The 71,524-nt window shown below is 43.6% G+C and overlaps 2 protein-coding genes across 3 annotated transcripts; both read right to left on the bottom strand.

Moving 5' to 3' along the window:
- Window positions 1–38,514: 38,514 nt before the first annotated feature.
- C13H5orf15 (chromosome 13 C5orf15 homolog) lies at window positions 38,515–44,849 on the bottom strand. Of its 2 annotated transcripts, none has more exons than XM_030459266.1 (3): window positions 44,710–44,849; window positions 41,573–42,195; window positions 38,515–39,842 (listed from the first exon to the last, which is right to left on the bottom strand). In XM_030459266.1, the coding sequence occupies exons 1-3, from the start codon at window positions 44,816–44,818 to the stop codon at window positions 39,711–39,713; spliced, it is 864 nt and encodes a 287-aa protein (XP_030315126.1). In that variant the 5' UTR covers window positions 44,819–44,849; the 3' UTR covers window positions 38,515–39,710. The 2 variants fall into 2 exon arrangements, with proteins under 2 accessions (XP_030315126.1, XP_030315128.1); XM_030459268.1 differs by having other exon boundaries at window positions 44,719–44,849.
- A 1,230-nt stretch (window positions 44,850–46,079) lies between these two features.
- VDAC1 (voltage dependent anion channel 1) lies at window positions 46,080–60,808 on the bottom strand. Its single transcript, XM_030459039.1, has 9 exons — window positions 60,694–60,808; window positions 54,327–54,396; window positions 54,168–54,217; window positions 53,209–53,361; window positions 53,066–53,118; window positions 51,504–51,731; window positions 48,325–48,475; window positions 47,893–47,950; window positions 46,080–47,060 (listed from the first exon to the last, which is right to left on the bottom strand). Exons 2-9 carry the CDS (start codon window positions 54,391–54,393, stop codon window positions 46,969–46,971), a joined length of 852 nt encoding a protein of 283 aa, XP_030314899.1. The 5' UTR covers window positions 54,394–54,396; window positions 60,694–60,808; the 3' UTR covers window positions 46,080–46,968.
- Between the last annotated feature and the right edge of the window lie 10,716 nt (window positions 60,809–71,524).

Genomic DNA, 71,524 nt, shown 5'->3' with positions numbered 1-71,524 from the left:
TGCCTGATTTTGGAGGTCTGCTGAGGCAGAGCTGGCAGCAAGAGGCTCATCCCCCCCATGGGGAAGGATCCAACAAGAGCCCCACTCAACCCATCACTCTGTTACTGTCTTCCCTCTGCTCATCAGACCTTCCCTTGTAATCAGACCCATAGATTTTCTGACTTCCTAGTGGATTACAAGGTGTTTAAGGTAGGTATCATCTTTTTTGAGTGATGATTGTACAGCACCTAACACAAGCAGAGCCAAACCCTTTGCTACAGCTCCTAATCACCACAGTAATGCCAATATTTCATTTTCAGCTGTCAATGCAAGAGTCAGTTCTCAATTAACTGAGCTAACCAAAGGATAAATACCTGAAGCCTAGCAGAAAATACAGTTAAAAAGACATGTAATTTAACCTAGCACAATGTGCTTTTATAGCTTTTTTTATTATTTTTTTTTTTTAACTGCACCTGGCCATCGCTGCAATTTTCTGAAACACTGTCATTTGGTGGGAGGAGAAGGGACTGCACTTTGCTCCCACCTTTTCAGCTGGTGTTTAGAGTCCCCAGAAGCTGAAAAGCTTCATCAGCCACCACTGGGCTTCCTCCTGTGGCTCAAAGCCATCTCATCAGCAGGAGGGCCCATGGCAGCCTGCAACTGCTGAAACTCCCTGAATAGCAAGAGGAGTTTCTGGATTATTTAGCAAGTGTAAATCAGAATTTAAGCTCTGCAAGCAGAGGCAATGGAATTTGGTTCTGCAGAAAAGTTGGAAGTGCTCCTGAAAGATCCTCTTCCCATGGGAACAGCAGATGAAACGAAAAAATATAAAAAACCCCAAAACTCACCCACCAAAACCAAACAAAAAACCCACCAAACCCATATAAAGATAAATCCTAAAAACCCCAAAGTCCTTGAGCTTTTAATTGACCAGAGGGAATTAAAAAAAAAAAAAAAAAAAACAAGCTAAAAAAAAAAAAATTAAAATCTTGTTTGGTTGTTCCTGTGCTAACATGAATTCCCATCTGTTCAGGATGTGCTAACATCAGGAAAGAGCCACTTACAATGATATCCAAGTTATTTCAACCTTTCCATTCACATCACTTAATTTATATTGCTGTAGCAGCTACAGAAAGAGCCAGAATGCAAACGAGTTGGTGCCTGCATGGAACATCCCCCCTGATGTGACCTGGGAGGATCTGAACCACAGCAAGGAGATGGACTCCATCACCAACACCATGAAATTACCCAGCAATCTCCCACAGGTATTTATTTTTCATGCCACCTGGGTATTTGCTTCATGAGGCAGTGGGGTGAGAAGTGCCCTCTCTGAATTGTCTCCTTCCAGCTCCAGGAACAAACCCCAGGAACCTATAAGCAGCATTAGGAGTTCATTTATTGCAAGGAAACCCGACCCATAGCAGAAGCAGGAGGTACCAAAGGACTTGGCTGCCCTCAGTGCTTTGACATCCTGCAGCTCATCTCTGCATAAAGGGATTCCCATCACACCCCAGTGCCTTGTTCCAGACCTTCCCTACCTCCAAGACAGCCCAGAATTGGGGTTTGAACTTCCCTTCCAACAACAACCTGGACTGAAACATCCTGAACATCAAGGGAACATCACTGGGGACCAGTGAACCTCCCGGGATGGCTGCAGATGCCCCTTTTGAGGACAACCTGGCTGTGACAGCCACTGACAGGTGACACTGGCACCCCCCAACCTGCTTTGCAGAGCCCAAGCATCTCCCAGGGTTGCTCAGCTGCCCTGCAGAGGAGCATCAAATCTTTTATCCTCTCTCCAACAGAGCCCAATAAAATAAAATGCCATTACGCATAAAATACGGACTTAGACAAATCCACATTTGCATAAAGCTGTGTTTTTACTAACTACAGAAGGTAATATAAATTACTTGGAGACATTTTAGCCTTTTCCTTGCCTTTTAGCAGAGCAGAATATGATTTACATTCTGTTTGCAGGCGAATCAAGTGAAATGTTTAATTATAAATAGCACTTGTAAATATAATCCTTTCAGCTGGAGTATTTGTACAGTGGAGATGAGAGAGACCTTAATAATGATTTCAGTTGCAAAACTTAATTAGACCTGTTCTTCATTCTGGCTCAGGCCCTGTGCAAAGCTCTGGTGTAAATCTACACTTACTCAATGTGGCCAAGAAGAACAAACCCTTGGTAGGTGCAAGACCTCCAAAGTCACCAGCTGAGGTGACACTGTGACAACCCTCAGCCTCTGAGGATCTATCCCCAGATAGATACAAACCATGCTTAGCAAAATAATGAAAATTAAGCCCATTATTTTTATTTACAGAGAGCTGAAATACACACTTGCCAAAGCCAAATCTGCATTCAGCAGATGAAATATTTCATAGAATCATAGAATCATAGAATCCTTGGGGTTGGAAGGGACCTCGAAAGATCATCTAGTCCAACCCCCCCTGCCAGAGCAGGGCCACCTAGAGTACCTCGCATAGGAACGTGTCCAGACGGGTTTTGAATGTCTCCAGTGAAGGAGACTCCACGACCCCCCTGGGCAGCCTATTCCAGGGCTCTGTCACCCTTACAGGAAAAAAATTTTTCTGGATATTCAACTTGAACCTCCTGTGCTCCAATTTACACCCATTACCCCTTGTCCTATCACTGGTCACCACTGAGAAGAGCCTAACTCCATCTCCCTGACACTCACCCCTTACATATTTGTACAACTTACTGCCAAGGTTAGGGGAAGGTGGAGAGGAATGTCTATCAAAGTTCATAGAATTTTTTTCCCCCACATATAGGAACCAGGACAGGCATCTTCTAAAGGTAAAAGGCTACAAGAGATTATTCTTATGCTTGGTCTAATTGCTCAGACACTTCATGAGGTGCTACCAAGTTGGGAAGTACTAATTCTGACCATTGAAACTGCAGCCTCGAGGCTACCAAAACCTTCTAGATGATGCAAAGATGAAACTAGAAATTAAAGATGACATTTAAGAGGCAAGAAGACTCCATGATAGAAAGCTGAAAACATTTCAATCAGGAGAGTTTCTTTTACTACATCTATTGTGCCAAGGTTGGGCTATCCAAGGGAAATTGAAGTGCAAATGACAAAAGAGAATAGAAAACACATTGCTTTATAGAGCTAGCTCTTTTTTGAAATTAACTTTTGAGGTCTGATCTGGTTTTGAGAGTTCAATTCTCCCCTTTGCTCTTTGGGTGAAGCCCTCCATTTGGAATCCCAACTCCCTGTGTACTAATGAATGCAGTATCATACACAGAATTACTCTGGCAGCAGGCTGAGGATAACTAGAAATGGCATTTGTGTGAATTCACTTTAAAAAAAAATAAATAAGAGGCTTCTTTTTTTATGACAGTGTCCCTTGTCATCAGGAACAAAGCAGAAAAATGCTAAAAAAAATGTCTTAGTAAAAGCCAAACTGAACCTTTGCAGCCCATTCCAGGCTCCAGACCTGAGCTGGGGAAGAGCCTGAGCCACACAGAAAGAAACCTTCACCTGGACAGGTAACTCCTGGGAGGTCCCACCTTGGTTTTCAAAGCCCCTCATGAAAATTCACAAGAGAAAGGTGAAAGGAAATCACAAAAGAGACACAAATGTCAGGGCTTGAGACCTTTGTTGAAGAAGAGGCCAATACCTCTCAGCTTGGACAGGCTTTAAATACCTCCTAAAGGCTCCCAGCAGCTTCAAATACATGGTTTTGTTTTAGAAAACAGAAAGCATGGGACTCTAAAATTAAAAAATCACTTTAAAATTAAAAAAACCCCACTGTTTCTGTCTGCTAGCCCAATATATTTGTCAAGTAGCCAGAGGGGGACAGGTAAAGAGAGAGACATTTTGATGTGCTGATTTGTAAGTTAGGGAAAAAAGACAAATCTACCACACAGTGATTACACAGTTGGTTAACTTAGGGGAAAAACTTCATCTTTTTATTAACAAAAAGGAATATAATTATAACTTTGGCATGAAACAACTTATCCCACACTGGATGTTTTCTTTCTCTCTGTCAGTTTAATGCCTCAAAATTATTTATCTTATTATTTATCTCTGTGTTTGCTTTTGAGGGACATGGTTTTGTGCCTTCAAGGCACTTTATTCATTAGTTCTCTGGAGGTTGTGTCCTATTTCATTACGTTCTTGTCTTTACAGTTGTTAATTTGCATTTCATTTCCTGTTGTGGCAAAAAAAATGACTCACAAAAAGTTACTGTAAATATTACTGGAAATCTATTGATAATTATCCTAGGAAGCATTTTGCAACAATAACAATTACCTGTGCTTAAGGCAGAAAATAAGTAGCAAGAGACAAAACAGGGCAGTAGGTAGACTGGGCCATCAGAAAACAGCATTATATTAAACAACAATTTATTTAAAAGAGAAACTGCCTGGAGAAAGAGTCAGACCTGTTTGGTAACCAGGTTTCTAAAAGCTCATCAGGATTTGGGCTCCTTTACCCATTCCACAGCCACTGTTAAGGGCACATAACTGCTCCAGTAACACCACAGCTATGAAAAGGACTAAAGAAACCTAGGAAATGGTAAACAAAACACACACACACACAAAAAACCTAAATCCTACCTCAGAAAAACACCCAGGTGAGGCTTCCCCTGCCCCTCACTGCTTTACCCCCAGCTCCTGCTCTTACACCACAGCAAGTTCAGGCTTCATTTCAGGAGGGGGACACTCAGCTCAGCTTCAACAAAGAAAAAACTTTCAACTTACTCATTTCTGGACCATCCAAGCTTTGCTCTTGTCCCAGACCAAGTTCATCCCCAGGCTGCTCCACCAAGGCCAAAGAAGAAACCAAAGGCAAACATCTCCAACATCTCCAGAGAAGCTGCCTTGGCTCAAAGGGATCCCATCCATTTGGAGGTGGATAATGATCCCAACACCTGCTAGTTTTAACAGATTAAATCACTTAGTGACTCTACAGATGTGAAGAGCCAGCCACGGTGTGCTGGGGGGGTTTGAAGGCCAGAGGTCTGCAGGAGCTGCTGCTTAAAATGCCTCCCCAAAAGAGAAGAGGGAGGCTTGGGGACTGGAGTTTGAACTTGCCCCTTTGTAACTCTGCTCCTCAGCCTCAAAGCCCCCATCTCACCCCCCAGAGGACCCCATAAAACCCCATAAAAATTGTCTTTCCTGGCTTGGTTGTTTTTACACCTCCCAAACATCAGTGAGGGATGAGTTACTGTGGAGCATTGAGAGCTGGGTTTTGAGCTGAGCCTATAAAAACCTGGCCCAGACATTCAGCTCCCTGGTGTTTGCAAGAGGATTGCCTCTAATTCCTCACACTTGTTGTGCCTTTGTAAAAGCTCCAACAACTGGTACCAAATTGCCCATCTAAAGCTGCTTCTCCAGGCAGCTGCATCTCTCCTGCCCATCCATCACAGCAACCTGCTCTCCTGGATGTGCAGGCACAGCATGACAGCTATATGGGCTAAACACTATAAAAAAATAAATTAGGCTCTTTCCTTTATTGTTTTCTTCTCCAGTTTCTCAGCTTTTCTGTGTTTCCACAACTGCTTTGCTGGGGATCAGCCCTTTGGTACCCACAGAGACCTGGGGCACTCTTTGCAGCTGCTTTTACTTGCAGCACTTGACCAAAGGAGTTGTCATTAGGACAAAATGCCCCAACTTCAACTTCTGAGGACCTTGCAGGATTGATCCTAATAAAAAGTTAAGAGCTTCAACCTGGAAAAAGAGAGACTCTTCCTTGGTGAGAGATGTGAAATACTTTAATCCTTAACTTAGGAAAGCTTTAGATCTGACCTTTTGGATAGGCCCAGTCCTCATGGAGTTGCTTCTGCCAGGAACAGGAATGTGTTTCACGGGGTTTTCAACATTAAACTCACCCTGTGATTTCCCCCACAAGATCTGGGAGGGGTGGAGGTGGGCAAGGAAGAAGTCCTGCTACTCTTGGAGCCCATGCAGAAGAACAAACCCCTTGTGCTCTGCCAATGGTGCCATTTCCCAAAGAATTGGGGAAAAAAACAAGAGGGGCAAGACCACCACCCCCCAGGAGAGAACAACTTCAAAGGAGACGTGGTTGCCATCCATACATCTGCTGCTAACGAAGCACCCAGGAATAAACTTGAACTTTGCAGCTGCTGCTTTCCTGCTGAGCAAAATCAGTCTCAGGTCTGCCACATCCCTAAAGATAATATTCCTGTCCCCACAAAAAGGACCTGCACCCAGAACATCCTCTAGGTGACCTGGCTCCCCCCAGCCCTTGTCCACTGCTAGAGCCAGCACCAAGGGTTGGCCCCCAGCTTCATTTCCACCAGCAATATCCTGGAGGGTGATTCAGGTGTAGGAAAAGTCTCAGTAGCTTTGAGGAGTTTTCACATCCCCTAAACCAAATCCTTTGCTGTTTCTTTCCAGAGGAACGGGCCAAACCCTGCTCTCACTGGGTAAAGTTTGTAGAACCTCTTTACAGTCACTGGAGTTTTCCAGGGTTTTAGTGTGATGGAGCTGGGAGCAGGGAGGCTTTAGATGGCAATTTTGGGAGTCACCCCAGGTTCTGCAGCAGCTGGTCTGAGACAAGGGTGAGAAAAACACACAAGAAAAGTTGAATCAAAAAGATAAATGTGTTCAACAAGATGGAGCAAAGACTGAAATGACAGAAGCACAAATCCACAGGCTAGGCAGCAGACAGCAGTCCCATCCTTGCTTTATCAGCTCTAATCCAAGATAAATTAATTCCTCTTCTCCCTCTTCCAAGCTCATTCAAGAAGACCTGGCACAAGGGATGATTTTGTAGTGTCACAGACACAGTGCTGAGCAGGAAGCCAAGGCCTCAGCTCTGACCAGCTTAAATGTTAAGGGAATGCACAATACCTGCCTTAATCACCCTCATTTTTCATTTCTTTCTGCCTTTCACTCTTTTTTGCCTCCCCATCAAATCTATTTGCATGGATCCTGAAAACCTTGGAAACAGCTTAGGGCTTTAAGCTGTTGAGACTTCTCCCAATCCTCCTTACCTCCATCCTCCCTTTCTTTCCTCATGGAAACAAATCCATCCCTGTCTGTCTCTTGCCACTGGTTTTGTTGTTCACTACAGGTGCTCCAAAGAGACTTTCCTGGGCTTAGGAAAGTCCTGGATCAGGAGCAGGGCTCTGAAGCACTATGGGAATCTCAAATAGAATAGATTTGTTCAATCATAACTTTGGGGACAAAAGCACCTATTTTATAATCATAATTAAAGTCTCCTTATTCACTCCTCACTCCTTGTTGCCCAAGGAGGCTGTGGAAGTCCCCTCCATGGAAGCATTCCAGGCTAGGCTGGATGGGGTTTGGAACAAACTTATTTGGTGGGAGGTGTCCCTGCCCATGGCAGGAGGATGGAACTGGATGAGCTTTAAGGTTTCTTCCAACCCAAACCACTCCATGATTCCACGACACCCACAGTGCAGAATTACACTTCATCCCAGCCTTCTCAACTTAGGCTTCAACCCTAAGTGATGGAGAAAGATTAATTCCTTTTGAACCATCTCCCTTTTAAGCCGGTGGAACAGTGTCCCTGATCTTCAGCAGATGATGTGGTGACCAAGGAGATAAGAAGAACCCTCAGGTCCCTCCCCATCCAGAACTGCCAAGCAGGTGGCTCGACTGTGGCTGATGAAACCATCATTAGTGATGATGCATCAAAAGTTTTTGATGAGGGAACAGTAAAAGTAAACAGGACACAGTAATAATCAGCCCTTATTTATGGGCAGGTAAAACACCTCTGCTGTCAATTTTACAAAGTGACTTTGAAGGAACTTTTCAAAGGGGATACTGAGAACATGCTCCCCCCCCAGCACTGGCAAACAAGCGTAACCATTATTGATAGCATTTCTGAACCAGCAGGTAGAGAGAAACAAAGCCTGTTATTTTGTGTCAAAATTGTTTTATGGGGCCATATTTTTCCTGTGTTTAAGGCAGCACCACTCATTTACAACATTAAACACTGTGATTTATGTACTATCGCAGGGCTTACTACATTTAAATGTTTTAGGCATTTCATTTTTACAACATACCTTGTTCCAATATAATCAATGTGCTTTTTTTTTCTAGGGCTGTGATAGGAATGCAGTTTGTGCTTTATAGCAAAATCAATAGAAGAATTAATGGGTGACGAACAAAGTAAATTGTAAAAAGTACAGAGGGGTTGCAAGATCACTTCTGCTCTATCGATTCCATTAGCATCAGGCTGCCCAGCTCCACACAGTTTCATATTTGATAAGCAAGCAGCAGACTTCATATTCTGCTGGAGACAAAAATGGGCAAAGTTCAGCTCTGAAATAACTGTGCCAAAGTCATCGGGGTTAAAGCAAGAATGGAGATGAGCCAAGGTGGACGCTGAAACCAGGATGCTCTTCAGAAGTAGCAGCCATAAACATCAAGCAGTCACAACCAGAGCCACCCTGACTTGTATTAAAGGCTGTGATATTCCAGAGGTGACATTCTCAGCTCTTTTATATTGCTGGGTTGTGTGGTTTCTAATTAATTACAGGAAAAAAAGGAAAAGAAAAAAAAGAGATGAGAAGATGAGAGCTGCACCTGAGTTTTCTTGCTAGCAGATGAAAAGCAACATTTTTTAAAAATGCAGACAGCCTGGATGTCTTCTTAGAGACATAAACAGGGAACAAGATACAAGCTGTGTAATCTGGAAAACAGTTTTTTTCTTTTCTTTGCTACCTTTCCTTAATTTTACTCTTGACAAGGGTACACGTGATAGGGCCTAGAAATACCCTTCTCCCCTTGGAATGTTTGTAGAATCTATTTCCAAATATTAAAAACGTGGCATCCTCTGCTCACTCTTTATTATCAGAAGTCTGAGAGGTTATTGCTCTTTGGGATGTACTTGGAGCAAAAGAATTTAATTATATTCTATTTCAAAACAAATTGTTGATGCAGACTGGAAGTGTCAGTAATTAGATAATTTCACAGTGCACATTCCATTCTCACTGTCATAGTTAATGACTGTTTACTTGAAGAGTCCTTCTAGCATTGCAGCCACCCCAGTACTAAATACAATAATCAATGGGGTGATTGGTGAGGTTCACCCATTGCTCTCCTATTTAAAGGAACGAGCTCCAGAGGAATTTCTGCTCAAATGCAGTGATTTAGATGGCAAGGATTAAAATGCTGCCCTTAATGAAATTGGCAATAAAATACTCATTGACTTCTCAGGGATTAAATATAAGCAGTTCCTTGCAAGTAAAGTTGATCAGTGACATTAAGTATTAAATAAACAATTATTATGAACTCTACCCTGATTTTGAGTGCCAAAAGGGCTGGTGTAGACAGATCCTTAAATTTATGTTGGATATGAGGAGCAATTACTTCCCCAACAGGGCTGTCAGGCCATGGCCCTGGCTGCCCAGGAAATGGTGGGATGGAATCCCTGCACCATCCCTGAAGGGATGTCAAACCATGGAGATGCTGTGCTGAAGGATATGGCTCAGTGATGCCCCTGGCATTGCTGGGTGAATGGTTGGACTTGATGGTCTTTAAAGGGCTTTTCCAACCAAAAATCCTATGGACCCCTTTAACCTGATTCAAAGCCCATGCTGCATCCACCAGATCTGCACAAGAACACTCAGCAGAAAGCTGACCCCCAACAACTCCTGGTATCTCTGCCAGTCCTGCCCATCTCCAGGCCCCTGGAGAAGAGGTTGGGGTCCCCCTGCTGTACTTACAACCAGAGGACAGGGGCTTGGAGCAGAAATCTTCTGCCACATCCACCACATCTTCCAGGAGGAGTTCCAGCACCAACAGGGAAAGGACAAACCCTGGCATCTCACGGGAAGGGTGATGAGACCTCAGTGTCAGCTTCTGCTGGACCATGACAGAGCAGCTGGGCAAGGGGCACCATTCCCCTCCTTGCTATTCCAACCAACTGCAGTCCTCAGGTCAATGGGATTTGGGGTCACTATGGCACGAACTTCCAGCAGGTCATTTCTGGAGCAAAGCACCAAACCACGAGGCATTAATATAACAGAGATAGAAATAGACATATCTATTTTTTTAATTTAATTTTCTGTTTGTTGTTTGGGGTTTTTTTTGAGAGCAAGATATGCAGGTAAGATGAATTTTTTATGATTCTATTAAAACACTGCATAATTACCCATCTATATTTTTGTCACAACTGAGTTTGATTCCTTTTTAAGTTGTTGATGATTTTAGGTACACAGAGTACTGCTCAAACCATGCACTGCCAAGCTCAGGGATTGCCACCCTCACAGTGTAGGATTTGATGCTTCTGGTGTTACTGAGGAAGGCATGGACTAAATTTAAGATGGTTTCATGAGGCTGCTTTGGGGAAGCACCAACTGAAGTATCCATGAATATGCAGTGAGCTGAGCCCCAAGCAGCTGGAGCAGTCAGAGGAACCTGCAAGCATCATTAGGGGTGAGATGTTCAAGATGGTTTGCTTTCAACATACTTAGCTTAGGAAAGGGTTGGGTAAATAGAAATTTCTCTTGTTTTCTGTTAAAATCACTGTTTTATTGGTGAAGTGGTGTGCTACATCTGGAAATTAGGAGTTCCATAACAAGTTTTAGTTCACTTATTTTAATAGAGGAGGAGCCAAGGTTTTTCTCCTCAATTGAAGGAATGTGTTACTATTTATTAACAGGGAAGTGTCTTCAATGACCATCAAGTAACACAGGCAAGGAAATACCTTCTGCATTTTCAGACATAGCTCTTTCAAATACATTAGAGAATTGTGTGTCCTAACACACCAACAGTTATCCTCTCTATTTCATATTAAGCATTAATCTGAGCAAAAGAGCTCATTTGCTTATATTTCTGCTCACTGGAAAATACAATGCCAGCTTGAAGTGACCTGGGGGAGAGATGCTAAACTCCTTAATCCAGAGGGAACCCTTCTCCCCACATGACCTTAGCACCACAACATCTTCATAAACCACCCCTTGCATTTTCAGTGGCTCTTGGCTTTGTTCTGCCTTGCTGCATGGCTGGGAGCACATGCTGCAGCCAGTGCATCTTGGAATCCAGCTAATAACCAGCAAAAACTCATAATAATCAACTTCTCCCTGGGTTTACATGAGCAACATCTTTGCTTCAGTACTGATTGGTGCAGCACTGGCAGAGATTTAATATCTCTGACCTTTCATCTCCTGATAAGTTCAGGTGAGGCCAAGGGATTCAGAGGTGGCTGGGCAGGAGGTGATGAAGAAAGGCAGAAAGCACCCTCTCAAACTCCTCTTTTCCTTAAAAAATTAGGCTTGCAAGGAAAAAAAAAAGATCTTAAAATACAAAATACCTAAAGGAGCATTACAATAACAGCTATCTGAATATGCAGGGTGTCATTGGCAGCCTCCTTTTCTCTTAAGTAAAGAAACTGTCAGCTAATGGCCAAATAAATCAGTCAGCATCACCAGCCGTGGCTGCTGCCCACACTGCTGAAGTGCAGAGTAAGCTCTGCTCCAAGACTTATGAAGCACTCCAAAATTCAGATTGTTCTCCAGGAGGCATGCCGAGATCTGGATCTCATATTTCACTTTTTAATTAAAATGTATTTTTCACTCCCCATCCAGAGAAGGAAAAACAACATAAAAGTAATTGAGACTTCACGTTTCACATGTCAAATCCTGATAGCTTTTCGTAGTCACTGGCATGCCAAATAAGTACTTATAACAAGATTCACCATCAAAAGCAAGCACCCTCCTTTCTAAGGATGATGGAATCAGGCTTAGATAAAATAGGAGCCAGCTCATGCTCAGAATGAATCCTGGTGTCAGGCTGCTGCACCTTTGCAAAGTCCTTCATCTTCTAAAACCTGCCATGCTTCATTATAGTATATGGAGAAATGCACCAGCCTTTCCAGGCATTTCACAAAAATTACCTACTAAAGCAGACAGTATTCAGAAATTAATGCCTTTAGTACCCATGAGCAGGACTGAGTCATAGATTGCAGGCTGTAATTTCAAGGTCTCGTTCAGCCCTCCCTGGTATCAAGCATTTTGTTGTAGCCTTTTTGTGGAGAGCTTTTATTTTCATAGGATTCTTTGCCACTAATACACTGTTAAGAGGGAAAGCATCAAAAGCAAACTTAGAGAAGAAAAGAAAGTACTTCCTGCACTTGGAAAGCACTGAAGGTCAGAAGGGATGTGAACTCGTGGGACACATCCTCAGTGATGGGATGCTGCAAGTGCCTGATGGGGGAGGGACCAGGGCTTGTGGTGCTTGGAGGGTTGGACTTCCCAGGACCAGAGCCAGAAAATGAGGTTTAAATCTCCCTTTTGAACACACACATAAACAGCTTCAAAAATTAAGCTTTAACATGTGATTTTATTCTCAACAAGCACTTTTAACCACCTTTTGACTGCAAGGGGTGGGAACTCTGCTGCCCTGGGATGAGCTTCTCTTAAAACAGGCAGCTGAAAACTTCTGGTAATTTAAACTATCCCTGCCAATGCCATGAAACCTCTGCAACTGCAGGAGTAATTTGGCAATGGATGCTGTGAAAACTTCGAAAAGACAGCACTGAATGGTGCAGAAATAATGATTAGTGCCCTAAGATTTGGGAGAAACCCAAGGTCACTGTTGACGAGTGCCAACCTCACCCATTACCTCAGCTTAATGGAGCACACCCAAGTCTAAACAATTAGTTTTCTGGAGATTTTTCTATAGCTTCCTGAAGATCAAGGCACCAACTTCCAACAGCAGCCCCACTTCTCCATGGCAGGATTTCCATTAGTCTAGGTAGGGGAGGTGCAGAAAATGCAGCTCTTGCAGCAATCTCCAGACCTTTCCAAAACTTCTCAAAAGCAAAGACCTGGTCTCACGGCTGGATAAAGAGAAAAGAAGTGTTATTGTACTGCATTTAAGACAATAGAAACCTTTTCAATTGCTGTAGTTTAATTTCCTTATTATTTTCATTTGTTAGTTCCACCTCATTTTGGATCCATTCTTTTATCTCTACATTAAATCTGATTAGTTCAGAGCCCTGATCTGATCACGCCCAAGGTCTGGGGGTAGCTGGGACATCAGGCAAAAAGAAAGTGATTAGAAACCCCACACTTAGCACTCTGTGTCTGATACCTACTGAAAGGCTGTTAGAGTAAATGCAAAACCAATGTGGCCTGACTCTGGTGAAGACCATGAGACATAAAACGCCTGAGTTATTTTTCACATTAGGTAGCAAACCAAGTTCTCCTTTAACCACTTAATTACCTTTGGCTGACAGGAAAAAACACTGCTATGAAAATGAGTATTATCTTTATTATGGATGTGTCCCTGAAGATGCTGATGCACTGACTTATATAGCCACGTACAGGGCCTGGAAGCAATGAAATAATTCTACCTTGTGAGCAGATGCAAAGGTTTTGTACTATCCCCAAGGATTTATTATGTAGTTTAACAGTCATTACTTAGCATCATCTGCTCTCTTTATATATTCTCTATCACCATACTCATTTTCCTCTTTCAGCCTTACTATCTTATGGATATGAATAAATAACAGAGTGGAAATATAAACCAGACCTGGCTGGACACAGGCAAGTCAAGTTCAGCTGGAACACCCTCAGTATAAGGTATATGGAGTGTAGGGCACAATCTCAGTGCCCAAAAGAAGGACAACCTGATACTTAAATCACAGTAGGATCTGCCTTGCCTTACCTCTTTCCTGGTGCTTTCAGACACACACAACTTTTTCCAGCACCTTGGGATATCTGCCATGAAAAAGCTGTTTGCTCCAGCACTGGCATAAAGGAATGGTCAGAACTATCTCTGGCAACATCTGCTGCCACTGTTCAGAGAAGAAATCATTAAAATTTCAGAGGAACAGGCTGGGTATTGCAGTGTTAGCAGTTCCTTGCACATACACAGGATTTCCTCTTGCAGTATTTGCTTTTCCAGCATCCCCTTCATCCAAACACTCTGCAGTTAGCTTTAAAAGATTTGTTGCCTTTTGTCCCTCTAAAAAATGTGGTGGGGAAGAGAACATCTCTTCTTTTGCAATTTATTTGTGGTCTTGAATTTGATGCTGAAAGGCAAATTCCACCTCAGTTACCCATGGTGGGGTTTCTCTCTTGCTTGTAGGATCTGTGCAAGCATGGGCTTTGGTCCTTAGTAATCACTGGGTGCTGTTTTTTCCCCTCATCCTGCCAGGCAATGCTTCTCTCTGAAACCCACAGAAAGAGCCATGGCTGAAGTTCAGCCTGTGCCAGCAAGTTCTCACATTGTGACCTGGGTCACCGTTGAGCCTCTTGCATTAGGACGGAAATAAAAAGGGAAAAAAACAGATTAATCTGAAATAAAAGCATAACTAAATGGTGTGTGAAAACTAAATTGCCACATCACAGCTTAGTGCCCAGCCCAGCTCTGGGTATCATCAGCACTTATGATACAACAAGCCATTGACTCATCAGTGGCATGACAGTTAACTGCTCTGCTGACAAGCATAAATCTCTTCCACCACTATTTTGTATTATTAATTATCAAAGGGAGGGAGCTGCATTCGTAGCACATATAAGTGGCTCATCTACTGCCTAATGTGAAAGGTTTTATTTGGCTTGAAAAATCATCTCTTTAAATGGTGCACCGAGGTCATAATACATGGGTAGTTTCATCCACCGTGGCATTTTGATGGTGGCTGTGCAAGCTGTGAGCTCACACACCAGATCATTATTTCCCACACATCAACCAAGGGAGCAAATAAACTTTTGATTCATAATGAGAACACAATGGAAGCAAACTGAAAGCCTGCCCTGAACAACTCTAATTAAAGGTATGAGGAGTCCAGGTACAAGCTTGCAGAGGGACGACAATATAAATCTACTCAGTCTCTACAGAAATATTTATCACTGTCCCCCAGCATTGCTACCCCTGGGTGGATTTGATCAATATTCAGTATTGCCTCCACTTTACCCAAGGTGTGTGCAATATGCTAAATTAGCTTTTTCTATTACCCTACCAAAGGTGTGTTGGAAATTGAACATCGCAGTAATTTGGCTGAAATTACAGGCAGACCAAGCCTGTCTCCATCAGTTTGCAAAACCCTTCTACATTAATCATATTAAAGACATTGCAGATGAAGAAATCAGCAGTGCAGGCAGAAAACTGGCTGCCTTGAAGAATGCTCCTGACTTGGGGATGAGGATCTGCCTCTTCCCATGGCTGGGGGCCATGCAAGCTCCTTGCCCATCATGCCCATCTCCCACCCCTCAGCAGAGTTTCACCCTCACCCACCACCTTCATCACCACCAAAGCATCAGCCAGATGCTGTTACACCCACACGAGATGTTTGAGATGTTTTTTTTCCAGCTGTCAAGAGTGAAAATTCTGGCATTGTGCAGGTGGATAAAGACAAAGCAGCAGGACTGGTGAGCTCAGACCCCACATCCCAGTTCTCCCAACAACCTGGACACGGGTGGCTGGAGCTTCCACACATCCACCTACCCATAAAGGATGGGGTGGATACATCCAGTGCCCTTCCTGACCCCAAAGAGTGTTTGGGTTCTGTTCTTTGATAAAAACAGTATCTCCTGGGTTTGTCTTCTCTGGTGGTTCCACCCTTTTCCTGCCCACCAGCCCCTCCTTGTTGGCCTCAGACATTTGCTATTCAGAACCAAGTTCTCTTTCTTCTTCCAGGGACTTCCTTTTGCTCAGGATCTTTCTTTCTGATTTTGACAATCTTTAAATTATGTCCTTAAAATAAACCTCACAATCAGCAATATATAAATTATAATTTCCTTCTCCACATGCTTCAACTATTATCTTAATCAAGCAATCATGTCACTTCACATATAGCCCCTCATTATCCAAGTCGTGCCCTGTTTGTATTATATCATCCTTATCTGATGGCACACCATAATACCATCTGGCAAATCCTCAGAGCTAATGTGATCCCAAATCCTTAAATATCTTTCAGATCTTTGGTGCTCCAAGAACTGATTTCTATGCAGAGCAATGCCTATAGGATGATCTCCAGGTGATAAGCTGACTTGCTTTGCATGTCCACCATATTATCTCATTTTTTAAACAAGACCTAAGGGAAAGGATGCATCACTCTGCTAAATACTAAGTGATCCTGGGTACCACCTTATCTTTCAAAGAAAATCCTTTAGAATTAAAAGGTCTTTGCTGGGAACACTTGCACAAGTGAAGCTGGCAACATTTGGACTGTTGTTGGTGACAGTTTGAAACAAGTGGAAATTCTCCATGGGGTTGTCATGCATTTGTCTGAGCCATGGTCCTACAGCTCAGAAATCCCCTTAGCAGCAGGCACAGCATCCCAATGCAACACAGACTCCTGCTTCTGCAATCCCATCCGAGCCCTCAGCCAGCAGCAGAGCCAGTGATGCTTTTTCCACTGCCCAAGAAGAACATTCCTAGCATGGAAAGATCCCATTTGTATGCTTGGAGCCAGCCTGCCCAGCACCCGACCTCCCTTTATGCATTATTAACGAGCAACATCAGTCTCCAGTTTTCAGTCAGCTAATTTGTTCCCACAATCATGATTCCAAATATCACATGAATAATTCAGCAAGTTATTTTAACTGTAGTTAGATAAGCCTGTTAGCCACCATAAATTTAAATATATTATCCTTTTCTCATACACAGAGGTGCAAAGGCAGAGCACCTGGTCAGGTGAGCAATACCTCTCTGCATCTTCAGGATCACAAATGGTACCTGGTGATTCAAACCCACACAGAAGTGTGCCCTAAAGAGCCCCTCTCTGGTCTGTGGCAAGAAAAGAGGCCCCAGACACCAGCCCTGCTCCATGCCAGGGATATCTGGGTCACCATGAGCACCTCAGATGTGCAGCTGAGATTTCAGTGTCACAAAAGTCCCAAGTTGCAGGATGAACACATCACAAAGATGGAGAGGCTTGGCCCTACCCCCCAGGAACTGCTGGGTCTTGCTCAGACACCTTATTTGCTTTACAGAAGCCAAACACCTTCTTCTCTCCCTTGCTACATTCCTTTGAAAGAGCAATTTTACAGTAACTCAGGATTTCAGGTGTGAAACTTCCCTTGGGCTTATTGCAAGCAGTGCCTTGAAATTCTCTCTTCTCCCAGACCCTTGAGAAACAACAAGGTGTGAGCTGTGGCCAGGTGGTCACTGTCACCTCTTGCTTTGATCACAGGGACTCTCCTTGCCCTAGGAAGAGCAACAGCTCCATCTGACCCCAAACATCTTCATTCCTATGAGGCTCAACCTCCCCCAGCAGAAACAAAGAGAAGAAAGATGAGATACTGAAAAAAAACCCAAAAACGAAAACAAACCCAACATCACCACCCCGATGCACAAACAACCCATGGGAAGCAGCTGTTATAAGCATCAGATTTTGATAAAAGTCTGGTAAGGTGGTAAGTGACACTTTGCAGATGTAAATCCTGTAAATCCTTGCTGGCTTTCAACAGGCAGTGTGAGGAACACCCTCCTGAGCAACACCCTCCTGAGCAACACCCAGAGCCCTGGGAGGGGCTGTCACAGGGAGCAAGCAAGCAACAGTTTCACAGAGAAAAACCAAAAAAACCCCATGAAACTGTTGTCTTCATCCCAGCAGGATGACAGCAAACAACTGTAAATAATACATAGGAAATGTAATTTCAGTAGGCAGGGGAAAAAATGACAATACTGGCCTTGGTTTAAATTGCTGGTAGGAAGGATTTTCAGGGATTGTAGCTGAAGGTGTAGACATTTGGCTGAATATTAACAAATTACTATGATGATCACTGATATTTAAGGATTAGGATCACATTGAGAGGCAGGAGATTAACTCAGAAATCACAGCACCTGGTACCCACCACCATGTAAACCACAGGTACCAGACCCAACAAGGGCTGGACTGGAGTTACTCAGGAAGATTTGAACCTTTTTGCCACTAGCTCTGGGTGAAAGATGTGCAGCTCCTTAATGCCACAGATCTAAAGAAGCAGTTTAAAATTAAATTGGTACAAGTACAGAAGGAACTTGCTTTCAAATATTGCTTAGGAAGCATGGAGGAGAAAAAGGTATTTTTCCATCTAGTTGTCCAATTTCTTTGTAAGAAAAGCAACAAAGGATATGAAATCTCTGTGAAAAGAAGCCAGCCTGTGGGTTGGGATTATTCTGATTTCTGAAGCAAACATTGAATGTCAACTGCCTCATATCTACAGGCTACACGGACAGATTCAATAACCTGAAAAATGATGGGCTTTTTCCAGCATACTCATTGCTGCATACAATAGGTGGCAGATGTAAACCCACATCAATCAGGGCAGTAATTCTCTTTTTAGCACTTCTTTTCAAGTGGACAGCATAGAGGGATGCTTGGTCAGCAAGGGCATCCCAAGGGTCAATGTGGTGCCCTGCCTGGAGCTTCAAGTGACAAAGCAGGGTGCTGGGGGATCTCTGTCAGCCTCAAGTGGAAAGGAAAGCCAACACCACACTTATCTTTATTGGAAAAAAAACCCACACCTCTGTGAAGTTAGGAAAAGTGAAAGGGATGGGCTCAGTCACAGCCACTCCACAGAAGGGCACATTCTTCCCAGTAACCCATTTCCCCCAGTCTTTTTATCCCTCAAGTGTCTTTCTCCTGCCCATTTCTTGTCACCTTCCAGCTCCCACTGTTTCCATTCCCTTCCCACTCAGGTCAGTCCTTCCCTCAGTTCTCCTCCTTGGTGTCCTGCCTTTTCTCATCCATAGCTTTGTCTCTAGATACTTCAGTCCTCTCCATCTGCCCCAGGAAGTGAGACATGGTTTTGACCTTATCCTCCATTTCAGCTCCTGTTTCATCCTTCCACTGCACCCACCTCTACTCACAGCAGTGTTTAATATTACTGAGCTGATTTGCCTTCACCCCCCGAGGCACAAAAGCCAAAGTTTTCCTTCCATTCCATCAGTGTTGAAGGCAGAGGAACCCCAAAACGTGGGAGCAGCTCTGGTAGCAAACCCCAGAGCACCTGCAAGGGGTGAGGAGTCCCAGCCAGGATGCTCACATCCTCACACGGTTATCAGGAGGTGGAAGCAGGAGTTGAGGTTTTACCCCAAGCTTCCCACTGCACATAGAGAGTCCCTCAGATTGAAAATGAATCTCAGACCCTGCTGGACTCTTGCAAGACTCAGTTAATAAATATTGGTGAAACACAGAGATCCCTGGATGAGAACTGTAGTGGAGGTGCAGACTGCCATGTTTCATTAATTCCTTATTATTTTATAAGGGCTTCAGTGGAGCCTGGAGGACTGCATGAATAGTGCATGAATCTGAAGAGCTTGCTGTCACCCTCACCTTCAGCTTGAAAATGTAGCTCGTGGGGATCCAGACCTGTAGCCTACACTGGCTGAGGATGGACAACACACCCAGGATCTGACTCCATCCATTGGGAAGGGGTTGGGCTCTCACACCCTTTTGGACTTCAGCACAACATAAATAAATCACACTTAATTAAGTGGGAAACTGCAGCAATTCATGAAGTACCAACATTGAAGATCTTCCCTTCAGCAACAAGGATGAAACCCTCATCTTCCTCCAAAACCACAGGTTCTCCAGAAGCTAAAGAAAGACCTGCTGGGTGTCTGCCCCACAGAACTAAGAGAGAGCACCGACCCCAAGAGAAAACATCCCCTGATGGCACCCCAGTGCCAGCCAGAGCCCCCGAGCCCATCCCAGTGACTTCCATTGCCTTTGGCATGCTCAGGATGAGTTGCTGCACTTTGCTTTCCCAGCCGACATTGAAATAACTTTGCAGCAAGAAACCCACAGACACCCCCTGAGCCATTTACCTCCCCCGAAACAGAAAGCCTGTGCAAAGCACTTTTCTCCATCCAAACATATCACGGAGATGCAGTAAGCATCTTTGCTTCCTAATTGAAATCATACATCACTTACTTAAGTGATACTAAATCAGACTCAAACACCACTGGCAATTCAAGCATTAATAACCAGTTCCTCACTTTGAAGAAAACAGATCCTCTGCCAGCAGAAACTTCCAGAAAAGCCAGTCCTGCTCCTGCCACCCTATCCCACAGACATTCCTGCTATGGGACCAGTGGCACATCTCGACTTGTCCTCACCCAGAGCCAGGAGCTCCAAGACCTCTTCCCATCAGAAGACCGAGGCCACCCCAATCCATCAACCCAGAGGCCACCCCAGCAACCCCTCACACAGGGGACAGAGCTGGTCCAGCCCCCTGTCCCACAAAACCCTGGCCCCACAGGTCACATCTACTCTACAGCAACCTTGACTTGCGGGAGCCATCCAAGATATTTTTATCTGTTCCAGTGATCTGACCCACAGCTCATAGAGGTAACAACTGACTTCAGGTCATTGTTTAAAAAAACACAATAAAATAAAAAGACTTTAAAGGGGATTTTTAACTCCACTTGCAGCAAAAATACTCTTTTATGAGAATCACAAATAAACTCTAAGCTTTTAATGTGCTGCTCTCGTGTAACTCCTGGCTCTCTCCTGTGATGGTTCTGCCTCACTACTTCTTTCAACAGATCCAGGTTCCTACACTGCACAAATGCTCCAGAGCTTCAAACATTAAGCACAGATCCTCTCAGTCCCATCAGAAGCTTTTGCATTGCTTTCACCAGCACCATGTCCTCTGACACCCCAGCAACCAGGAGCCCATTGCATAAGGTTATGAATGGAGCCGAGTTAATATGAGCAAGTAATTAAAGAACTTTTCCTCTTCAAAGAAAGAGCCCTAATTCCCAGCTCAGACCTTGGCTGATGCTGCTGGAAGAGCAGCCAGTGGGAAATGGAGAATTAGCATCCCTCAGCTCTTTCCCTGTAAAGATCTGTGAATAAAGATGCCCCTTCACTTTACCTGTCCTGTGTGGCTCTCCTCTGCTCAAGCCTCAAAATAATAATAGGTATTATTAATAACATCAATTAACTAATTAACTAAAAGACTATTTGACTGGCTGAGCTGAAATGTAACTTCCTCATTACGGAGCCCACTTGACTGTTGTGTCCCTGTGCCAGAGGAAAACCCACTGCCTAACTTCATCTCCACTTCAGAAACGGGGTGGTTTTTCCCTTCCTTTGATTTTCATTTCCCATCCAGCTATTAGAAGAAACCCATTCATCAAAGCTATAGGTTTTCCCTCTGAAAACCTTCAGCGTTTAAAAGCTTTTGACTGAAATATAACATATTAATGGAAGCCCTGATTGCACAGCCCTCTGCTGACCTTCCATAGTCTGAAATTGCTTATTTGGCCAAATTTATTTGCCACCCATTTATCAATCTAAATCTAAGGTGGTTTTAAAGGTCATAAACCAAACAGCCACCGAAATATGATTAAAGAATATGGAAATAAATTACAAACTCATAATGTTATCCCTTCCTGTGACTTAGCAGCAGTGGCTTGGGTGATGTATGGGAATTTAACATCCAAGGTGTTGGGGGATTCAGCTGCCCCCAGGGGGTTGCTCAAACTCCTCTAATTCACCCTGTGCTGCTTTGTGCCTGTTGAGAGGAGGATTATAGGAGGCAAACTCCGGGTCAGAAGCAGACTAAGCCAAGACTTTTAACTTTCCTTAGAGGGAAAAGTCTCTCCTGGGTGCCCAGCCTGCATTTATGAGCCAGGGTTGAGAAGTTTCTTTCAGTTGAATAAGCAGCACGGATGCTCCTGTGGGCACTTCCCAGGACGCCTCCAAAATAATTAATGGAGCATTCAAATGCCTTAACACTGCAGGATTAGCACTGAACCTGCTGAAGGTTATAGGCAAGCCAAGAAACACTTTGTATTTTCTGTCTGCAGGACAGAAGTAAAGGTGAATCTCCACACAAGGCTCCCAGGCACAGCGAGTGCATTTCCTTAGGGTGAAATAAAAAGGGTTTGGAACCAAGTCAGTGGTGAATGCCGGGGAGGAGGAGTTTGTGTTGGGGAGAAGCAGCACCAAACCTCTTGGCAAGAGCTTCTTGAGGAGCAGAGGCAGGGTTGAAGTCTTTGATAGCATTTATTTGGGAGTTGTTAGATATAAACACAAGGGCTGTGGCCACCACACTGCTTCTCCAGCTGCAATTCACCAGGTGCTCTTACCAGCAGCTATGGAAAAACTGAGGGCACTTGTGGCCAGGTCCTGCCCTGGCTCAGGACAGGGTTTCTTCAGAGCAAGAAAACCCAAAGAAGCCCCAGGTCCACACACAGATCAAGCCAAAATTTCCCTCTCCAAGATGTATTACGTGTAACTGGGAAATGATATTGACTGCAAAGAAGCAGCTGCCTGCCCAGAATTAGGCATTAATCCCTACGTGTCATCAAAACACTTCTGACTTTATTACCAGAAGCTTTTGCAAAATGTCTGTGCAATCACAGACAAGAATTTGAATTCTTGATGAACCTGTAATTGCTTTGCCCAGCAGACCCTGGGAAGGGCTCAGGTGATTGTCTCCTTCCCTGCAAAAACCAAACACCAGCTCCAGAAGCACAGTGCCAGCTTTGCTCAGTATCGATTGATGGCTCAGATAACATCCTTCCACATAGCAAAAAGGAGCATTTTTTAGAAGAATTCTTTTTAAATAGAAGCAGATCTAAAAAGAAAGTCCTCCAGATACCTCTGGCAGGAGGCTTGCAGGTAGCACTAACAAACACTGCAGCCCAAGGTGCAAAAGATGCCCCGTGCAGTTCTCGAGCTGTGATCCCTCCTAGCTGTTGGTTTTGGTGCCTTTTTTTCCTCTCTAGTCTAAATTGATTAATGAATTATTAATACAAGAGAGACGTGCATAGCAGATAGACACTGTTCTAAAGCCCTCTTTAGAGACAACAGGATGAAGATAAAAATAAACAAGGCAGTAAAAACGCAAGATGAAAGCAACCAGCAGCCTTAGGAGGATATTGGAGTAACCAGAAACCTGACAGCTGAACAGGCAGGGAGGCTTCTGCCTGACACAGACTTTGCAAGGGTGCTGCATAGATGCTGGAAAAAAAAAAAATATAGATGTAGCCAACAACCTCCTGCAGCCAGAAATACAACTTTGCACACTGGACCTGTAATATTAAAAATGAGTGTGTGTGCAATCTCTCAGATTGCTTTTCCTCTGGATTTACTCCAAGGAGAAGGCTCCCATGATAAAAGAGAGTGAAAGATGTCTGATAGCAATTAAGAAAAACAAGAGGGCTTGTGACTTGGTTAACAAAATCCTGCTCTTCTCCTCCCTTTCATCTAAACAAATCATTCTGCAGAAGCCAGCCCAGCTCCTGCTTCAACAGCCCAAGCTTTGAGGAAGATTTCTGCTGCCCTGCAGCATCCCAGCAAGGTTTTCCCTCTCCTCTGCCCCTTCCCTGCTGCCTACCAGGGAGCCAAGGAAACACTTCAGCCCCTCCTATAGCCTTAAGCTCTAAAAGGGATTTTCTCTGCTGTCTGTTAGCACTAAATTTGTAGGAATAACATCACTTCCAGGCCTCTACTGTTGAAAAACAGGGTTAAAAAGTGTTAACAGGCTCAGAAGTAGCAAAAAGAAAGCATGTGCCCTCAGGCTGGCAGTGTGATAGTAGCCCAAGTGCCATTTCTCTGAGAAAACAAGCTAAAAAAACCAACAAATTGGTCCATGCTGTGACCTGTATAACTTCTATCAACTTTTAGCCAATTTTTAATTAGAACTCTGCAAATACAAACTTCAGGGAGGCTATTCTGAGCCCAAGGAATTGGAAAGGGAGCAGATGTCAGGGGATTGATTGTCCTGACACCAATCCAGAGGAATGCTCTGGTGGCCCAGACCCCACGTTCCGAAGATACTTCAGCAGTTTCTTCAAGCCCAATTAGCAACTGATGTGTAATGCACTGAGAAAGCCTCAAGTTAAAGACTGCTTTCCTGTTAACACTCTTATTATCTAGAGAGAGTTGGACATCTTAAAATGAATTGTAAAAAAATATATTTTAAATAACAGTCAAGAGACTGGATAAAAGGCATCAACAGCATTTTACTGCTATCCCGATGAGATCCACACAATAAAAAGGGAGTCAGAAAGAGGACACAGCCCTTTGGGATTACATGATCACAAAAATATGTCTCGATTGGCTCTTTGCCCTCATGTTTCCATTGGCTGCCACAGTCAGATCACAGAATTTCCTTTGAATATATTAATATTTGTTTTTAAAATTATTGATTTTCCTGGGATGAAAGGGCTCGCTAATTTTCTAGGGTGCAATTTGCTGCTGGGAAGCCAACAGTTTTTTTCAGACAGACCCCCTGGGAGTTCATTCTGGTGTGTCATTTCTTTCAAGAAAATTATCTGTTTGAGTTTTCTAATATAAAGTTGCTGGGGGGGAGCTGGGGGAGATGGTGGAAACTCGGCAAAAAGATCGAAGTCCCTGTAGGGTTCTACACTGGTTCTTAAACCCCAGCTCTGTAACTAGAATAAATAGAGATTATTTCACTGGGAAAGCTGCATGCAAGAAAGAAATCTGAGAGCAAGAATTTTAGGTTGGTTTTGGACACTGTTACACACAAGTAGTCACACATTAAGGGCTAATCCTGACCTCGAAGACCTGCATGGGGGACTTCCAAAATAAGGATGTTTTCTTTCTACAAAGCACATGTAATAATGCTTACAATATTATTACTGGATACACGTGTGGAGCACCCTGTGCCTCCCCATCCTGCCCAATTCTTCCCCAAAATTAAAAGCCCCCCCATCTCCACCCTGCCAGCCCCCTGACCCTTCTGCCACCAAGGGAGTGAAGAACCAGATTCCCACCTGAGACACCCCTGGATGAACCATGTAGCCACCAACCAGGCCATAACACTCCAAGAACAATGATTGCCATCCCTGGGATAGTGATGGACATGAACAACATCCAAAACATGATGGATGGACTGATGGACATAACAACATCCCCACCATGAGCAGATGGAGACCCAGCTGGTCGCTCCACCACATGCACTTCAGGCAGCAGCTTCTCTGCAGCCCCAGCAGAAATTCTGGTTTAGAGAAGCTCCAACCAAAGCTCAGCCCAAGCCAGCAGTGTCCAAGGCACTGCTTAACCCAGCCCAAAGCCCAGGCACAGGCAGGCAGAGGGTCTGCTGAGAAACAGCCCTCAAAATGTGTGTCTGGGAATCAGCTAAACGAATGGTGTCTGACCCAGGTGGTACATAGGTTTCTTTTGATCGTGCAAGACTGGAATGACAGGAACTCACAAGGCTCCTGACTGAAGCAGCAGGTAGGGTGCTTATCTGCTAATGCAGCTTCTTCCAGCTGCAATAACAGCCACATCAATTAAACATACAACTTCAGAAAATACGAGTTTCCAAAACAAAAGATCTTCTGCCTCACTGCTGAGATTCCCCAGGCTGCCAGGGATTTGATTGCCAAGATGCCAGCAGGAACTGAAAGAAAAAAAAAAGAAAAAAAAAAACCCATTATTGATGGTACAAGCCTGTGCTTACAACAAAGCTGCTCCCCTTCTGGAGATCTGGTGGCAAGAAAGTGCTGAGCATCTGGATGGGAACTGGGCTCTGGTCACAGCATCCCCACATCCAGCAGCCACTGCCCACCCCAGGAGGGAGGAACTGGCCAGACCCAAGTGAGAGCCTCCAAACCACAAACTTTCCCTCTAATAACAGCAAGCAACTTCCAACACCATTGGGTCCCCATCACATCAATCCCTGTTGTCTCATTAAACATTTGGTGTGGGATTCAGCTTCAGTTAAGTGCCCTGGTCCTCAGCTGTGCAACAACAAAGTGCCCTGAAACACTTTTTTTCATTAGCACCAGGCAGGAATTAACTAATGAGTACAAAAAATAAAATTAAATTGAAAAAATTCTGGAGATAACATTGCCTCACTAATTAAAACTGAAAAGCTACATCCAAGGACAACTTTCTTCTCAGCTAAGCCCCAGCTTTTGGCTTGGTTATTCCCCAGCCACACATTTGCTTTTCCTCTGCCACAACTGGACCTGTGTCTGATTAAACAAGGAGATATTATTTACTCTTATCTACAGGGGTCAAAAAGGAAACTTTTCTACTTCTTTATTTCTCTATTAACCTGAAACACCCACAAGCTGGGAAGGGCTCCTTCAGGGGCACACGATGCTGTTTCAGTACCTTTTGGTTTGACCAACAAATCCATGGTGTGGAAACTGACTGTGAAGTGGAGGAGGAGAAGGGACAAGATCCTCTGCTTGGGAGCCTCCCAGCAAGTCCACAGGTCAGCAAGTGAGAGGAGAGATGAAGTGGAAAAAAAGAAGAAAAAAATAAAAATAAATAGAGCAGAAAGTTAGAAAGTAAAGGAAGAAAAAAGCAGCAGGAGGAAGGTTTAAACTGTCTCTGAAGCTATCATGCTACCAACTAAGGAGCTTTTTACAAGTGTAAGAGTATCAGCAGGCACAGCTGGGGTTTCTATGGTACCACTCCATACAGGCAGTGGGGCAGAGCCAGGCTGGGAAACAGCTGATAAAAACATTGTTGGGAGCAGTGAGGGAGGAACTTCGATCAGATCCTGGCATCCAACAGCTACTCTTGGAGCAGAGCTGCAGATGAAGGCAGTAGAAACACCAGCAAGCATCACCCCTGCCTGCAGCCCCAGGACTTCCCCTTTGAAGAAGCTCCATGCACAATCTTTCTGGCTATTCTAGCAAGCCATGAGCTTGGGCTGCAACAGCAACACAAGATGTTTAGTTATTTTTACAAAGCATTAAGTCATAGGAAGATCCCCCCAGGATTTAATTCCTCGTTGCCCCACGAAGCTGTGCAGCCATCTCCATCCTTGTCAAACACATCCAAGCCAGCCATGAGGACCTGCTGCTGGGGCTCCAGAGCCCCGTGACAAATTCAACCATTTAAAAGCTCCCTTGAGTGCTTGCTAATATACAAGGATCTCTCCAACACCTGGGTTTTGTTAAGTTTTCTGGTAGCATGGCTTTCAAAACTCTATTACTCCATGCTGGGATATGATTAAAGCATTTGGCTTTCCATGGTAACATTACCCATCTGTAATCTTGCTTCTTAGAGAGATCTGAGCCAACTGTATTGGTAATTCCCTTTAATAATAAGTCTGCAGGAAGAACTCTGCCCTTTAAACTCCAAATCTGAGGCAACATCTGACTGACAGCTAACACGCCTTGCAACTGATTAAATATTCTGACCACTCAGCTGGGGGAGTGTTTTTAAAGGAAACAATTACAGTTTTTAAAGGAAACAACTACAATTTTTAAAGGATATAACTACAGACCTGCTCCAGCTCTTCTGCCACCACCCAAAGGTCCAGCACAGCCCCATGGAGCTGCTCTCCCTCCATACAGGGGGGGCTCCCCCAGCTCCAACTGGAGGTAAATGGAACTCCAGCCTCTATTGCACAAAGCAATTAAGCATGCCGTGCTAATTAGTCACAGCAAGGATGATCTTCTAGACAAGGAATGTGCTTGTAAACCATGCTGCCACCAAAGCAACAATTTCCTTTTCAGATTCAGCTGCTTGGGTATAACTCAGCAGCTGCAGCCACCCCAAAATACAAACTGCCCTGCAAAGATCATAGTCAGAGGCAGGCAGGGATGGTTTGCACGTTCTAAATGGCCTAAGTCACAGAGATGCAGGGTTATATCAGCTTCTTTTTTAGTTAGCTTGCTTGTTTAATAATGTCAAAGCATGTTCAGCACCTCCCAGCTCTGAGCCCTCAGACAGGGCTGTAATAAAATCATTTATTTTAGGACTGCAAAGGGAAGGCACAGGGCCCTGTGGAGGATCAGCTCTTGTGCAGCCTGTAACAAGTTTGGCCCCACTGCTGCTCTTCAAGAGACAGCCTGGGATGCAGCAACAGCATTTGGAAGCCCACCTCCAGCAGAGAGGATTTGTGATGATAAATCTTGCCCAAATCAAGCGTTTTGCCAACACAGTTGGAAGACATCTACGTTTTTATTGCACGCACACTCCACAGCTCCCCTGGCTATCACTGGGTAATAAATGTATTCCTAGCTCGTACCAGCTCCCTGCCTCACATTCAGATGCTGTTCCAGCCAGAGAAGAAGACACCTGTGTGGACTGGAAAGCATCTACCTAATTTAACAGCCCCTCAACCCCTGCTGTAATACAGAGTAAGTTGGGTGTTACACACAGTTTTGCTGCAAAGCATCTCATCTGCTCCAGGGCTTTTGAGTCAGCCCTAAGCCAGGGTCTGTAAATCCTTGAGATGAGCTTTCAACCTGGGAAGAGAAGAAGCAAGCCAAAAGGGAAGGGGAAGGGGGGGGTGGCAAAAGCTGCATTCTTGAAAAAAAAAAAAAAAGAAGAGAGGGAAGAGAGGGAAGAGAGGGAAGAGAGGGAAGAGAGGGAAGAGAGGGAAGAGAGGGAAGAGAGGGAAGAGAGGGAAGAGAGGGAAGAGAGGGAAGAGAGGGAAAGAGAGGGAAGAGAGGGAAGAGAGGGAAGAGAGGGAAGAGAGGGAAGAGAGGGAAGAGAGGGAAGAGAGGGAAGAGAGGGAAGAGAGGGAAGAGAGGGAAAGAGAGAAAAAGAGAAAAAGAGAAAAAGAGAAAAAGAGAAAAAAGAGAAAAAGAGAAAAAGAGAAAAAGAGAAAAAGAGAAAAAGAGAAAAAGAGAAAAAGAGAAAAAGAGAAAAAGAGAAGAAGAGAAAAAGAGAAAAAGAGAAAAGAGAAAAGAGAAAAGAGAAAAGAGAAGGAAGGAGAAAAAAGAAGAAAAAAAAAGAAGGAAATAAAGAAGAAAAAAGAAAAAAATTAGAGACAACGCAAAAAAAGAAAACCAAACAAAAGCCTTTACAACATTTGCAAATCTCAGAACATTCCCTTGGCATTTGAGCCTTGGGAAGGCTCTTGCTGCTCAGCACAGAAGGAAGAGTTTATGTCTTTTAGCCACAGGATGCAGGTGGTGATGCTGCAGAGGAGATTACAAACAGATTGTAGGCATCTTGCAATTCCATCGCTGGGTTATTGTCAGTAGCTGGAGGTACATGACAGCCTGCCCAAACCCAGCTGGCTGTCATTAGGCAGAGAAGTTGGAAATAAGCCCCTGAAGGCAGAAGTGCTGCCAGGATGGGGCTGTGGTCTCAGCCCCAGGACCATGCCAGGGGGGCAGACCCTGCTGTTAAAGAAGGATCAGTGGTAAAGGCAAGAGAAGTCTCATCTTTCAGTTTGGCATCAAATAAAATACCTGTTGCACCGTGCTGTTAATGAACTGACACATCACTCACGCAGAATTTACCCCCACAAATACTGTCTTTCTCCAGAGTTTTCATCGTTCTCTTTATTTAGAAAGTGTTAATCTGCTTTAAAAAGGGAAGTCAAGTTACTCTGCAAGCTCTAAAGTATGATAAAATACTTGAATCCTTCCCAGTTACAGTTTCTATTACCTGTTTTTGCAGCTTCCCTAGAATAGAGGAAAATATTTGAGTGTTTGGCTTTGGTAATAGGCTATACATCACATACATCATTTTTGTGGCAAAGATCTCTAGCTGTCCAGTGATTTTCACAACAAACAGTAAATGCTTGGATAAAACTCTGTAAATGTCCCACTCACCAAACAGAAGAAATTGTGACAGTCAAATATTCTCAGCCCAAAGCAGACAGACTGTCTTTAGCAGACCAGAAATGAAACAACCCTCAGAGACAGGACAATATGTTTGGAAAAGCTTTTAAGTAGCTGAAGAGCAAGGGGTTATTTGGAAAGCAAGGTGTCAGTCTGACATTTTGATGTGAACATGCTGGTTCCATCAACACCTTGCTAGTAAATATTTCAAGATAATCTTGTCCTGAAAGAGCAGGAGCAGCTACTTTATTTGAAAGCCTTCGTCACTGTTGGGTTCTGAGCAGCAAACTAAGGCTCAGAATGATTGAGCTGGGTAATCCTAGGGCTGGGGAAGAATACAACTGGCTTGGAAATCACAGAACAACAGACTTGGCTGGGTTAGAAGGGACTTCCAAAGATCTAGCCCAACCCCCTGAAGTGAGGACAGGAGATGGGAGACCCTCCCTTGCTCTCATACACTGAATAAAGCATCATCTGTGCATCTGCTCCTGCATTCAGAAGGGTTCAAATGGCCTTTGATGGCTCAAGAGCCATTGGAGGACCTAGATTGAGCACCTCAAGACTTGAAGAAGAAAGGATGACACATGGATACAGCAGAGGATGGACAATTCCCACTGGGCTGGAGGCATTTGGCAGTGGCCACTGCCTCTCCTTCAGCACTGGGGAGGGAAGGAAGACTTCACCTCCTCAGACCAAGCAGCTGTCAGCTGGGGACTTTTTATGTCTCTCTCAAAGGGAAAAATGTTTCTTCCCTGTTCTGAGTCTCTCCCACCTCTTCTAAGACACCTTTTTGCCCAATATTGCAGCTCCACAGGCATTAGCAATTCCCATATGATGGCTGCACGTCTGTAATTGGAAGGAAAAATGGCTAAACAAGTAACTAGGCAAGCAAACTATTTACAGATGGAAAACAACCACTTTTCAGACACCAAGCTCAAGAAAGAAATGGACATTAGCAGCACACAAGTAATTAATGTATTAGCTAGGCTTTTGGTGATGTATTTCTAAATTTGTATTTACTCAAGCACGTAGCAATCGTTTGTATATTGCTCTGGAAAAGGCTGGAACCTGTCAGGTAAAATTCATCATATTATAATCCCATAATTAGCCACATTTTTTCTTTTTTCACATTGACATTACCACACAGTAACATTTAGGGAGATTAGTGTCTTTGTTTTCCAGTGTTTTCCTCTGGCACAATAATAGAAATAGATGTTCAGTTGAGGAAACCGATTTATTTTTCCCAGGGTTAGAGATGATCTCAGTGATTTCAAAGTTGGATGTTATTTTGCTAAAGCCCAGAAGAGTAGAGATTATTTTTATTCATATAAACATATTATTACAGCTCTGATGGATTGGCATATGTGAGCTCATGTTACAGACCCACAGAAAGAAAAAAAATATATACAAGTCTGGGAATGCACTGCAAGAACAACTCACAGGAAAAAAACTCCAGTTCTTGAGGGCTTTTTAAATTAAACTGCAGAGTAGGGAAATACTCCTCAGCATCTCTGTCACCTTGGGACAGGAATTGGGAGGATGTGCTATGGGGCAGCACCCCAATTCCCCTCCTCCTTACCACCAGGGCTTGGCTGATGGAGCTGGAGCACCCCAGCACCGTGATGGGGCAGATCAGCACCCGTGGGGGCAACCAGAGTCAACTGGAACAGGCAAACAATGAGGTTACATCTTTATATCATAGAATGGTTTGGGTTAGAAGGGACCTTAAAAGATCATCTGGTTCCAACCTGGGCCATGGGCAAGGACACCTCCCATTACACCAGGATGCTCCAAGCCCCATCCAAGGCCTTCTCTCTCCTTGCTCCCCAGGTGAGCAGCTGAAAGCAAAAGCCTTCACAGCATCCCCACCGCCTGGCTCTCCTTGTCAGCTTTTGTTTGAAGGGATCCCAAGGCTCATTCTGAACTTACTTTGCACTTCTCCAGCTTTTTTGCTGCCTGCAAGGCTGCTTTGCATGGTGCAGTCACACTCCCCCCTGCTGGCTGCTCCTCTGGAAGCAGGGAGGCATCAAGACAAGCAAGGAAAAAGAAATTATTTTAATATCTAAACCGATGATTATTTTTCTTCTGGGTATTAAAGTCATCCTCAGCAATGACTGTTTCACAGCACCAACAAGGTAACCTTGGTTGCCAGTTAAAACAGCTTCCCTTGCCTCCCCACTGAATTCTTTCCATAAATACAACTTTGATTTAATGTTTTATCTGCTCAGCCACCAGTGGAGGAGCAGGCAGGGAGGAGGCAATGCTCCGGGCAAGTGCCATGGAAATCAGCAGGATCTTCTTGTTCTCACAGCCACCACCTGCCTGGCAGCAGCACATTTCTTGTTTGGACTCTGATAGCCCTGATGTTCATGCTGAAATGAGAAGGGATGAGTGGAGGGGTTTTCTGGGGCTGGGGAGACAAAGCCAGCACCCAATTCTTTGTCCTGGCTTTCTTTTAAAAATAAGCTCCTTCTGCAAAGCAGTCCCAGGCAGACCAAGGGCTGGGGAAGGATGAACTTTGTTTTTGAGGCTCAGGCTGTCAACACAGCACCTAAAGGAATGGTGGAAAAGAGCTTCAGCCAGGAGCATTTGGAGCATGCAGTGTACACAGCTGCTCCAGGGCTTTCCATCACTTACTCAGAGCCAGCATGAGATTGGAACTCTTGAATATTTACACCTTACTTACTCTCTGGAAGGACCTACCTGGAAGTCCCAGGCCTTTAAAATCAGTCATTCCTGATGCTGAACCTGCACCAAGCTTTTTGGTTAAAACTGATCACCATCAAATCACCTTATCACAAACTATACAGCCACAGGAAAAAAAAACAAAACAACTCAGCTGCTGCCACCTCCCCCAGAGTCACCAAACCACTATGTGTTGGAGCACTGCAGCCACCTCTGGATGAGGTTACACATCCTAAATTAAGCTAAACTTAATAACAAGGAGCCCAAAAGAAGGTTGCCTCTCAAACCACCCCAATACTGTTCAAATGCAGAGAATCTTGCCCGTAAAATACGGGACATCACTGCTTGTTGTTCAATTTCTGCATCATGCCATTCCACTTCCATCTCCTCTCCCTCCCTGAACAAAGTGGAATATAATTCTCCTTTTCTGAACATCTGGCATTCCAGCTGGTGGGATTCACAGTCAACATGCATTAGAAATTAAAACCTATTTCAGATTAACTGGTAGAATTTGTCAGCTAATGCTGGAAAGACATTTGTTACATGTGGAAAACACTTTGAGCCTTTACAAAGATAATTAGCTGTTCCCTGCCCCAGTGATTTGCAGCTCAAGAACAGTCACCCTGTTACAATTTAATCTGGAAGCTTAATAGAATTATTAAAAGCAAGCATGAGTTAAGCTTAAAAGGTAAAGTGAATCATCCTGGCTTGTTTTCTCATAGAGACTTCTCCAAGTTTTATTCCCTGTCCCTACTTGCAGAGGGGGAACAGTGGAGACCACAACCACCTCTGACAAACAATAAATAGGTAAATAAACACAAAGGACCTCCCTCAGGCATCACACCTCATCTTTTGACACTGGGAGCTGAAAGGCAATATAAGGTGCTAAGGAAAAGGTGCAACTTCATTCCAGCTCCTTGCAGAGGTAGAGGATAATAAACATTAGCTTCACAATTACCAAATGCCAGAAGTTCCCTCTGAATTGGAAATATTTCATCATCCTTGGCACATCTCTGAACCTGAACTTCACTCCTTAACCCTACCAGCCTCCTTTAACAGCTGAATCACAGCCATTTCAATGTTGTTTACAGAATCCTACAAAGTTATTAAATCTGTTTTCACTTAATCTTGAATAAAACCCCACTGACCACACCTCACCAAGGATAACACGACCTCCATGTTTTCATTTTAATAAAGGTGGGAAATTGCCAAGATTAGTGATTTTCAGTGTTAATAATTTAACAAGGCAATAGACCTTGTAATTAAAAATGAATTTAGGTAGAGTGCTAAATGATTTGTTAATGATTTAAGGACCAATTAAAGAAAATATGTCATTCCTCCCATTCTAATTAGATATACTGGAAACAGTGAAGCTGAGAAGTTCTGATACCAACCCGTTTTTATTACAGTCAGGACATTCATATGTTCTGTAACAGGAAGGTTTAACAAAAAAAATGTGTAGGAAATGCTCCTTAAAGGACATTTGATTGGAAAAGTTGTAAGAGTGATGTTACTAGTTCTGCAGCTTTGTGCTGGCTGGAATATATGGCCTTGAAGATTACTGCTCTATCAACCTTACCTAAGGATTTAGCACTCCCATAAAGCTGCTCAGCCTTGTAGGAGCCCAAAATGCAACTTCAGGTTGGATTTAAGACAGGAGAGGGAAAACTGCTCAGCCAAGCAGGCACCATGAAGTGGGGGGGACCATGCACACAGCATCACTGCAGAGGGGCAGGACCTCCCCCTAGCCCCCCATCAGCCTGCTCAGGGATTTCTCTCCAAGAAAACAACCACAAAAAAAATCTATCCCAAAGGCAACCTCAAATCCTCAGGCCAGGGGAAAAAAACCCAAACATCATGCTGAAGCTGCAGCAAGCAGTTGCTAGCCCAGAGCCTGCAGGGTAGAAGACTCTTGTTTGGGTTTGTTTTACAATATAGATTATTAAACATGAAGTTTGCTGCTACCAAAGGGAAATGTGCCCATTTCCATCCTAAATGTTCCCTTTGCTTGCCCTCTGTGCAGCTCTGGCTGCACAATAAGACAGCTCAGTACCCCAAAACAACTGAAAAACAACTGAGGAACAGTGAAAACGAAAGAGGAATTGTTTTGCAAACTTAGGAACTTGCTTACCTTCCAAAGTGAGGAGTATGGTCAAGAGAGGTTCTCCTTAGTAGGTCAAGAGAGGTTCTCCTCCCCCTCTATTCTGCATTGGTGAGGCCGCACCTGGAGTATTGTGTCCAGTTCTGGGCCCCTCAGTTCAAGAAGGACAGGGAAGTGCTTGAAAGAGTCCAGCGCAGAGCTACGAAGATGATTAAGGGAGTGGAACATCTCCCTTATGAGGAAAGGCTGAGGGAGCTGGGTCTCTTTAGTTTGGAGAAAAGGAGACTGAGGGGTGACCTCATCAATGTTTTCAAATATGTAAGGAGCGAGTGTCAGGGAGATGGAGTTAGGCTTTTCTCAGTGGTGACCAGTGATAGGACAAGGGGTAATGGGTGTAAATTGGAGCACAGGAGGTTCAAGTTGAATATTCGAAAAAATTTTTTTACTGTAAGAGTGACAGAGCCCTGGAACAGGCTGCCCAGGGGGGTTGTGGAGTCTCCTTCACTGGAGACATTCAAAACCCGCTTGGACACGTTCCTGCGCGATGTACTCTAGGTGGCCCTGCTCTGGCAGGGGGGGTTGGACTAGATGATCTTTCGAGGTCCCTTCCAACCCCTAGGATTCTATGATTCTATGATTCTATGATTCTATGGTGTGGTGAGAAGCAAGAACCTCCTCTTAGGAGACATCCTAAAGAACCCAGGACCATCCCACCACTCCCCAGGTGACTTTCAGCTTCTTTCTTCTGCTCCTCCCCTTCCAGAACAAACCCAGAACTCCACCCCCAGCCTCGAGATTTGGGTGGGAAATTGAACAGCAGCTGCCAGGCAGAGTTCTTTTTCTTTTTTGGCTGTCACCAAGTCTCACTCACTGTGGCTCCTCAACCAGGAGTTGGAAAACCCCAAACCTGTGTTTTGGCCACCTTGGCCTGCAGCCGTGATCCTCTCTATTGGGAAACAAAGACTTTCCAAGTCAGAGCTGTTAAAACCATCCCCCCTCTCCTTCTAATATTAATAACAGTCTGTGATAGAGCCAAGGAAATTCCCTATTATTTTTGTATCTTTTGAATTTATTTAAGAGCTGTCGACGTTTTTCATCTCCACGTTGCAAATTAATTCCCCATTACCCAAACCCCCCTGCTCAGATAAACCTTTCTCTGCTCAACCCATCCACAGCTGAGCAGCAGCCAAGGACAGTTGACTTAGCTGAATAATACACACTGGTGCTAAATGAAAATTAAACTATAAATATTTTAAACTACCTGATTTCCTGGATAGTAAAAAAGAAATGTATCATTTGTTTAAACTCTCCCATCCCATTCATTATTTCTTTCCTCATTTCATAAAACCCAACCTCCTAACGACAACCTACATAAATAGAGCTTCAACTTTCATCTGGAGAAGTTTAATCAGCAAGCTCTCCAGGAATATTTTATTCCTTTTAACAGAATAATGATGGAAGTCATAACTCACCTTAATGTGAGTAAGTTTCCTTTCTTCAGCAAAGAAATTCATCAAGACATTTCTTGTTGGCCAGATGTGACAAAAATCTGCTTGCTTTTCCCTCTATTTGACTTCAGCACTTTATGAACTTTTGATTGCCTGCTCTTCATTTTACAGGAGCAAATTCAATTAAAGAAATTAAAAACCAGTAGTTTAACCCTGATTACCTCATCAGCAAATGGCTCTTTTACCACCCAATGGATGACACATGCTCCCCTCTCCTGGTGTTGCTGGAGCCCTGGAAAACTGGGTCATGAAAAAACCTTTCTCTTTTTATGGGTACCATTAGGAAAGGAGGAATCAACTCCCTGGATTTGGTGAGGCACCTCCCCTGCTCAGCCAACAATCCAAGGTGAATGAATTAATAATTTCACTGGAGGAAAAAAAAAAAAAAAAGGTGTCCAAGTCATTCTGTGCATTTTAAGTCTCCCATCTGAACAAGGGTGCAGCATCAGGCGATGCTGGAGAAGCAATCCAGCAGTTGCAAGGTGGCCAGGGCAAAGGGGATCCTCCCCCATTTCCTGGCTTTGTTTCCAGTATTATCTGGCTCCAGGTGAAGGGGAGCAAGTCCCTGGCTGGCAGGATGCCTCTGGTAACCAGCTGGTTATTTAGCAGTCACCTTTTCAGGGTGCAAACACCCAAACTGGTGCTGCAGCCTCTGCATTATTTATTAGCTGAGGACTGGAGCAGATCAGTGGCCAGGTTTTAAGAACAGTGATATCCCAGAAACATCATTATCTAAATTAATTTGCAGATGAATCTACACTTTGTCCTTTGGTATGACCAACCTTATCTCTCGGGGCAGCTTGTTACAATCACTGCCAACATTACAGGGCAAAATTCACCCCAAGTACTTAAAATACACTGGTTTATTTAAGAGAATGTGTTCAGACAATTCCCCAAATGAAACCCACTGCTTAAGAACTTCAAGGATTTCAATTTCATGTTAATTCCCTGTGAATTTCAAAACATTCCAGTAAGCTGTCCTTAGATCCATGAGCAAAGAGCCTTATTGAAGGTTTGCATTAATATTTAAAGAAATTTCTCTTACTTGTGATATGAAGAGGATGGGCACAACAGCTAAAGCAAGAAAGGAATAACTGCTCATCTCAAGTGCTGGAAGTTCTTGGAGTGAGGCAAAGCTGCAGTCTGCTCGAGAAGACACGTGTGAGCTGTGATTTTATGCCCTCAAACACCAGTTACCCAACTCAAAAGATTTCAGCACACATGTGACTATCACAGCAAAAGGCTCAAGGTGCAACTCTGTCCTCCAAGGTAACCTCATGCCAGGGTATCCTCAGAGCAGGCAGCTAAAGGGACATTTCAGAAGAGAACTCAGGAACATTTGCACAACAGCCAAAGCAAGTTGCAGTCCATTAGGCCTAAATACTGTGAGGTGCACCCCCTGAGTACTAAATCTGTGGGACATGTACTGCCACAGCACAGCTAAAGAGAAGAGCACTCTGAAATGCCAAAGAAACTGCAAACTATCTCACAAAAAGCAATTCTGCAATTAGCTGGGTGCATTTCTCCTCCAGCAAAAGTCCCAGGGTTCTAAAGGAGTGGGTTTGTTAGGAGGGACAGCTCAAAAGCAGGAAAGTGAACCAGCTTGTCTCCCTACAGATGGTCTTTTCACAAGGACAAACACTTGGAGGCAGGGCAGGGAACCCCAAGCTTTTCCCCATTAACATACACAGAGGACAAGGTTATTTGATTAGAAAGCCACGAAGAAAAAAACTTTATATTGGTTTGATTTAGCCACTTCAACTGTGCTTCAACAGCTTTGGAAGGCAGCCAAGGTGGAATAAGAGAATACATCTACAAATGCCAGAAATCAACAAAAAAATGCCTCATTTTCTACTAATTTAGGTCAATGATAATTTTTTTTACACCCTTTTAACAGTATTCTAGCTACTCCAGTAAGTCAAGTGGCTGAAAATGTAACAGTTGCCTTGATGGCCTAATTCACTGGATGCACTTAAAAAATTATGACATTTTAAGTGGAGCTTTTAATGTATTTGGGTGAAGTCTGGCACTTCAGTACCTCCTTCAGGTTCTCTGTCAGGCATGTGGTACCAAGCCAAAAGTACCTCAAGTGTCCTCTATGAATCTCACTTAAGGAGAAAACTACTTCACTTCTTGGGGACAAAAAGATGAAGGTTTATCTTTTTGTCCCCAAGAAGTGCAGTAGTTTTCTCCTCTTTCCCAACTCCAAGGTTTAAAAATCCTCAAGAAGCTTTGCAAAGCGAGCTTTCCCTTTGGATCTTACCCACAGCACTGATGTGCTTTAATGTGGGTACATTCAGGTCAGAGCTTCAATTATCTTCCACAAGTTATTAAATTGCCCAACATAAGGAAAAATTACTTGTTAAAGACCATGTTAATTCCTACACTTAGAAAATTCATTCAAGCTTTGCTACAGATGCATAAAAAAACCCAGACAGCCCCTACAACAGAGTGAAATTAATCAGTAACAAGATGGTTCTGAACTGGCTGTCCAAACCCAAGCATAAGCAAGGTCTTTATCTTGCTGTACTGTAGAAAAGCAGTGAAACAGTAAAGATAAAAAACCACAAGCTTGTAATTGTTTTTTATTTTAAAAACCTTATTCAAAATATTAAGTGATACAAGTCCAAATACAATAAAAACTGCTGCAAGAAAATAGTTCTGGGATGTTTTGTTTGTGCTTTACTTCTTGTGGTGATGAAAAGAGCTGATTAAACAGTAGGATTTAGAATTTTTAGCACTTCATTCATTAAGATAGTATCATGCCTTCAGACTCCTCATGCCAACAGCTGTAAAGCTGCTTTTTTTCCAAAAGTTACAGAACTACTTGAATGCCAAGTCATCAATTATGGGCTTCTGATCCACCATTATTTACATATTTATCAGTTTGAAAGCTAAATCACAAACAGAATGTACAGAAAACTAAAGCTTTTATATTTTACAACTCATGAAAACATAAATAATGAAAGTACAAAATACAAGGTAAAAAAAACCAAACCAAACCAAAACTACTGTACCAGTAACTTGATTTACACTAATGCTTAAATGTTTGTCAAAAATCAGAGTGTGCTGCCCACACTTGGGCAGCCTCAGACACCATTACCTTCATCTGCCTGTTACCTGGTCAGGATAACAACACAATTAATTATTCTTGCATTCTCAGGCTTCTCCCATCTGTAACAGCAAACCACAGAACTGTTTCCCAACCATTTTAAAATTCAACAGAAAGCTTCAATGCACTGAAAGCCTGTCAGCTCTCTGTATTTCAGTAAGATGATGCAACAAGGCTTATTTTCCATTCATTAATTACAAAGATAATTAAATGGTCAGAAATACCATTAGAGAAAAAAACTGGAGAGTCAAGAAGCTGCACACCTTCACACAGATCTTGAATATTTCAAAGAAATATATGCTACATAACTTCTTTGTAATTATTTTTAAATTCTTTACTGCTTTAACACATCCTGAAATTATGGAATTGCCATGCTAGCTACAATGGGACCCAGTTATGGAACAAGAAAACAGAATGGATAAAAAACAAGATGAAGGATTTGCAGCATCAGGATTTAAGCATAGAAAAACAGGATTTCTATTTTAAGTTTGCAATACAGTGAGATTTATGAGGCATATAAGTGATTAGCAAAGAGATTATTAATTTGATTTAGTGATGCTGAAGTCATTCACTTATTAGACCTAAGATATTTTATGCTTATTTCTTGTATTGCTGCTATTAAGACTGCACCAGACAGGAGGGCTGATGCTTAATGAATGGAAAAAGCACTAACTGTTAAACTCTGCATCTTCAGAGTTGATGTAAAACGTGACCAAAGTAACAAACAGATGTTTCATGCCCTTGATCTTGCATGAGATTTCATCTCCAAAACATCCAGGTCCAAGAGAGCACATCTCATTCCAGTACAAGCAGCCTATTTAGGATACCTGAATCTCAATACATGACTAGGCAGGTGAAGAGTGGTAAGTTCAGCAAACTCCAGTCACAGTGCTTTCAGAAGACATAATCATTGGTGATTTTCAGGGAGGGCATTGCCTCATGAACATTCTGATCTAAGCGATGATATTCCACTGTCCTAGAGCACAACCCATCCCTCCACCTGCGGCTCTGCACCAGTAAGAAGATCTGGAAGAAAAAGCAGCCAGGTGAGATGATGCTATAGAGAAATGTGTTGGTTGTGACAGATCATAGAATCATAGAATGGGCTGGGTTGGAAGGGACCTCAGAGATCATCAAGTCCAACCCTTGATCCACTCCCACTGCAGTTCCCAGCCCATGGCACTGAGTGCCACATCCAGGCTCTTTTTAAATATCTCCAGGGACGGAGAATCCACCCCTTCCCTGGGCAGCCCATTCCAATGCCTGATCACCCTCTCCCTAAAGAAATTCTTTCTAATCTCCAACCTAAACCTCCCCTGGCACAACTTGAGGCCGTGCCCTCTTGTCTTGCTGAGAGTTGCCAACAGTTCTACTGATGTCACAGTTCTGCCCCTCAGTCCCACCTGGGCAGTGGGGTTACTGTGGCTATGAAACACAGCACGAGTGGTCAGCCATCTCCAGACTGTCCCTGCCATCAAGCCACTCAGCTGCAGTTTGGCAAAACCAACATTCAACCAGTAACTCTTTCAGAATTTGTGTAGTTTCAGCTGTATTGCATATGCAGACTCTTAAACTATCCCCAGAGGGTGACATTTTGTTAGTTGATTCATCTTAGCTATTCTGGCATTTCACCCTTGTCTAAATATAATTGTATTACTGGTGCTGAAGCAAAGGCAGCAGAAGCAGAATGGTGTAATTTGATAAACTGTTCCTGCATTACAGCTCACTGCCCCTTCAGCAGTATCAGCAGAGCAGTTAAAAAAGAGATATGATAAATCAGGCACTCAAGTGATCAGACTTTTAAATGTCTATTATCTTCACCCTATTTAGCTTTGTTTCTTACCAGCTTCATCTAAAAATCCACTTTACTAGACAGGACAACCATGCTGGTAAAAGGAGAAATGAGACAATGTAAGTGGGCACAGGGGAAGAAAAAGGAGACCCTAGACCAATTTGGCTGTTGTCTCACACAGATACATGTCACTATCTAGGTACTTACAGCACTAGTGTATTTTCTGTCCTCAAAATCATTCCTAAGTGCTAAAAAGTAGCATAAACAGCTTTTCAAATACCCAAATGATACAAAGATTATCTCCAATACATACCAAAGACAAGGCATTTTTATCACCTATTAAAACTTTCCTCAAGTTTAAATTTTCAAATGCAACACAAAGAGTCTCACAAGAGACTCCAATATTTCTTTCCCATGCAGACTTGGCAATTCACATTCCTGATATGCCATTGCACTGTAAGGCAGAAGTTCTGGAGGTTTTTTTTAGCTTTATTCTTTTTGGAGTGCCCCAAATCCTCAACCAAAAGAGTACACTTCAAGGATGAGCACTACATTTTCTGCATACCTGAAAGCTAACTTATGATTTAATTGCAGATCTGTGCATGCATCTCTGCTGGCTCTGGTTCCTTAATCTACTGTTTATAATCCTGGGTGGAAATGAAATTAATCAACCACCTTCACTCAACTTGGCTTAGGTCTCATTTATAGAACTTAAGCTGTAAACTGGCAGTGCCTATAACTGAACTGATGCAAGCAATTAATTTATTTTCTTATCTAAAATGTTTAATTTGGGTTCACGTTCACAGCACGGATAAAAACGACAGGAACAATCTGCACCTCACTATCACAAGAAGACAAAGAGGTCAAAGTTTTCATTCTCCTCTTATTAAAAAAGCTTTACAAGCAATGCAACTGCATTTGAAATACTAAAGCTGTTCCTCTCCACCTTCCAGAGCCCACTTACCTTCCTCTTATTGTGATAGGTGACATAAACAACAGCAACTAAGAAGGCAACCACCACCAGATGGAAAAAGAAGTGGCTGTCTTCTTCATCTTCTTCCAGCCCTGTGACAGAAACATCTTTTATCTTCTCACTAAGGGTCTTGACCTCCTCGTTGTAATTACTAATGGCATCAGAGTCATCATCTTCTGGCATCTCTAGAAGGTCAGGGTTGTATCTGGAATTTGATGTCATTTCATAAGGAACATAGTCATCTCCTCCATCTGACTCCAGAGTTTCTTTTAAGAGGGGTGGTGAACTACTTAGTGTGTCTTTCAAATCTGTCAGAAGATCTTCTTCCTCAATTTTAGTGTCTTCAGAAGCATCAACATCCGTTTGAGATACAGGACTAGCAGTCACTGCATGAGAGAGCTCACCTGGAGGCAAATCCCCTTTTGCTGGAGATGGTTTTAGTGTGATCAGTTTGGTTTTAGTTGTTGGCAATGCCTCTTTTTCTGTTGGGCTTGCATCATTTTTTGTTTGGGTTACACTCTGCAAGTCACCTGTCAAATTTTGGAATCTGTTTAGTGTTTCATTCTCACTTCTAGAAGAAATATTTCTTTGCAGCACCTCCACTTCCAGAGATTCTGAGAAAAGGGTGAAAAACAGGCAATATTAACAAAAGGCACTACCTTATCTTGTGGTGCTTCAGCTATACAAGAAAATGATTGCAAGGTATTTATTTTATAGACAAGAAATCTTACGATGACCAAGGTATAAATCAGACTGCAGACATTTTAAAATTCATGTACAGAAAAACACACTCCTGCACTTGAGCAACTTCAAAAGAGAACTCTGGAGTGAGACAGGAATGTAGGACTGGAAGCACATGCTTACTTCATTAGCTTTGCCAAAGTGTGCCTGAAAAACTCAGCCTACATATTTTCCAGCCTTGGAACTTGGGAGCCATGTCCTCTCCTCTTGTAGAATCACACGTGATTGCTATTTTCTACAGCAGCAAACTCTCTCCCACAGGATCTTCTGAGTACTACAGAGGAAGAAGTTCTCAGTAAAGCTTTCCCTGCAGCAGAAAAGTTTTTAATCTTTCACCATTGTGTATTCTGCTGGCAGAAAAATGGGAACAAGCTGTGATGTCTCCTTCAGTCAGGACAGGAGGTCCTAACATCTCCTCCCAGACACTTCCATTGAATTTGTAGAAATAGAAAAAGATTTCCAGCCTTATGTTAAATTCAAATGAAATTATTGAGCCACAGGTTAAAATACAAAGTTGAAGAAAAGGCACTAGGAGTATGTGACAAACAAGGTGAGCATGAAAACCTCATGCAAGAGCCATCACACTTTTCTCTAGGCAAAGGGAAGTTAATAAGGGAACAGAGGGAGTTTATAAATAGCCAATGTTTTTTTAATCCTAAAAAAAATAGCAAAGAGAGAACTACTCATGTTTAGAGCACATCACTTTCAGATTCAAACCAGGAAGCACCTTAAAAATTAAAAACACATTTTAGACTTTCAGTGCACAACATAACTTAAACAGTGGAACCATACTTGCCTTGTATTTTGGTACTCCAAACTACTGTTCCATTTTTTAATTTTCAAAAGTAACATTACTTTCATTTAAGCTCCCTGGTTCACTGGAAAGTTACAGAGTCTAGAAAGGAAGCATTCAACCAACTGCTTGTGCCAAATTACTCATAAGTAAAATATTATCCAGAGGTCACTGAATCATGTTATTCATGAAACATGCATTTACAGAGGCTCAGTTACAACAGACTTTTCCTTCTTCACTTGCTATGCTTTTCCAGCATGAGTTACTCTTTAAGCAACTGTAAAAGAGAGAAGACTCAACAAATCCCACATGAACCAGACATTATGGAGACTCTTTGCTAGAAAGTTTGAAATCAACTGCTTTACATTTATCACACTTCTTGCTGAAGAAATGACTAGTTTGAATTATCATATCAACATTGACTTGTCTAGTATAGAACAAGTTTAGTGTGTAAGAATTTACTCCCCTCTGGAGTCAAGCCAGCTAACTGCATATATGGAGAGAAATATGTGCATGAAGATAGATATGCTGCAAAATAATTTTATATTTACAGCTAATTGGCATGTTCTAAGAGGCAGGAAGACCTTACTGCTACCCTGATCAAACAGAATGAAGTTTTAAAGGATATATGTACTTGCATACAAGCAAGGAGTTCCCACCACCCAAAGCTTCAGCTTCAGAGTGAGAAAGAATAATTTCTTTTTACTTCTAAAATAAGTTATTGGTTGTTTTAATAGGATCAGCAAGTTCAGTAATTCCACCACAATTCATTTATGATATTTACCCAACACTATGTGGCATTATAAACGGTGGTAGCAGTGTTTGCAGTTACACAACACTGTCGGATGATGTCAGATGCAGTGCCCGGACTCCTGAGATGCCTCAGCTTCAGAAATAGATCTTCATGTTCAGCCACTGTGACTGAACTATCCAGCCCAGCCCTTCTTAGTAAACACTGTGCATAAAATCAACTAGCAGGGTTAGAGTTCACTTCGGGAAAAGCTTACTTTTTATACAGCAAATTGCGCCGTGATATTTGAAGCTCTTGGGTTTGATTTTTTTTTTATTTTGGAAGCTCTTGGGTTTGATTTCTGATTTTGAAAGCTCTTGATTTCTCACAGGTTCCTCTCTCACCTCCTGAACCTCCTCCCCCATCCCAGCCCCCATATCAGAGCAGTGAGGAGCACAGCAGAGCTCGCTGGCATGTCCTGACCCCCCAGAAAGGAGCTCAGAACAGCTCTTTCATTTCCTTCAAGAACTCCCTTTCTCCTCACTTCCCACTGCCCGACTCCATCTAAAACAAAGAGGAACTTGAAATATGTATTCCCTATCATGTTACAGCTCGAGGCTGAAGTGGGAGAAAAGAAAACCGACTCAACTAGAAACGTGCAGAGTAACATAAGCTGAGTTTTTAGAGCCGAAAACCAGGCACCCAACTAGAACAATTCACAAGAAATCCCGGCCGCCTCAGAGACCTTTAGGCCCGGACGAGGCTGCTCAAAGCCCGCCGGGGTAGAGGCGCCGCGCCCGCAGCCCCCACCCCCCTCCGGCCCCTTGCGTCCATCCCACCGCCGTCTCCCGGCTCTTCTCTCACCGTGCTCACCGCCGCGGTCCTCTCCGCGGGCTGCCAGGGCCCCGCCGAAGAGCAGGAGGAGGCAGAAAGCGCGGCGGGCCGGGACGCTCCCCTCACCGGCGGCCGCCATCTTCCCCGGCACCCCCACGGACGGACGTGGCGGTGGCCCCGCCCCACGGCGCGCGCCCGGGGCCTGCGCGGGAGGGGACAGGGACGGGGAGACGAGGGGGAGGGAGGAGGGAAATGGCGGCGGAGCGGGAGGGATGAGGGGAGAGCGGGGCTGGGCACCTTCCTGGGTGGAAACAAAGAGTTTTAAGAGTTTTAATCGTTAACCCAGCGTTACCGAGGCTACACCCGCTAAATCGCGTCCCTCAGCACCACACCTCCACGGCTTGTAAATCTCTCCCAGGGACGGGGACTGCTGATTCCCTGAGTAACTCGTTCCAGGACCTAAGAACCCTTTCTGTGAGGAAATTGGTTGTAATATCCAAACTAAACCTCCCATGCTGCAACTTGAGGCCACACGATGGGTGCATCAGTGCTGCCAGGGCCCGAGATAAAAGGCAGATTTAAAAATAATCTGACCAAAACCAGGTTTTTCATTCTTCCTCTGGACAGAGTTTTACTTCTTCCTTCAGATAATTTTTCTTCTTGGTCTGGAAGATTTTCTTTCTTTCATGCCATTAGGTATTAGACCAGTACCTGAGTGGTTTTTGTGCCGTAGCAATTGTGAATAGTTTTTGCCCAATTTGATAGATTTGTGAAAAATATTCTTTCCCATTCTCTCACATTTCAAAACACAGATACCTCAAGTGTGAGAAAACCACAAAGCAACCCAAAGGTTGATGGGGACACCAAGGACAAGCCATGAGTAAGGCAACAAAACTCATCCTGAGCATCTGCCAAGTTCCTGTGAGCTGGTTGCATGTAATTTGTTTGGACTGGTAAAATCTGGATGAGAACTACTTCCCCCAGGAGTGTTAAATTAAATATTTGAGATAAAACAGACTGGGAAATACTCCAGAATATTTTGTGACAAGAAGGAAGACAGCCGGCATTGCACAATTCTGCCGGCTGTGGCTGAGGTGGACCAAAAAATAGCCAGTTTTAATGAAAAGCCACTGAAGCTTTAGAGAAAATCAGTTCAACTTAGTGAATTCTGCAGGGAAAGATAAACAAGTTATTTTGTTTTTTCCATGAGCTAAACACACCCATATGTGCAGCTGTCAGAGCCTGGCAAGAACCAAGAACATGGCCAGGGCTGCAACTTAAATCTCCTAAGTATTACTGGTTTGTGTGGTACAAAATACACACTAAGATGTTGTCATTCTGCTTCTGAAGCAAAGAATTAATCTGACATTATTTTCTTAACATAAAGACAAAATACAAGGTGACATTTCAATATTTTATTCAAGTTGGGTTTGGGTTTTTAATTCATTTTTAGTAGTGTCAAGTACAGCATTTTGGGGTCTAGTTCCACACAAAATGGAAGACTCTCTAAAAATGTACCCATTTAAGTTGCTAAAAAAAAGTGGTAATAAAACAAAAGTCCATTTTAAATTCAGTGATGCAACTGTGTGATTGCAGTCACAAAGACTCTTCCCTGATTATGGCCCTGTCTGACAAGCTTCCCAGTCAGTGCAAGGGAAAGGAACCACAACACAGGACAGGTAGTATTGGCTGAGTCACATCAAACCTCCTTACAGAAGGTTTACAAGACTTATTCCTTACAAGACTTACAGAAGGTGAACAACCTAAAGCATTCTGGAGACAGCTGTAGGTGTAAGATAACCAAATAAGACAAACCATTCATAAAACGCCTATCTAAAAAAAAAAATATTTTTTAAATCCCTTTTTCAGACAAGTTCGCACATTCCGTTGTGAACTGAAACCTCAAGTGTCGGTACATTTTGCTTACAGAATTCACAGTATGATAAAGTGGTCTGCAAAGCTTCAAGTCACAGTTTTTATACCACATTAACATATCCCTTGTGCAGCCAAGAAAAGTCATCAATACTTTCCTGTTTCCTATCACTGGCAGCTGACAGATGTGATGGTAACTAACATTCCAAAAAAAGGCTAGAATTAGGATTTTTTTTTTAATGCTTTTGTCTCCTTTTCTTTAACAACATCATTTTTAAAGCTTAGCTGTCTTTAACCAGGACTAGCAGGACTGACACTTAGCAATACTCGCATCCCAGACATAAAACATTGAAAGGTACACTATATTCTGAAGGTAGCTATGCTGTATTTTCAAATTAGTGACTGCAGAATCACTCCTTATGCTTCAAATTCCAATCCTAGACCAAGTTTGTGGCCACCTGCATTGACATTCTTGCCATCCAACAAAGCTGACAACGTCAGTTTGATACCTGTGAAACAGAGAAAAGTGAGAGAAGAGTTAAAATGAGCTTTAACTTCAGTAAATGTTTTTAACTTCAGCAGCCTGTGTTGCTGCTCTAATTTACTGGGCAGGAAGGTTAATGTCATTTGGTGGCTAACCTTGTAAGGACTGGGCATTTTAAGACAATTTGCAGACATGAAATCTCTCTGAATTATGAAAGTTATAATAAACCATAATGAAAGATTCCCATTTTAATCACTCCAAGTAATTAAAGCTGTGTCAGTTCACTGCTGCTGGTCTGCTGATTAATCTAATTTTAGAGCCAAGTATTATGAAAAATGGGGACCTTGATACATACCCACCTTTCTAAACCACTTTACAATCTAGGTATGAACAGGCCTAAGCCCTGTCTGCTGTAGTATCTCTTGTCAATCTACTTGGTATTCTGGCAGCAGATTTATTAAACTACATTAAAACCAATTTTGCAGCAATAAGACTGTCCTGTTCCTGGACTAGGAAACCTTGAGAAAGTCACATTGTCAAGCAAAATAAACTCAGTAACAGGAAGCCTCTGGAAGTACTATAACTGCATTTATTTATCTATAAAACACCTTACTGTAGATATGCTTTGCATCAACATAAAAGAGTATTTGACTGGTTAGTGGATGGTCATCTCTAACAATCCTGCTTGCAGTAACAATCCAAAATTAACAAAGCAGTGCCTGGAAAAGTTCATCACTGACTTCCTAAGCAGAACAGCAAAGTTTCAAAACCATCCACATTTTGTCACAAAAAAAGTCTTGGATATTTCCAGTCTAAAATACCACTTACTGATGTCTGAATTTCTTCTAGAGACTCACCTGGCTTTAAAGTCTGAGTGTATCCTAATCCAATCAGACTGGAGTTGTTCACTTTAGCCTTAAAGGGGAAAAACACCATATGGAATTAATTTAGAATCTTTCTTACAAGTCCTCCCAGCTCAGAAATCAAGTAACACCTTTTAAGCAGGTAAAGATTACAAAACAGACACAAAAACAAGACACAAAACAGACACAAAAATCTAGTTAATTTCCTCTCAAAACTAAAATCAAAACAGGATAAAACATTCTGTGTCACTTTCAAGGAAAATGCAATAGTCATCCTCTCCTGCTGCCAAAACCAAACCCAACATCTATCTTGCAGCTATGCACCACAGAACAGCACCAAAACCATATTTTACTGATGTTTAGCTTGCTTCACAGTGACAAGAGCCCATTTTTAGATGCTTATAAATGTACGTGCACAGCACTCACAGAAAAAGAGGCATCTGGGTCAATCTGATACTTGGCTGCTATTCCAAAGCGAGTGTTGCTATTTCCAGCTGTCCACGCAAGGTTCACAGCAGTTTCCAGTTTATCATTCACCTTCTGGTAAATGGAGCCTCCAAATTCTGTTCCATCATTCCTGGAAGGAATGCATGAGTTTAATAAATTTAAATTGCACTACAAAACAATCATCTTTTTGGGGGTTTTTTGTTGGTCTTTTGTTTGGTTTTTTTTTCCCAGTAAGATCTATATTTGCAGAACATTCACTTACAGCTCATTTAACAGCCCTCTAGTAGCTAAGATAGAGACATTAGGGCCAGATTGGTTATGAAGCTGCTTTTTAAATGCTTAAATTCATTGATGGTTGCTACATTTCAACAAGCAAGTCATGAAACTAAAAAAAAAGCCATGACAAACTATCAAAACCAGACAAATGATGGCAGCTTCCAATTCCCCTTTCTCTCTAGATGGGAGTCTTGGTAGTAAAGAGATTTACTCTTCTCTGCATATCTCTGAAGTAATTATTTTCCCAGCCATATGTGTCCCTAGTGCCCAATCCCTGAGCCTGAGCACTCATCCTGCCTCATCAGGATGCTTTTACCAGGCACAGGCAAACTGCAGCAGCAGTGAAGATGCCAACTCAACATCCAAGTCTATCAGGAAATGAATCCTGTTTGCACTCGTCCTTCTGCTACATCTGTACTATAAATTTCTCTGCTAGAAACTGAAATTAATCTAATTTTACTTTGCAGAGAGCACTGGCCAAGAGCTGGAGAATGACAGCTTTCCACTACTACTACCACAGCTCCCACTTACTGGGGACACCACAGTCACACAGGGAATGAAGTGTGGTAAATAAAATGGAAAATGTTAAAACATGCAGGTCATAAAAACAAGAACTAAAGACTTCTGAAAGCTTTGCAATTCTTGTAAACTGGTGAGCATCTAGGCATCCATTTTCACTCAGTTTCTTAGGAGGATACAAACACACTGCACAAAGTAGGGAGACTCTGAAAGCAAAAGACTTCTGATTATTTCAAAACTATGAAGTAATCTGGCTCCAGTTATCCAATATACCAAACCTTTAGTGATTAAAAACAGGAGCAGATTTAGATTCTCTCTACTTTTACCCCTTCATCCTGATGCTCCCTAGATCACAGCAGTTGCAAAGTCAGGATGTGCCCATTTATAAGTTCAAGCAATAGCAGCAGCCTTTCAAATTGTTGGAGCAATTCTTCCAGAAAAACACTACAATACTTACTTCAGATAAGACTGAAGCTCACATATAACTGCATGTGCTTGGCTCTCAAGAAAAGGAGGGATTAAAAAGGTCTGAGAAGAGCTGGTTATACAGGCAGATTTTGTGCAAGGTTCCCACACAGCTCTGTCTTGACCTGCAACATGGGGGGGGGGGGGGTCTGAGCTATGCTTAAAAAATAAAGAAAGTAACATTTTAAACCCCAAATCATCCAGCTCTACCTCTCTTTAGTCATTAGTTATTATCAAAAAATAGTAAGAATAAAAAAGTCAAACCTCCTTTTAATTCTAACAGCAATAACAATGCTGTTTTCAGATGCAGATTAAAAAAAAACAACCAACCAAACAGAACCTTTTTCCTCTATGAAAATGAATGTACAGAGGTACTATTAAGGGAAGTCACTTGTTGCTGAAGGCCCCAGCTGGTTTGTGAAATGGCCAGGAATAAAACATGATGCTTCAAGCCCCACCTTGTGAAATTATCAGCTCTGCCACAGAGTCCTTGTTAAACACTGAACTGGTCTGATAGAACCACCCAGCAAGAGTGCTGGGAGTGCCCCACACAATTGTTTCTGGGATTATACAGAAATTCTGACATGTTTCAAAGCTGAAACATGCCAAATACCTAACTAATGCATTACCACCTATAAATCAGCTTTCTAGTCATATCACACATTCATGGTTTTGCCTGGCATGAGTATTAAATAAGCAGACCAGGCATCCTCCTGAATTCAGGTGGTTTTTTTATCCACATACAACAACAGCAACCTAAGAAACAGACCTTCAGCAAGCCAAGAAACAGCCCAGAAAGATCTGGGCCCCTGCTACTGTTTTAAAGTTATTTTCTGCTGTTGCTTTAATTAAGAGTAATAATAATGACAGCATTTTATAGCCGTGGCAAATAATACCAGGTTTTGAGCTGCAACAGTATAACCCAGATGAAGGTCACTGTGCTTGAAGGACCAGCTCCTAACTCCTGAGTGGAGGGGACACCCAGCACATTGTTCTGGGACAAGTTTTCTGCCCACATGTCTGTACTTTGGCAATCCTTCAGCCATTCTGTCTGGGCTCTGAAGGTTCAATTGTTCTGCAAGGCAGTGGGAGCTTCCTAAAGCAGAGCCCTGCAAAACAGCATGAAACCCAACAGAAAACCTCTGAACAGCAGCTCCAGGAGAGCAGCACAGTTGTTCAGCTCCCAATGGGAACAGCTCTGCCACATGCAAAATATCTAATTACCCAGGGAATGGGAAAGGGGGGTAGAGAGGAGGGGATTAGGAATAGCCTAATCCTAAAAAACTGTCTTCCTCAAAGGCATAAATTGCTTTTCCAGAGGAACACAGGACTGAGAAATTAAGGTTTTCATGGAATTTGGCCCTAATTTTCCATTCAGAAAGGACAAATGCTTGTGTAAACAGATTATTAGGAGTTACACTATGAACTTTTATACCATACCCCTTCCAGTACTAAATCAAACCCACTCCACAGCTTCCATTCATTCCCTTTTGCCTGTGCTTTCTCATCCTCTTATAAATTCTTTCATCCCCTGATGCAACCACCAATTTTATTTTTAGATGTGCAAAAGAAAGGCACTGCTTTTATTTCAATTTCCATCCAGAACATGCTTATAATACACCTGTTTTATTATTCCACTGATAGATTCTAGTCATATTTATCTGTTAGGAAGGTAAGACACTTGATGCTTGAGTGCTCACCGAGTTCCAGAATTCTCACAGAATTCAAAGAAACATTACCACAGCTAAAAAAATGCAGCTTGTCACCTTAATTGAAGAAATCATTTCAAATCCACCATTTCCTCTTTCACCACTGCTGAAACTCCATCCCTTTCCTTGTTCTGGTAAGCAGCAAAATCCTTTCAAATGCCTTTTTAATGCCCCTCTGCCAATACTTACACATTAGTATGAAGCTGGAATTCATCAGTCTTGTAGCCAACAGCAAAATTGCTTTGGGTTACTCTGTTCTTCGCTGTCTCAAAAGTCATTTGGTAGCCTGCCAGCCACCCCTCGTAGCCAACCACCAGGGCTCCACGTATTGAAGGACCAGCAATGTCAAAATCCATGTCACAGCCCATGTTGAAGTGTTCCCTTTTGTACCCTGACTTCACTTTAGCACTCTTCTTCCTGAACAGAAAACACAAATCTTGTCTCTTTGAACAACTCTTCAAGTATTTTACTGAAATATTTCTAGAAAATTCAGGTTAGTATGAAATTTAAAATCAACTTTCCACTCCAGGTAGCAGAAACAGTGCCCCAGAACTGGTCTGGTGCTGTTTCAGACCCATGCAGAGATTGCTCTCTGTTTCATTACTATTATTTCAGACTTTGGCATTTCTTGGGTTCTGCTGAACCAGAAATAAAGAGCAGGAGTTCCCAAAGCATTCACCATTAGTGTCTGCAAAAGTCAGCAGCACCTCTCCCACTGATGTCACCAGGGACTCCTGAAAACAACTTTCCCTGTTGAAAGCCTCATCACAGACATTAAGTAATAAGGAAAGGGGAAGAGGTGTCTCATACTTGGACACGATGCATCCTGCTCAACCTAAACCAGGTCACACCAGGACTCAATCTCACTCCATTTATTCCAAGAGTAATAACAGCTCTCCCACAAAACAACTGTACCAACCCAGATACTACAAGTGTCTGTGAAGTACCTAAGAAACAACCACAGGGTCATTCTCACCCATTTTTATTTCTTCAGGAAGCCTAGCAGTTAAGAAATAATCATCAACAGAGAGTAGAAATTATTCTGGTTAATAAACATCTCTTGTTAATGTAAAATTGAGACTGGAAGCAGTTTAGAAGGCAGGACACAGTCCAGCAGCCAAGGTGAAACCTCCCCTGGGAAGCCAACAGGCAGAATACTTTGACTCAGTAGCAGAAAGATAATCTGGGAGGGAGGGCAAAAAAAATAAACCAACATCTAAACCTACAGCTGCTGCTTAATCCCTCTGGCCCACATAAAATGCAGCATCCAATCACCAGGGCAGAAATACTCACCCACCACCAAGGACCTCTGCAGCCAGCAAGAATTCAGATGATAAATTGAGCTTGGGAGAAGAGCCCAATTACTGGGTCGACCTATTAGAGCCAACTGGCTCCTGGAGCTTGTTAAGCTTTGCATTAGAGAGGACTTGTTTAGTGCTTTTATTCAGAGAGTAGCTCATCCTCTGACATGCTCAGATAGAAGCAGCAGGAAGGCAAACAAAACCATTCATTCCCACACTGATCCTTACTGGAATTTTCATGTTACTGTATTTAAACGTCTGCTTGCTGTTATTTCAGGATGAAAAGGAGATTGCTAATACAGAGATTCAAAGCAGATGGTTTCATCATATACTGGCTATTAACTGTCTTGATATTTTAGGACTAGAGGAGTAAACCAGCAAGATGGGATTCTAGAAAACTAAAATTTAAAAAATGTCCTTTTTTGTCACTTAAGCTTACTCACTTCTTACCCAGTGTTAGGAGAGAAGGAGGAGTCAAAGGTCAGCTTCAGGCCTCGTGCAAGCTGAACAGAAGAAACATTCACTGGTTGGATTCATAATTAGAGATTTTCATAAGTTCATATGTAAACTGCATCTTTTGAGCCCCAAATTACCTTATCTTCCAGAGTAATCTCAGTGCCTAGTGTGTTGTCAGTGTTCCACTTCTCTGTGAACATCAATCCATATTCCACCCATTTGTATTTTGTTTCCAAACTACCACTAACTTTGCTCGTTTCTGAGTTTGCTGAACCTGAGCTTGTAAATTCCTAAGGAAAAGAAACAATTATATATATATTACATAAATATATATATGAATGCAAATGTAGGTATATATATATATGTTTGCATGCAGATAAATATTTATTCCTTTAAGAATAAATATTCTTAAAGGCAGAAGCATATTTCTCATTATAATCTGGAATATTCAACATTGCAGATTTTTCAGAAGCTCTAAAAACATTTGCTGGGCAATATCACCACATTCTTGCCTCACAAAAAAAAAAAAAATCAGTGTCAGGGAGCAAAAGCATTGCATGTTAAGGGAATGGATATGGGACAGGAATGTGGGTAACCCTTTACCAGCAGCACAATACAGAGGAAGGTGCTAGTCTGTGGCAGGTGTATCTGTAAATCAACATGTTAAGTCTGTAAATGCTCCACAGAGATATTCTAAATACCAATTCCAGTGCACAGTTAAATTTGACCTGTGCTTGTTCAGTGACTGCTAAGAGGAACGTGCAGCACACTTAGAAACCAGCCTCTGAGCACAGGTCATGCCTCAATTAATATGATTGTTATATCAAAATTTTAGAGTAAAGCAAAAAAACCTTATTTTTATAGTAAGTAATTCCTGGGGTTGCAAAGGCTCCCTTCAGTTCATCTCCCACTCTAATTTGTGCACTGTCTCATGTATTATCCAAAAATTATAAATGCAAAGTAACTTGCAACTCTATTATTCTCTTTTAAAATGATAAGGGGAGACTGAGGGCTATTTATTTACTTTGAAAAAGAAATTTACAGTACACACAAGAACATTGCAATGTTTTGGATTTCAATGTGTTTCCAAACTTACCAGTCCATTTTCAGATCTTGTTTTCAAGTCAAGTTTTATTAACCCAAAACCTAGAAGGCAAAGAAAAAGTACAAATTATATACATATCAATCTAAAAACCACTTCTGATTTATTTCTTAAAACTTCCTTCTAGAATTGCCTTATTTTGGCTTTATTTACCATATCCCTTGGTGAAAATGTCTCTGGCAGATTTGCCCAGATCAGCATAAGCAGGTGGAACAGCCATCTTCTAGATGGGAAAAAAAAAAAGGAAATTACAGTGTTCAGAAACTTGTGTATTTAATCAATTTAAGTGACAAGCCACTTAAGTTCAATCCCTAAATTTCAGGCAGTTTTATTTTCTATCCATCACCTAGAAATTAAATATATCCTGAAGAAAGCAGCTAGAGCAAAGGTGTGGTTAGGTTTTGTTCAGCAGGAGTTACCCTGCACTGGGCACTGAGTATGAGAAATAGGTTGCTGAACAAACATCTGTGTAAGTGTGTGTGTATATATAAAAAAGAAACTATTTATGCCTTTCTAAACAGCTAACTCTTGTTCTCTTATCCTCACAACTGCAAGAATGACTGACTTACTATTTTAAAGCCATTTCTTGGAAACATTTCTTCTGTTTCAAGAACTGGATCTGTGCACAGTGATGGAAAAGGCCCCAAGTCACCCAGTGAGGATATCTGACCAGGAGCATCTCTCTCCCCTAATTCCCAGCAACAAATGGAGATTACTTACGCTGGCAAAAATCAATAAAGGGCCATTCTTCATCTTCAGTTTTCCTTTACTTTGGTACTGCTCTAATGGGTTAAGATTTCTCCTTAGACATTAAGTGCTCTGCACTGCAGAGCTGACACGTGGCAGCTGCTAACTGGGAACATCCTGAGCTTGCTGGGAAAACTTAGGACTGAAGGGATGCTCCACTGGGAGCCAAGCAGCCAGGAGAGCAACCACAACCCTGCCTCAGCAGCCAAAGGCAGACCAGAGCTCTCTGCAACACCTGGAGCAAGGCACCAACCCAACAGCATGGAGACCCTTCCTCCCTCATGTGTGGTTGATGCCCAGAGTACCATGTAGGTCCTCACTTTCCCAACTCCAGCAGGTCCTGACCATCCTTAGTTCAGTGGCCTCCTGCAGGGAACATGGGTGCATCCCATTTCCTCAGCCACCAAAAAACTCTCATCATCCTATACAAAGAAAACGGGATCCTGAGAGCAACAAACCATGCAAATCTACTGTCCAGCTCAGCAGAGTCATTTGTTCAAGGGAAGCAAAGTCAACCAATCTGATTTCTTAAATTTTAAAAAGAAAAGAAGATAACTCAGAAAGCTGCTCCTCTCGATACCAGGTGGGGCACTAAAATTCCATATTCTCAAACTTTTTGGTTATGCAAAAGTAACAAAGCACTTTATTACACAAACGTGCAAATGCTTTAAAAATTGCCTTCTCAATCCTTACTCCAGACCATTCAAACATCAGCAGAAAACTATTCCTTTAAGCTACAAACAAACCAGCTCAGAACAGGAGGGGTGCTCTTCCTCATCCTCTGGCTGAGCACATCATCCCACAGCTACCAGAGCAGGAGCTTCAGCACTCCTTCGGTGCCTCCAGCACTCCAGCCAACAAGTTGTTACCTGCTAAAGCAGGATGTTGCTATTGCATAAAAGAAGAATCCCTGTCCTGGAGGGAACAAAACCAGATCTGGTGGCTAAGTAAAAGCAAACAGTCTTCTCAGAGCAGAAATGAAGTAGGATACAAGGGTGCACACTACGGTGTAGTTTCAGTTGTGGAGACTACTTGGATGCATCAAGTCCTGCCATCTCTTCCCAGGGAGAGCTGAGTAAATAAGTTGCAGCCTCAAATACCTAAGCAGCTAAGCAGTTAAATTAGAAGAAAAAAACCCAGAAACAAACAAACAAAAAAAACCCACACACACAAAAAAAAAAAACAAAAAAACCAAACAAAAAAAAAACCCCCCCAAAAAAACAAAAAAAAAAAAACAAAAACAAAAAAAAACCACTTAAATAATAGATATTCCAAAGCAGTTTCAGCTGCTTACATCAGATCTAAATGTCTCTCCTCATTAGCTGTGCAAACATGAAGGCTGAGATCTCATCTTTAAAAGCATCACCCTCTACAGGAGAAACCATATTAACAGTTGATCAGATGTGGTTGTAGAAACACAGAACCAGCCTTAAGAGAATAAACAAATAAGACAAAAAAAAAAAAAAACGAACATAAATCCCACTCACAAAAAACACTCCAAACCAAGTACTAACAGATTTCTTGAAATAATTTCTCTGCTCTTCATTAGAGTCACTAGAAGCAGAGTCCAATGATCTGCCTACAGATCATACTCTAAATCCAGAGCACTTGGGAGATGGCTGGAAGATCCAAGGACTGTGTGTGTTCAGGAAACACTTCATCCCTGGCAGAGCAGCCCAGTCTCATCAGAAGCCTCTGATGGGTATTTCCATTTAGCATCATCAAAAATTAAAGCTGTTAAAAATCCCTACCTCTGAAAAACCAAACCAGCATTGCTGTGACATGTAATGTACTGCTCTGCCAGCTGCACTTTGGAATCTACCAGATATATTTTATCAGCAGTTCCTTTGAGTCACCTCATAAAATCAAAATGCTTCCTTGACAACTGCATGCAGTCTACTTTTCGTTGGGATTCTGAAAGTTGTGTTCTTCCCTTCTCCAGGCTGACAAAGCCCAGTTTTGCTTCCACTGATATATGTGGTATCTCTGCATGGGATGTGCTGCAGCCTGGGTGGTGGCTACAGGACAGTGGGAGATGGTGAGAGCTCCCCTTGGGCAACTAATATAATGAAGGGTCAATATTGACACCCAAATCCCTGCCAGTTGTAAGGCAAATCACCAAACACACACAGAGCAAGGTGGTTACAATTGCCGAGTGTGGAGAACACTACGAGCTCAGTACAAGGTGGGTAACCTTGTCAGCAAGAACAAAAATAATTATGTCTTTCTGCACGGGCTAATCAGCATCCTCTTGTTTAACAGATGGAAACCAGAACTGATTACATCCTGTGTGAGTGCAGTTGTAAGACAAGCATGCTTAGCAAGGATTCAAACTCTTAAAGGATCAAGGAATGGCCGTGGCCGAGTGCCCTTGCTTTTCACCAGTGGGATCCCAGCACGTTAATTCAGATTAGAACTGAAACACAGTCACTGCTTTTATCTTCATCCAAACTGTGCACACAGCTCCGAGTGACTGTGAACTTCAGCTCCCACACACAGGGCAGTTCTAAATTGGAAAATATTTTCATTTTAAGTAGGAAACCCTTACTTGTGACTGAGGAAAACCTGAACTGAGGAGCTGTGAGCATCATCACCTCCAGGAACACCTGATTTATAACTGCCGGGGTAGAAAACAGGAACCTTTCTGGGGAGCTGCAGGACCCAAAAGCCAACCCCAGTGTGAGTTCATTACAGACAAAGCCCTCCCAGCAGGCTGAATTTGAGCATTTTCCAGTGTCACAGATGGCAGTTTTCACTCCATGATGCCATTCTGGGCAATTAAATCAAAATCAGTCCAGCAGGCAGCAAACCCCCAGGGTGCCCCTGGCAAATGTAAAGCCTGGCTGCAACCAAAAGAAAACTTATCTCTGCTTGGTAACTCTTCATATGTGCCTAAAGTTTCCCTTACACAGACTCATCAACTTCATGACATTTACATGAGGGGAAGAAGCAATCTAAAATTTAAGGTAAGAACAAAACCCATGGTAAGACTGAAATTACCAGCATGAGAAGGGGAGTCTACCAAGGCTAAGAAAATGAAAAGACTGGATGTAAACTTACTCTAGCCAAGTTTTCTCCTAATAAATTTGAACTCATGTACCATTTCTTGATGGTAGTGGTAGTTCTGATGATTTCAGCTTCCTGTCTCCCCAACGAGTACCCCTGAAAAGATGGTAACTGCAGAGCTGACACATGGCAGCTGCTGGGGACACGTCCCACCAGCGTGTGGGCTGGGAGGGACAGACAGCACTGGGTTGTGAGGTCAGGTACAGTTTGTCCACATGAGGAAAAAAAGCACACAACAGGCTCTTGCCTCAAGATAAAAATGAACCCAAAGTGATTAATTTGTTTTGAGTTTATCTCCTTCATTAGAGGAAAAATTATTCCTCGGTATGAAGCAACTTCTAAGGACCTTTCTGGACCCCCAGCCTGTGCAGTGTCATCTCCCAGCCAACATATGTTGTATCAATAAATAGACCACAAAGAAAGGTGCTTTTTCTCTCAGGTAGAACAGGGCCCAGATCTCCACATCCCACCCTGACACCCCAGGCTGCCAGGTAAGGACAGTGCTGGCTCCACAGTTTGGGTTTTATGACCCAGGTTCCAAATCCATTCAGGTCATGACTACAGCCTGCTCTAGGTAAGGATCAGGAGCATGACTGAGTTAAAAACCCAGCTAACTGAACACCTGAGTGGTCCCACTGAGGGCAAACACCACTGGGCACATCCCCAAGCCTTTAGAGAAGCCTACAGCATCACTACATTGATTTGTAAATTATGGGACACAACACTTAATACTTTTTAGCCCCAACTTGCTACTGTGCCCAAGCCATAACCCAGGCACCATTATAACTCAAAATTTAAGACTCTGGAGTCCACAGTTTCTTTCACACAAGTATTAGGAAGCCCACCCTCTGATCCTCACAGGAGCACAGCCTTCCTACCCGAGATTTGCTTTGGAACTACATACACGATGGAGCAGATTGAGTTCTTAGGTATTGGTTTATGCAGTAAATGCTGGAGCACAGAGGAGATAAATGCCTTAAAAGCAGATGTAAATACGGTTTAGTCTCTACTGACATTTATGGAATTAAAGAAAGACCCTCCTCTTAATTGCATGGGTATAAATTAAGAATGACAAGGTTGTGCAGAAAACCCTTATTAAACTGGAACATATCAATTAAACACACCTGGAGGAAACTGCAAAAACCTGAAGGGAAGAACAAAGCCCCACGGACCCTGTATGTTAAATTAAAAATTCTGGTTAAATATCTCTTTCTTCCAAGTGTCTGCAGAGGAGGTGAGCAGCACCCCTGTCCCACCCTGTGCCACCAGAGCAGTGCAAGGGCAAGGCTGGCCCAGGCCCCAGCAGGGTTCTCAAGAAGGGACATGTTGCAGGCAGCAGGAACACCCAGATCAATGGGGATGAGTAATTACAACGACATTTTGTCTTCCAGCACGATTTGACAGCTTGCTCCCCTCACACAGAAGCACAGAACCAGTGGGTGCCTTTGGCTCTACCTGCAGCAGATGCACAAGATGCATCCCAGCTGCATCCCCCATGGCACTCCAAACGTGGGCAGGAAGGAAAGGTACAGACCGTGGGTCAGCATCAACCTTCCATGGGGTGTGCTGAGGGGAGGGATTATTCTGGAATGACTTTTCTGCAGTCATTCCCCTTTTGTGGAGGAATTCTGACAACATTTCATAGCTGAAACTCCATCAGACCAGGGATTATCCAACCATCCACAGCATCCAAGAAAACTGCCAAGTGCTTCCACTCCTTACCAGGCCCTCTGAGTAAGGAGATGGGATGTGTTTCCACGAGCATCCCTATAAATGTTCCCCAGAGACAGTAAGGATGAGTCAGCTCTACTTTGTTCGCAGAAAATTTTGTTACTTTTCTTTTTTAAAAACAAATGCCCAAAGCCTGAATGAGTCTTTCAGCCTCCAGCAAGACTTGTTCCCAGCAAAGGGCTGTGATGAGACCACTGCACAGCTGCACGCTGGTCAGGAGGGGAAAACCAAGTCCTTGGGATTTCAAAACTGGCATTATCCCCCCACTACCCCTATGTGTAAAGAGCTACGTTTTGAGAATAAGCAGAATAAAATGAAATACATCAGCTTGGCTGCTTGGGGCTTCTGGTGCGTGCCAGGATTAACTTGCCAACCTGCAATAAAATAAAATTAAACCATCCAAGGGGCGTGGATGAAGGAGGCGGAAGCGATGCCAGCGTTCAAATGGGGCTAAACCCGGGCAGGTGCCACCCGCCACCTCCGACCTTTGCTCCCCGGGAACGGGGTAAAAAACCCGATTCCCGCTTGCGACAGCGTCTGCTGGGAAACCTGCCCGCACCTGCGGGGCCGCCTGACCTTTAAATCCCCGTCACGGGGCCAGCGCCGGGATGGAGCCGGGTTCGGCCTCCCCCGCCACAGCCGATGGCATCGCGGGGGGCGGCCCCCGCTGCCACCAACCTCCGATGTCACTGTCACCCCAGCACGAGCCCTCCTTTCGTAACGGCCCCGCGTTACGTAATAAAACAGTTATTCCCAGCCCGAGAGGGGAGGGGGAAAGAACAGGGAGGGATGGGGGGGGTGACACACATAAAAGCCCCCCCGATCGCTGCCGAACCCCCCCATCTCTCCCGGCTCCCCCTCCGCCTCTCCCCGCCCGGCTGCCGCCGACCCCCCCCGGCGCCGCGGCTCGGAGGGGGCGACGCGGGGACTCTGCCCGGAATCCGCCACACCCTCCAGGACCCTCCCAGCTCCTTACCTCTCCCCGCCGCGGTGGCCTCAGCCCGTCCCGCGTCCCCTCTCCCGCCTCGGCCTCCTCCGGCGGCGGTGGCCCCTGCCCGGCGCTCCCCGGGCTCGGCGGCGGCTGCGTGACGGCGGGCGGGGACGGAGGGGCCGGGCCGGGCGGGGAGCGGAGGGAAGGGGCGGGCAGCGGGGCGGGTCTTGCCCGAAAACCCTCCTCGGGAGGGATCTGGGACCTGCCTCGGGACCAGGGCAGCGGTTCCCGGGCGGCTCAAAGGACGAACGAGCGGTTTCGGACCCGGGCGATTCTCCCCGGGGTGCACCGGGACCGCACCGGTCTCGCCATCCCACCGGGACCGGGTACAGCACCCCTGGAGAGACACAGGGCACCTGGGTACAGGCAGTGCCAGCTCTGGTGGAAACTGCCCATTATGGTTAGAATTAGTTAACTGAGAATTTCATTTAAATGAAAATTAATTCTAAAATTCCCCGATCTCTTTGTAATTCCCGGTGTTCTTGTTGAGCCAAGAGAGAGGAGAGTTTGGGAGAGGGTTTTTGAGCAGGTAAAGCCATGCGTGAAATCTCTCCACGTGGGGACCGCCCACAGCGTGCAGGGATGCTGCATTGAATTAGGAAGCTTTAAATCTTCCATAATTCCTCCTCAGACTCAGGAATCAGCACTCGCGGCTTTCAGGGAAGCCAGGGCTGAGTCTGGGATGAAATTGTCCCAGTGAGAGGTCAGGCGAGGAGAGCTCTGGTATCGGAGAGGAGCAGAAGCTGCAGCTGTGCTGCCTCCAGGATGAGATAGAAAGTCTGTCCTTTCCTGCTGGAGGCTTCTGGAGAGCACAGACCATCACCCACAGGATAACCAGGAGAATCCTCCCACCCAGGAGACTCCTGATGGTGATGATAATCACCATTCTGGCTCTGCTGTCTAGGGGGAGATGTTAGGAAAATAAATAGCTGATAAGAGGTCGTATTGCACCCCTCTGAACTTTTTTTTTCTTTTTCCTTTTTCTTTTCTTTTTTTCTTTTATTTTTCCTTTTTTTTTTTTTCTTTTTTTTCTTTCTTTTTTTTTTTTTTTTTTTTTTTAATAGTGAATTCATTCCTACTCTTTCTCCCCTGCTTTCACCCTATCAGCCTCTGCTGAACCTTTCCCCTGACCCACAAAGACCAAGAAGAACCCACCCAGCTCCCCTCCCTCCCCAGCCCCATAGACATCTCAGGGTCTGTGAATCCTTGGGGATTTGTTGGTTGAAGTTCATTTTTGGGGGCTGCCTCTGCAGAAAGGCTTCTGCAGGTGGGCTAAGAGTGGGCAGAGGGGGATGTTTGGTATCTGTGCATGCTTCGTTGCTTTCTGGAATGTTCATCTACCAAGAGATGGCAGCAAATCTCCTTGTATGGAGCTGGGCATCATGACCTCTGCTCTGTTGGGCTCTATTTTTTGTACACACTTTAGATAATCCTGGTGTGTGCTGGATGAACTGAAGAATTACACTAAATGTTCCCAAAGGACAAAATCTCTGTGTGTGCCTTTGATTTAAATTTTAGACACCACCTCAACAGTACAAGAAATCACCAAAAATGCTCAAAATGTCAATTCCTTCTCATATTTTGGCATCCTGTGGCCTGGGTAGTGCTACATCTTATTTCACCAGGTGAAAATGGAATAAAAGGGAATCCATACTGATGGATTTGGCAAATAATAATGCCATGAAGCATTCAGATAGGAGGTCCTCACCATCACAAGGACTCAGAGAGCCTTGTTTAACACCAGCGTGCTGGAAGATCTGGAACTGACCCACCCTTTGTTAGATAAATCTGAGTTTCAGCCGAAGGATTATTTTAAAACCCTGTCCTGTATCACTAATGGATGTACCTGTGACCCTTGTTCTGAGCCTGTTTCATGCCAAAGGAGCTGGGAATAAATCCAGAGTCCCACTGCAGGTACCAGCAGCATCGGGTTGGGTGATGAGAAGGTGGGAGGCATGGGAGGATCAGCCCTTCTGCATCTCAATGCATGCTGCATCCTTCATAAAATGGGATCAGTAAATACTGTTTTCATTAATCAATTTTATGGAGCTAAACTATGTGAAACTGTTATCTGCTCCCCAAAGAATTCAGCTGCCTAAAATGAGAAAAAATTACCCATTTGCAGCTTGTGAATTTTACATGAACAGCAAGGTCTCATTCATATCACATATCATGTTTGAACAGCTGCAAAACTCATTAGCCATAAATCCAAGATGTATTTGCTCGGTGGAGTTTGATTTGCCCCTCTTTAATAACAAAAATGTTTTCAGCTTGTTAACTGGCAAGGAATTCATTCATAATCACTCAGGAACACGCTGATGGAATGATAAAATAAATGAGGACACCTCGCTGTTTGGTATCACACTATCTAAACACATCTTGATGCCTCTTACACTTAGGAACTCAAACCAAAGTTTGCTGCTCAGAGGCAAACCCATGCTGCCTTCTGTTTCCACCACAGAAAGTGCTTCATCCAGGCTGCTTTTGTATCTCCAGTGCTCCACAGGGCTTTTCCCTATCAGTAAAGTCATTAATTGTTCCCATTCCCATTTGCCCAGTCCACCACCAGGAAATTCCCAGGTATTTGCCCAAGACCCATGACCATTTCTATTCTGCCCTAGGAAACAAACCCAGCCCAGAGCTTGGTTTTCCCCAGCACACCCTGGCTCAGCCCTTGGTGATGCTGACAAAACCACCGTAGCTGGTAAGAAAGGAAAAAAATGGGATTAACTGGACTCTGCCAGAAAAAAATGGGATTAACTGGACTCTGCTGGGAAGCTCAGTTCATCTTTGACACGATGGAGCCCTGGTCAAGCTCTCTGCTGGCTGCACCAGGTACCATCAGCAGCAGTAAGAGAAGAAATCCCAATTTGAGGCACAGAATAAAGGCTTATTTTAATATTTCTGCTGAAGAAGAACACAGAGGTGAGCACATCCCTGCTTGGGGTGCTACACCAGTGCCATGACACAGAGTCTGCTGCAGGTTTGGGGGGCACAGGGGTGTTACAAGTCCAGAGAGGCTCTATTGATTTTTAAGGAAGAAAGCAAAAAAGCAAACAACAAAAGGGGAAAGCAATCACAGCTAAACTTCTTTTGATCTCACAGAATAACAAGGAGATCTCCTGACATTATTACTCCCCTCGTTCACTCCCTTTGCATTATGGTTTTATTTCCTGTAACCAGCAATGATCAAAGCCCCAAGAGCCTCTCCATCACTCTATATTTTCCTTTTCACTCTGAACAAAAGTTGCAAAGGCTTTGACACTTTCTCCTGTCCTGGACCAGTAGTTTGCTTCAAACAGAGCTTTTTTTTTTTTTTTTTTGCTAGAGAACAAGGTCCTGTGGGCTCAGTAACCTCATCTTCCCACTGCAGAAGTAAACGTGCAGGGCAGAGGGAAAAGTGACCCAGACCCTCAGCCTTGGGCATGGGTTGTCAAAACAGATGTCACAGATGTGCTTGGTTTTGTTGTCTTCACAAATAAAGAAGAAAAAAAAACAACCAACCACCAAAACACAAAAAAACCCAAAAAACCCAAACCTGAGGGGTTCAGCTCTATTTAAGTGATTATTTAATCAAGCTGCATTCAGGCTGCCTGACTGCATAATCCTGCAAACACAGCAAAAAAAGTGACTTAAAAAAAACCCCAAAAACCTAAAACATCTGTTCCTCAGCTGCAGTGTTTATTCTGTGCAGTTAAACCCAATGCTGGAGATCAAATCTGAATGTGGCTGGGCTACATCTGCCTATCCCCACCCCTAAATGCAGCTGTGGCTTCAGTCCCCAGTAAAGCAGGACACATAGGCTTAGACTGCAGGGCTTTAAATTCTTCTGATGTATATATATGTATATATACATATATATATCAGAATATATGAGTATATAAATGAATATTTAATATATAAATGAGATCTTCCCCACAAGCTGTGATAAATTGTTTCTGCTGTTGTTGTCACTGTGGTTAACATGGATGGAGATAGTGGAAACTACCATCAGATTTGGAGAGTAAAATAATTTTACCTATTTAACGTAATAAACAGCATTCAATAAAAATAAATTAATGAATTAAATACCATTGAAGTGAATGGTATGTCTTAAATAAGACAGGTACCCCCATACAGAAGGATGCACCCAGGGTGTCTGTTGGAGTATTAGCTAAAAGCAAAAGTACAAGACAGAAAATCACCTTTATCCTGGCCCAAACCAGGACAAGTATTCATTATACAGCTTTTCCATCTGAGTTGCTTCTTCCCATAGCAGAAAGGGACATCTCTTGTCCAGGCAAGAATAGCCCAAGCCAATGATCTGTTTCTTTTTTTTCAGTTTCCTTCCCACACAGTACTGCAGAGAAGAAAAACACCCCCAGAGAGGACCAGAGATGGCCAGTGGGTCCTTCCCACCTCACTGGGTTTAGACCAGGGATGGTTTGAGTTCTCATTTCCATTCCACAACACATGGGTTTCCTTTTAAGAAAACTCAAAAGATTAGGACTGGCCAACAACTGACCAACAAGAATTAGAGGGATGTAATATCAGAAACCCAAGAGGAAGAATTACACTACCAGGAGCCTTAAAAAGACCTTTCACAGCCCTTTGAGCAAGACCTGGCATCAGATTAAAGTTGGGTACCAAGTGCCCTTGTAATCCCAACTCTGGAAGCAGAGGGAGGATGCATGAGCACAAGACAAGTTGCTGGCTGCAATAGAAGCCAGGGGACTGCTCTGGGAAAGAGGTTTGGGTTTATTTTTTTTTTCTGGAAGATGAAAGAAAATGGCTCAGCTGTGAAGGGGTATTCCTCAGCAGGCAGATATCCTGCTGTTGGGGAGCAGGCTGGGCCATGCTGCTGAGAAAAGCTGTCAGCACATCTGCTCCAGGGCTTGGCAGGAAGGGGCTCTTTATGGTCCTTACAATTCACACTTCCCAGCCAGGGAGCTCATGCAAAGTGCTGTCTGGGAGCTCTCCTTTCCAGCCTGCTTTGCCTTTCTAGATAGACCTGAAAATTATTTAATCCTAAAGAAATACATTCTGACCCAAGGAGCTGGTCACCTTGGGTCACCCCACTGAGCCTTTCAGGGAGGACTCGGGCCAAGAAGCCTTAACATTTCTGGTTTGGTGTTTATACAAAAATTCAGGCAAATGCAGGGTGCAGATGCTGTAAAATTATGGCACAAAAGATGCTGCAAATGAGGTCCCTGTGGGAGAGGTGAGGAGGACTTCACTTCATGTTGGAAGATCAGAGCAAAACCTCCACCTGCTTGCTCAGACACAGGTGAGAAAATAGCTCAGATGTTTCACTGCACTCAGCTGAGCTCAGGGCAGCCTTTTCACCAATCCCAACAGGCTTGGAAGTAGAAATGATTCCCCAAGCACAAGCCAAATCATTACCCAAGGTCTGGCACGTCTGCTGAGGCTGGGAGCAGCTCATCTCCAGGGATGCTGGTCTCCAGAGCTTGGCAGAGATTTGTTTTCCTTTCTGCATCCAGCCTGGATTCAGTCCAGCAAGCAGGAAAGCAATAGCAGTTTGCAGAGCCTCCTGTAAGGATGTGGGTTTCCTTTTCTGAAGGAATTTCTGCTCTTTGGTTTACTCCACTTTGGAGGAAGAAAAGGAAATTTCCTTCTCAGCCCTGAGAAGCATCAGTCACAGCCTGGAAATGCAGTTAAATTATGAAATAAGGCAGGAGGTGACAATGAGCCCTGACTCCATACACACCTGCACATCAGCCTCTTCATTTCTCTGATTATAATTAGTGCTACCAATTTCTACTCTCTTTTGCTCACAGTGTTTTATTTCTGACCATCCAAAAGCCTCTTTTTGATCTTTGGTCTTAACCTTTGATCAAAACCTTTAGTGAAGGAAATTCCTCCACCAGTTCACCACTTGGCACACCACACCCTGAGGGAGACTCCTATTAAATAGAATAATTCCTCTTGAAGGACATGACAAAGGTCCTGTTCAGCAGCAGATGTTTAGGGGGATGTTTGACACTTGGTTTCAGCTTCTTCAGGCTGTAACTCCAGTACATGTCACCCCTGCTGTGACAGCAAGGGGACAGACAGCCCAGAGGAAGGGCACCAGCTGCTCAGGGCCACATTTTGGGACAGCCACCACCCTGTCCCCTGCCAGCACAGGGTTCTGTTACTCTGCATTTTTAGGGGTTGGTGGCCAATATTTTTGCAGGCTGTTATTTATACAGAAGCAGAATTGATAAAACACACTAAAAGGTTTATAAAGATTAAATGTTTTTTATTTATTGGCTGTTATTTCTTGGCTTTATATTCAGTGCTAGCTAAGGATAGCAGAGTAACAGCTCTGTCCCAGTCCATCCCTGGGATGGAGATCAGAGGAACAGGGAGGTGGCAAAGCCATGCTGGGTAGCAGGACAGTATTTAATGGGTCAGGTATGGATGGGTCGTCTGGGCAGAATCCTGTGCAGAAGTATAAAACAGTAACTGAAGAAAGAATCCTCACTGCCTGGCTTGTCCTGTGCTGGACAAGAACAGCTCACATCTGCCATCTACTGCTGATGATCTTTCATAACTCAGAAGTTCTCTGAGCAGGATAAAAAAATCACTAAAAAAGGGTTGAGGGCTCGTGGCCACCAGCAAGGATGTGCCCATAGCCCTGTCTGTCAGCTCCAGGCTGCCTGTGCAGCCTCAGCTTCTGTGTACAGGCTTAGGAACAATGGGAATCCAGGGTCCCAAAAAAAACCAAAACCAAAACAAAACCCAAAAATCAAGCTTCCCAAATACAGTAGCAAAGTTTATGGTCAAACCCTTACCCCTCCTTCATGCATACATACAAAAAACCCATACCTGACAAAAGTAGGAACTAAACAGCATGCAAGGCACCAATGCTTAAAGAATTCTGTGTTTTCTCAGATTTAAAAATCTGTTAATCAAATATGTCCTGGGCCCATTATCAAAGCCAGGGCACACCCCGAAGCCTTGGGGTTGTGTAGGATTGATAAGAGCAAAGTAACAAAGGCAGCAAATGAGCAGCAGACATTGGGAATACCATTTTAATTACTGGAAGTGGGTTTGAAGGGCACAGACTGGAGGAGGATGTGGGAATAACCATTAGAGGCAAAAATAAATGGAAATGTCTTGTGGCAATACATTTACTGCTGCATTTGTCACTGGGATGCAGAACGGGTTGTGCTGAGCCTCCTGGATGGGGAGGAGATGGGGAAGGAGACACCAGGGAGCCAACAGCCCTTCCTGGGCTAATGTCAGGTTTCTGTGACAGCAGCAAGGGATGGAGAACCACGGAACTGGTTGCTAAGTGCTGGTGAGGGAAACACTTCCTCCAGAGTTTATTAAAAATCAATGGGGCAAACAGCATCCTGCAGAGCTGCTCCCAGCAGAAAGAACAAGGCAGGAGTCAGGGCAGAGGGTGACTGCCCAGGAGAACAGGCTCCAACACGTTTTGGGGTGGATATTAGAGGGGTGTGGATTCAGCTGCCACCTCAGGAGCTTTGCTCAGACCTGAATCTGTGGCTGGGCTCTGTCCCTTGGGGCAGGGGGGGACAGTGCCAGCACGGAGGGCACCAGGACCAGGCTGCAGCCCAGGGCTGCTCTAACCCCAAAACCTCATTAAAGCTGTGACACAAGCACTTTGCCTGTGTCCAGTCTGTCCAAACAAGTTCCCATATTTACCTGTAACCTAAAAGGTTTTGTGCTCCTTTACTGGAGGATAATTCCAAGATTTGCTGAAGCAATTCCATCTCATAGAGGATTGTTGTAGCCCACCAACTATTCCAAGGTAACACCTTCTCAAAGCACAACACACAGGGGAAGAATAGATCAACATTTTCCTTCTCAAAGGTGCCCACTGCCAACATTACTTGGATTTTTCCCTTTAAGGAGGAAAAAGGCTACTCTCTCACACATCCTCAGCCACCTCCAGGGGTTGGCTCCAGGGGACTTTTCCCTTGGCTCTGTCAAACTCTGCAGTCTGCAGAATTGCCTGGGACCTGGAAGGCCCACCCAAAACCCCACAAGATTCTTCCTAAACTGTTTAATCCCCTGCTCCTCCAGTAATAAGATGAATAATTCGACTGACTTTCAACCCCCAAACAATTGCCCTTTTCCCTGAAACAACTGAAGATGTTATCTCCCATTTCCCTATACACCTACTCTCATATTTCTTTAGGTTTATCCCTGAAAGCCCTGAATTCCTGCTTGCTTTTAATGGCCTGCAGCTTTTCTTTTAACATTAAGAGCCTTGTTTCTGGCAAGACATTAAGGTGCTCACCAGCTGCCAGCCTGAAAGCCATAAATACCCCATTTGCATTCATATTTTGATAGTCCTTCTACCTCTGCTGCAATGATGTCTCTACTGCTCTGAAAAGCCTCCTTGTCTCCATCCTCTTGGCCCAGGCTGAGGTCACACCTTTTGTCTTCCATCCAGCTGTGACAGCAACAGGGGACATTGCTTGGTTTGGTCTTCAGGAGCCTCTTCTGCCTCGAGTGTCTTCTCTTGAAAAAAAACAAAAAAAACCCAGAACTCATCTCCTGGTGGAGGGCTTGGAGTCCCCATACAACTGCAGGTCTGGAGAGGTTTGGGCAGGCTGCTCACAAATGCCAAGATGGTTTCTCTTGGGTTTGGGTTTTTTTGCACCTCTATAAAATAGTTCTGCTGCTTTCCAGTGCTGGTTTGTGTCCCTCAAACAGCTTTGCTTGTTCTCTTTTTCCTCCACCAAGTTCCAAGCTGCCCTGCACAGCTCCAGCAACCCCCTCCTTGGTTTCCATCACATTAGAGAAAATCTTAGTCCTACTTTATTGCTGAGTTACAGAAAATGCTTCAAAGAGGACAAAACCAAACCTTGACTGGAGCATGACATGGGATGAAGGGAGAATGATTCCCAGGACTTGTGATTACTGGCTGATAAGTTACCAGATCTTTGTCTTATCCCCTTTCAGATCAAGACTTCAGCAAGATGATTTGAACTATGAAATGTAGGAATGTATGATCAAGAGCAGCCATAACAAATGAGCAAAGCACTCCAAAAGTATGACCAGTGCCATATGTCCTGCTAATTCACAGCTTCTTATGCTCCAGAGAGAAAGCATCAGTTGGTTTTATTTTTCCTGCATCCCTTGGGGAGATGGCTTGTCCATGAGTTCTCAGGAGATGGAGGCATGAGTTAAAAAAAAGTTAATTCATTCCCACTTTAGGACCAGCAAGATTTGCCCTGCCAGCTGCCCACGTTTGATGGGTGTCCTTGCAGTTGCTCTGAGTTTAATCTCCTAGTTCAGAGATGACATGTCAGAAATTCCCCAAAGAGTGAAAACTCCCATTCATCACTCTCAGAGCTCTGGATGGCATTTCCCAGGTTGCAAACTCTTCCTTGTTTGAGTCTGCAGCGTGCAGGGGGGAATGGGGGAGAAAAAAGACTTAAATCACTTTTCTTTTTTCTTAATATTACTGTGCAAAAGGCACCTTCTGAGCCTGGTATTGAGGATGAGCACCAACACCAGCTTTCAAGACCTGGACTCCCTCTTCACAAGCTCTCCTACATCATCTGCAGTAGCAGCTCAGTCATGGACACGTGCAGTGCACGTTTGTCACCATTTGAACCCCCAAGTGGAAACAGGTTGTGAACTTTCCCAGCCCAGATCAGACACAAAGCATTAACATTTGGGTCTTTGAAGCCAAGTTTGACCTACTTTAGGTCTTCCTTTCTCTTTCTTTTAGTTCTTTAGGCCTAAAGGAGCTCCTGCAGAGTAGCAGCTTGGGGGTCACCCTGTTCCATCATCCTTTCCATCCAGCTGCAAGCATTAAGCCATGGAGTTGGCTCTGCTCCACCTTCTGCCCTGACTCTTCACACGTTTCCCTGCACCCAGACAGCCCTAGTCTGAGACCAAGCAGCTGGAGGGCTGGCAAGAACCACCCTAAAATGTCCCAAACCCTTTACAGCCTGTACACCCAGCAGCAGCACATCAAAGCAAAGATACAGAGCACCTCTCAGACCCAAGTAAGCCACAGCAGAAACCATACAAGGTTTCTCCCTTCTTTTGCACAGGAGCACCACAGAATGTTAGTTATTTGGCTCCATTTTTTGTTGTTTTTTTCTTCCTCCTTTAATAGGAGCAAAATGAATTCCATGCCAGCAGCTGAAGCAAATGCAGCTACTTCTGACATGGGTGAAAACCAACCTTGTGGTTCTTTGAACATTCGCCTGGCATCTTCCTGAAGCACTTGACCTACATCTTCCTCCTACTCTTCCTTTTGCTTCTGTATATTCAAATTAAGTACTTCAAGGAGCTCTCTGTTTTTTTTCTGTGCTTAACAGCAACACAGGCTCTAATGATAGGTAGAAAAGCCTCTGAGGTCAATTTTTTCAGTCTGTGACACCTACCACAGACCTTACTGATGTAGCAAAACCCCTTCTTTTTAAACTAGCTCACAAATTGCTGAGGGCCTTTCATACTACCTTAGATTGGAGAGCTGAACTGAGACACGAATGGTCCATGAGCCTTGCAGCTTTTAGGAGCTAGAAAGCTGTTTTCATTTCATTTGATCAAGAAATATTTCAGAGCTGGACACAACCACAGCTTTTACAGAAAGGTGAGGGTGTATCAGGCTACAGCTCTTTCCCCTGCCTCCAAACATGCATCTAACAGGAAGACAGAAGCTCCTTTTTCACCATCTTTCACCCTCATCTCTTGCCAGTCTGCATCTCTGTGGTGCATCACTCCTGGCTGTGGGTACAAGGGCTTGAACTGAAACCAGATCTCCCAAACCCAGTGCAAACTATTTCTGCTATAAGAAAGGCTTCCATTAGGCCTCGTGCAGAGGCTGGCACTGCCAGGGTCT

Source organism: Calypte anna, chromosome 13 (genome assembly GCF_003957555.1).
Source record: "Calypte anna isolate BGI_N300 chromosome 13, bCalAnn1_v1.p, whole genome shotgun sequence".
NCBI lineage: Eukaryota > Metazoa > Chordata > Aves > Apodiformes > Trochilidae > Calypte > Calypte anna.
The sequence above is the reverse complement of the archived record's forward strand: the minus strand, read 5'-3'. Positions and strand labels throughout refer to the sequence as shown.

Excerpts from the sequence above, each read along its gene's own strand:
- C13H5orf15 (XM_030459266.1), bottom strand. The coding sequence starts at position 44,818 with ATGGCGGCCGCCGGTGAGGGGAGCGTCCCGGCCCGCCGCGCTTTCTGC. Across the intron at positions 42,196-44,709 it reads GGACCGCGGCGGTGAGCACG|AATCTCTGGAAGTGGAGGTG; the intron begins GTGAGAGAAGAG and ends CCCTTTTCTCAG. Across the intron at positions 39,843-41,572 it reads CCTATCACAATAAGAGGAAG|ATCTTCTTACTGGTGCAGAG; the intron begins GTAAGTGGGCTC and ends TTTTTCTTCCAG.
- VDAC1 (XM_030459039.1), bottom strand. The coding sequence starts at position 54,393 with ATGGCTGTTCCACCTGCTTATGCTGATCTGGGCAAATCTGCCAGAGAC. Across the intron at positions 51,732-53,065 it reads TCCTTCTCTCCTAACACTGG|GAAGAAGAGTGCTAAAGTGA; the intron begins GTAAGAAGTGAG and ends TTTTCTGTTCAG. Across the intron at positions 48,476-51,503 it reads TTCCAGCTTCATACTAATGT|GAATGATGGAACAGAATTTG; the intron begins GTAAGTATTGGC and ends CATTCCTTCCAG.